Source organism: Callospermophilus lateralis, chromosome 1 (assembly GCF_048772815.1).
Source record: "Callospermophilus lateralis isolate mCalLat2 chromosome 1, mCalLat2.hap1, whole genome shotgun sequence".
In the NCBI taxonomy this organism is placed as follows: Eukaryota; Metazoa; Chordata; class Mammalia; order Rodentia; family Sciuridae; genus Callospermophilus; species Callospermophilus lateralis.
In genome coordinates, this window is record NC_135305.1 from 31,386,825 (window position 1) to 31,458,913 (window position 72,089).

Below are 72,089 nucleotides of genomic sequence, written 5' to 3' on the forward strand. Positions count from 1 at the left end.
TATTCAAAGGCAAAAACGACATGTGATGTGAACTAGAAACTAGCTCTAAGGTGACACTAATACATGACACTTCCCTGTGGAATTTGTGGATCTCTTTAGCTAACAGAATAGGATCTAGTCCTCATACAAACCTGTGTGAGTTTGAAGCTCAAACTTCCCCTAATTGTTTCAAACACTCACTCATTCAAAAACTTTTTAAAAATGCTAATGCCATTGGAAATCTATTCTAAGAGTAATAATTACTATTTTTCATTTGTATTGAATGTTTCATGTGAAAATGGGATACATCTGAACTCATTTAAGTCTCATCTGAAGTTAAGACAGAGTTAAATAACTTCCATATGATCACACCCCTAATAAGAATTGGAGTTTGGATTTGAACCCACATTTCTTTGACTGTTAAGCAGGACAGCCCAAACCAGGCTTAGGTACCAGAGCACTGCTTCAATTGGCCTTGGAAATATTTCACCTCACAAAAAATTCTCTGTAATAGTGAAAAGCAGAAACTGGGAAAGGACCGATTTTTGAAATAGTAAATCAAGTTTATGTCATAAATTTTATTTTATGTAGAGCTATTGGGATAGCAAATGGCAGAGTATTTGTTTTAATATCAAACCCTTTACCAGCTCAACAAATGTCCCTTAGGCAGCCTCCTACAGTATCACCAGCTATCTCTAAGGATAACATTTTGCTGGCCTACAAAATAAAATTTTTAAACATTTCCAAAAATCTTCAAATGAAAAGCATTCTACTGATCTAGGAAGACTGCTGAGTGCTTTCTTCCCTCTGAGGTCTCTGGCTTCTCTTTGGGCTGGTTCTTACCTATCAGCCTTAAGAAGCATTGAAGCTTTGGCCTGGGGGACACACTAGATCTCCACCACACTGCAGCTGCAAATGCCACTCCTTTAGAAGTTTCCAGAAGTGAGTGTTGTTTTCCAGAATGCAGGAATTTCTTTACAGGTACAATTGCTTTGCTGCCTTAGAAGAAGTGTTAATGAGAATTTCACAAGGGAGTGAAGAAGGCCACATCACTGGTCTTTTTAATTCTCAGCTTCTGAGATCCACCTATAATTCCTAGAAACCCTGTGGGAAAATGAAAGAGAGTTAGCCAGACAATAAGACCAGCATTCGGGAAAGTTGTTCTAAGCATAGGGGAAACAATACACAGTGTCTTTGCCCCTGAGGAGTTTACATGCTGAAGGAGGAAGAAAGGACATTTTGAAATACCTAAGTCAGTCAACAAGCCATATACAACCTCTGGAAAAAAATAACCACTGTGTCATTCTCCCTCCCTCCCCTAGAAGCCATATAAGATGGTGAATGGAAGACTGGCAGCAGCCAGACTGGAATTCTGATCCTGTAACTGGTTAGTTGTGTAACTGAACTGGGTCATGGAACCTCAGGTGTCTTATTTTCCTTATAAGCAAAATGGGAATAATAATAATAATAATAATAATAATAATAATAATAATAGCATTTCCCTTGTACCTTTTAAGGATCCTTGCATGGGTGAATATATACAGAGAATTCATATCAAATTAATATTAAATGAGTTAATATCTAAACAGTGCTTAAACAGTGCTTGATCAATGGCATGCACAATAGCTCATGCTGCTTCTAGCTGGTACTATATTCTGGTTGTCAGTAAGACAGATATAAAACTATACTGAGTCAGTTCCCTAGTCTAGGAGTAATAATGATTATTTTTCATTTGTAATTGAACATTCAATGTGAAAATGGGACATGTCCTACCTTATATAATCCTCATGACATCCTTGGGAATTGGATATGATTGTAAGCTTCATTTGAATATGAGGAAAAGAAAGCTTAATGAGATTGAAACAGTTTCTCTAAGACTTAAGCTCCTATCTGTCTGGCTTTTCTGGATTTCATTTTCTGCTATGATCTCTCATTTCCACCCCTCTTTGTGAACCTTCCAGCATTTGGGATAGGAAGTGAACTAAAAGAAAACTGGCAAGTGGGTAGAAGGAGAATTGGAAGAGATCCATACATTTTCTGATTGGAAGAAATTGAAGTGTAGGCATTAGCCAGAGAGCTTTGTTGCATCTGAAATTTCTTTCAATCTTTGAAAAGCCACACACTGGAAATCCACTCGGATTATGTTTTCCATTTCTAAAGTTCCCTTCACTAATGTTTATGATTAGAGATAGGAAAACAAATTAAAAAGGCAGAGGTCCTGAAAATAGAGTTACTGAAGTCTTCATCAGGTTTGAACCAGAAAAATCAAGGCCGATGGAGCTATAGAAATCCGTGAACAGCTAAGAGGGAGAAAAAAACGAACTATGTCCTTAGCTAGACACTCTGGGCTGCATTAGAGCAGCAGGTGGTTCTTTAAAATTGTTGACTGCACACTCCGTGGTCAGTCCAATCTGGTCTTAAAATTTCTGGATTGTGCAAAAAGTTAGAGTGCTGCTCCAAGAGGCACCAAGATAATGTTGAAATTTTATTCAGTCCTTTGGGGCAGACCGAAAAAATAATAAGTTTATTAAAATTGCCTATGTATCATGCTATGAAAACTTCTACAAGGATGCACAGATGGGCTTCAATTTGGACAACTCTGTTGCTGCATATTAAAGGCCTTTGATTTTAATATCCAGTAATGAATAAAACTACTGGTGGGTGTCCTCCTGAGTCATAATGTAATCAAAAGAGAATGACTGAGTCTGGCTCTCATTTCTTTTCACTATTGAATATTTGCTCTCAGCCAGATGTACCTAAGCTGAGAACACAACAATGAGTCATTGTATATGTTGTAAAGGAGACCAAGGGGATTTTGTCAGAAGGGAAGCAAGAACTGATTAGAGTCAAATAAAAAGGTAACTTTGAAATTATTGGAATTATTGGATTTTGTAAAAGAGAGAAACTCTGGGTACCCATAGTCCTCCAAGTAAGCAAAGTTTCTTTCTGCAGTAAAACATAGTTTATTGAACTGCCATCTTTACTCTCTACCTAAAGGCCTATTCCATCCTGATGTAAAGGCTGGCTTTAACATTAGCATTCAGCACCACCTACCTTGCCATGGGCCAGTAGTGCTCACTGCAGATCCACTACGCTGACACCTAAGTTAAAGCTTCTCTTTAAGATCCCACAGACATTCCCAGATGGTGGATGGGATTTCTATGTGTCTTGTTTTCTGTACCTTTCTTCTTTAGCAAACTGCGTTTTCTTATTTGAGTTGGTTTGAAGTCAAATTCTGTTTTCTTATGTTCTTTCCTGTCCTCAAGAGAAACCATTGTGCGTCCCCAGTTCTTTAGTCCTTCCTCTGCTCACACTCCTTTCAATGTGATTGAATCCAGGGGTACTTAACCACTGAAGCTCCTCCCTTTAAGCAACAAAGTCTATTTCTCTATCCTTTGCCTTGACTTGACTCACTACATTTTTGACTTGTTTTTGCCAATAGATTGTGGAATAGTGCAGAATGCCAGCTCCAAGCCTAGTTCCCCAGATTAGGGACTCTTGGAGTTTTTGCCTTAATCCTGAGAATAAGAGCAGACCATGAAGCTGGAATATGAGAGATCACATGGAACACAGCCGAGTAACCTGTTGTCCTGTTCAAGGTTGCAGAGGGGGTCTACACAATTTGAAGTGGCCATGGTTCAGCACCACTGACTAGTAACACACACTGGCACCATGATAAGTCTCAGGAGAAAAGCTGTCCATCACTAGACTGTGGGATGACTTGTAATATGTTGCTATCTAACAGATAAAACAAGCATGGTTTGTTCCAAGCCCTAAGTTCTGACATGCACCCTAAGACAAACCCTGCCTGAGTGTGAGCTGAAATCTTCAGCTCCTGGCCAAGTATTTGACATTCAGTATTTGCCATAATATAATTACTAAATGAAGGACATCATTGAACCCACAGCAGTGAGCACTGGATTGTTATTTAAGACCTAAGTTTATTTTTCTTTTTAATCAGCGTCCTCCTTTTGGACAGTGTCTCTTTTATATTCTTAGATGGATGTCCACTCTGTTTCTGTTTTCCTTTCATTTAGCTAGAAATGAATAACAAAATGGAGAGATTAATAAGCATTCTAAATTCTTTTGGTAAAGGAATTTGGAAAGTGCCAGGAACCACATGAGGTAAAGGACAAATAATTCCCAAACAAATGAGAATGGGAAGTTTGCCTTGATCTGATGAATCTGATGATGAAAATTTGAATCACAAAGCAATTCTTTGTGCATAACAACAAAGTATATGCATGTATGTATACACACACACACACACACACACACACACACACACACAACTAAGGATTGAGAAGCCCAGGCTCTCAAGAAAGCTGAGCATATGCTTCACAACTGCTCTATAACCCCAGCTCCAAATCCTTACATTTTTAGGAGAGACACCACTTTATATTGTATTTGGGCGGGGGGGTGTAAAAGTCATCATTTTTTAATTCATCAATATTATCTTTATGTGACAAACAGTTGCATATGATTGGATTATTTGTGTTTCTCCCTTCCTTCCTTCCTTCCTTCCTTCCTTCCTTCCTTCCTTCCTTCCTTCCTTCCTTCCTTCCTTTCTTTTTATTTCTCTTTTGAACCAGGGATTTGATCCAGGGTTGCTTAACCATTGAGCCACATCCCCAGTCCTTTTTTAATATTTTATTTAGAGACAGGGTCTTGCTGGGTTGCTTAGGGCCATGCTAAGTTACCGAGGCTGTCTTGGAACTCTTGATCCTCCTGCCTCAGCCTCCCAAGCAGCTGGATTACAGATGTGCACCATCATGACCAGCTATTTGCCTTTCTGCATATCTAAAACAGTGAGTGCAATGCTGGCATCAGAAAACTGATGTATCCTCTGGAGATGTTGTAGAAGTTGTTCACTTAACAAGGTCAAGGATTGGCTGCTTATTTCCTTTTTCTCTTGAGACAGGTAGGTTTATAATTAGAATGGTCAGTTCATGAAGAACAGAAATGAGAAAGTGGCTTATATTATTCTCTTAATTATCACATTAGACAGCAGTCGTTTAAGTTTGGGCTTTTGATTGTGTTCCTTGTCCCTTGCAGCGTGGGAACATTTCCTATTGTGACTTGGCTGTTGATACAAACAGACTGTGAAAGCCTTGTTCTTGTCTCATTCTTTCTCTGTCACATTAACTGATTCATTTTAATTATTGCACCTTTACAAAGTCTAACATTTTAACATCAACTCTTCAATTCTTAATCATTAAAAAATGCAAAAGCAAGGGTTAAACGTCACACAATTTGTCTTATCTATTTCAATACTTACAATGATTCTGTTTTATTGTTTTGGGGTGTGCAGGGACCCATGAACTTGCATGATTACCATTATTGACAGAACTACACTTAAATTCATCCCTCTATTTAACACATATTCATTGAGTTCTTTCAATGTTCAAGGCTCTAGAGATAGAGAGGAAAGACACTTTGATTCTTCCCTAAAAGGAACATGAATCTCCTTTCCTGGAATTAACCTATGAAGAAAGGTTATTCACTAATACACAGGGAAAAAGAATTGAATCACGTTCTGGTAGACCAGGAGTGATTATGAGAAGGGAAAAGTATGTTAGGAAGATTTGCCATTGCTTGTCTTCAACAACATGCTAAATTCCATGGTTGTATTTTGTATAATTTTTTCCAGATTTTTTTTTATTATAATTGCAATTAAAATGTCAATAAAGTAAAAGAAAATTGGTATTGGTAATGCTGCAAAGGGAGAAACAGGAAATGGTTATAAAAATGATTGGACACTATTAAGAAGCTAATGACAGTTCATTTTTGAGAAGACAATTAAATTGTTACCTCATTTCAGTATAAATGAGACCCATGGAAAGGATATAAGATATCAAGGTATGATCTTTTTCTCCCCAGAGAATAACAATCTGGCCTGTGTGTAGGTGTTATCAATTAGCTTTCACTTATATTCTAAATTTAGTCTGACCACATGACTTTTTTATATCAACCAAGTTAATATATATTAAATGCTTCATCAATTAAAACATGATAGCTTCTTTTACATGAGAACAATTAATTTTTCTATTCTATACAATGACTGTTAAATCCAAATTCAGGTCTTTACAATATCCATGAAGTTTCATCTGCATATTTTGAATATATCAAGATTATTTTTATTCTATACAATTGAATAAAGGTCTGAAAGACCAGGAGTGAACACAAGAAGGGAAAGTATATTGGGAAGATTTGCTATTGCTTGTCTCCAACAATGTGCTAAATTCCATGGTTGTATTTTGCTTAATTAAGTTAAAATTTTAAAAACTTCCATTTTTTTCTATTCTATACAATTGACATTTAAATCCAAATCCAGGTCTTTACAATATCCATGAAATTTTCATCTGCAGATTTCTATTCTATCAAGATTACTTTTTATTCTGTAATTATTCATTCTTCTTATAAAGCTATTTTTGATCATTTTTAAAAAACATTTAATAAATGTTTAGTGAATGTTTCCTATGTGGTAAACATAATTTTAAGTTCTGTGGATATAGCAATAAGTAAAAGACAATGTTTCCTGCATTCATTGGATTTAAATGAAGGAGGTTTATATTAAAAATGTAGAGAAGTAGAAAGTATGTCAGAAGTGGTAAGTACTGTGAAGACAAAGTAGGACAGAGAGCATAAGAAGTGTAGCAGCCTCCAAGCTCTGGGACCAGCCCTAGACTTGGGGAGGGAGAGCAATGAGGTCAGTAGATACAGCAGAGGGAGAGGGAGAGGTAGGAAATGAATAAAAAGATTTGGAGAAGAGCCATATGCTCTGGGGCCTCCTGTCCACAGAACACTTCGGCTTTTACTCAGACCACAGTGAGAAGCTATCGGAGAGTCTGTGCAAGGTTTGACATAACGTAGGCTACGTTAACAAGAAGGAAAAAAAATCACTCCAGTTGCTCTGTTGAGAATAGATTGAAGTGGTGAAGTAATCAGATCTTGCAGCAATCCAGGCAAAAGTAAATATTGGTTTGGACCAGAGGGTAGCAGTGGATGTGGTAAGAAGTAATCAGATTGTGGACGTAGAATCACATAACTTGCTAACAGTATAAGATAGGAGAGAAAGAGAATTTTAAGTTGATTCTACAGTTATGGGCTGAGCAACCAAAAGGAGGAATAGAACTACCATTCACCGAGATGGGGAGAGCTGCAGGAAGCAAGCTTGAGGTAGGAATTAGGAGTTGGGTAATTGACATGTTGTACCTGAGATGTCACACAAACCTAAAAGTGGAGATGTTAACTAGATCATTGAAACTCCAAGTCAAGGATACTGCAAACTTTCACTAACTTACAATACGGGTGCCATTTAAGTCCAGAAGTAGAATTGCTGGTCATACGTTACATGTATTTTTTTTTTGTCTTATTAATATCACCAAATTACTCTCCAATGTGGTTATGTCAATTTATACTGCTACCAGCAATTTGGGAGATTTCTTTTTTTTTTAGCTAGACTTGTTGGCAATTCTTAAAACTGGTGAGACCAAAATGGCATCCTATTATTGAACTATTCCTTCTCCAAATTATTCATGAAGTTGAATTCACCTTCTCAAAACTTATTAAACTTTTTTTCTTTTTTTAAGATTTAATTTTTTTAATATTTATTTTTTAGGTGTAGATGGACACAACACAATGCCTTTATTTTTATGTGGTTTTGAGGATCGAACCCGGATCCCGCCCATACTAAGCGAGAGCTCTACTGCTGAGCCACAATCCCAGCCCCAAAACTTATTACACTTTTGATTTCCTCTGTGAATGGCCTGATCCTATCTGTAACCATTTTGTGATTTTGTTTATTAATATTTTCAAATGGGAAAATTCACTGTAAATTTTTGGGGGTCTTCTTGAAAAAGAAGATCTGACAGTAGTTGCCAACTTTTTTCACAGGGGAACTCTTGAGGCAAGCTTACATTTTTAGTTTGCCACAGTCCCTACTGTTCCTTACTGCATATACCTAACCTATTTCACTCATTTATCTGCTTGACTCCTAGAGACATTTGAATTGAGGATCCTTATCTTAGAACCATTTAAATCAGGTTAGGAATCCAAGATTTATTAAAATATTGCTTAACAAGTTTAACTCCTTGCTTAAATGCTATGCATAGGGATGCTATTCTTAAAATAACAACAACAAAAAACTTAGTTTGTCCACCAACTGATATATAGATAAAGAAAATGTGGCATATATACATGATGAAATATTATAAAGCCCTAAAAAGCATGAAATCTTGTCATTTGCCACAACTTGGATGAATATGAAGAACATTATGTTAAGTGAAATAAGCCAGGCACAGAAAAACACTGTATGAACTCACTCATAAGTGAACGTTTAAAAAGTTGATCTGATATAAGTTAACAATAAAAGAGTGATTGCCAGAAAGGAGGCATACAGATGAGTTGATTAACAGATACAATATCATGGTTCCAAAGGAGGAAAAAGTACACATACTCAGCAATAATGCATTGTTGAAGCCGGAATTGGTGGTGCACCCTATAATCCCAATGGCTCAGGAGGCTGAGGGAGGAAGATCAAGTGTTCAAAGACAGTCTCAGCACAAGTGAGGCACTAAGCAACTCAGTGAGACCCTGTCTCTAAATCAAATACAAAATAAGGCTTGGGATATGGCTCAGTGGTTGAGTGTCCCTGAGCTCAATCCTCAGTAGCCCCCCAAAAATGCATTGTTGAAAGGGAGGATTCTAAAATAGAAGAGAAAACTTTGAATGTACTTACCATAAAGAAATTATTTTAAAAAATTAAGGTAGTTGGAAAAAATAAAAATAAATAAAAGCTGCATCTGATACTCTCAAAAAAAAAAAAAAAAAAAAAAAAAAAAAAAAAACTTAGTTTTTGCAAAGACTTTTCCTCCTTTAGGTAATTCCAAACATGAACATCCAGATTTTTAAAGGCAGAGAATGATTATTCTCCCTGTTTCAACCGAATACTTCTGAAGGTAAACTTTAAAACTTACCAAAACTCTCTCATTTTCTTTTCCAAAGCAAGCTCCCTGAATGCACTTAAAACATACATTATTGTTCTGCCAACATATACTTAACAACCTGTCATTATAGTCCACTTTCCCAAAACATCCACTACATAAAGGAAATTACAAGTATACTTTGATTATGACAACTTTTCAGGCTGATTTTTTTTTTAAAGAAAAATAACATATTCATTAGCACCTGCCTCACTTGAAAGTTAGAGTGATAAGAGCCTTGGCAGAATAATAGAAAACCTGGAAACAAGAGGGAGAAGGAAAGTCTGAGAGGTTTTGAGTGGAGATCAACAAATGAGATATTCTGGGGCATTTCTTCACTGATGAGGATCTGGGATGCAAGGCTGATCCAAGGGAAGCGAATTATTTCCCCCGGGTACTCTGTCTGCTCTTCTGGTAGCTGCTACCACATAAATATTAATGTCTGTTTTGGAGAGCATAGCCTCAATGACTATGTTCACTTCAGGCATGGATGATGCAGAAAAACAAGGGTATAATACATTATTAATTTCCTGATGTTCTTTATACAAAATAAACTTTAAAATGAATCTACCTAAACTGATTAATTTCTACTTTGATTGATGTTCTATTATTATTAGAGCAAAGTATGAAAACCAGTCTACTTCTTAAATTCAGACTGAGAACTGTTATCACTACCTTTTTTGTTCCTTCAACAAATACTTATTGAGCACCTACTATGTACCAGGAACTAGACATAAAACCTTGTGCTTGGTAGATTATACTATGCCCATCTAGTCCATGCTTATATAACCCCACTCACAAAAGTGTATTTAGATCTAACTTCAGCAATGGCCCTTCCAGATCATCACCATCCTCATCCCTCTTGGAAGGTTTCTATCGGGTGTTCTGTGCTCTTATTTTCTGTCATCACATGGTCAATTCCAATCTGCGACAGATTTAGGAGAGCCAGGAGGAAAGTGGTGAGAGCATTTTTCTCAAAGTAGTGCCATTTCAAGTAGATACATATATAAAGGTAGCGTGCTAATATTATGCTTGTTAAAAATATGATGAAAAGATATAGAGGAGGCAGTGTGCAAGGAGGGATCAGCATGTGGAATAGTCAATGAAAACAAGAGTGGCAGGCCCAGGAGGCAGGAAGTGAATGACTTTTTCTTTGCTAGATGCTCTGTAATTCAGGATGTGCCAGACCTAGGCACTGAGACCTAGGTAACTGCACTTACTGATCAAAAAGTGAACCCTTATGAGATGTGTCTGCAATAATACAGGATTGTGTGGTTGGATTCTAAGCATTCCTATCTACCTCTCAGAACCAGGATTGTAGAGAGACTTCTCATTTCTCCACATATTGTAGGTTTATCTAGAAACTCTAAATCCATCCTCACCATTTTAATAATGAATTGTTTGTATTCCACTTAACATATCTCTACAGAAAGGTGTGAGGATCACTATTCAAAACAAACTTCTCTACTGAATCACAACCTTGTTTAATGTTTAAACAATTCAAGGATTTTCTTTTAGATGGAAGACAAATATTGTTGCACCCAACCTTTCTGTGCTGAATATTATATTACAGCACATAGAAAGAATATTTGATTCTGTTAGTACCCGATTTAGCAAATTAAAGATTGTATAAAATTAGCAAAAGAAATCAAGGGATTCTTCAACTTCCCCAAATCTTTCAACACTCTGGAGTTGAGAAAAATTAATCAACAACAGACCAGCATTACTTCCCACAAGATAGGTAGACTTCTCTTGTATCCTATTGATCCCCGGGTGGTAGAATTCCAAACACACAAGGTTAAGAAAGTATTCTTATCTCTGATAGCTTTTATTTTATCCCACATAACAATTATAAGCCATTTCCCATTGCATTCCAAATATTTGTATTTTATTTTCTCTCAAGTAGACTTCAGAAAGACATATGCTAAGATTGGTATTTTTTTTTCAACTTTTCTACTAAGCCAAAGTCACTCTTCATTTGATGATTCCCAAAATGTCCTTCAAAATCAATAGAAGACAAAAGGAAGGAAACTTCAAAGAAAAAAGTAGAAGCACACAGAGAGAAGTAAACAAAAACAAGTGGTAAAGATTAGTAACACCAACAATTCAGATATTGAATTGGTTTTGCTTTGAGATCTTCTAGATACAAGATGTTCATTGGCCCTGTACCCAACAAGAAAGCCTACCAGTTTTCAATGAAGCAGAACTTGATGGATGATAGCCGAGTTTTCTCTTTCTCATATGACTTTTGATTTGCTATTTGAAGAAAGATCCCCCTATATACAGAATCTGAAATGTGTGATAAATTGTAAACCTTTTCTTTTTAGAAGACTGCCAAGTTTTGAGCAAAGTTGGAGAAATCACCAGAGATCAGAACCCATAAGGCATTATAAATTTTAAAAAATAGTTCTAAAATAGGTATTTATCATGAAGATACCTGGAAATTCTTTGTAGTCAAGAGCCTAGGATTTGAAAATTGATGCATGAAGGGGACAAGAATCCAACCTGTAGGCTAGATTGGAGATCAAACTAAGCAAACAAGAAAACTCTCAATGGAAATTAGTGGGGATACATACTTACCTGAATTTTGGCTCCAGGTAAGGCTACTCAATAAATAAATAAACAGACAGATGGTGGAAGAAAGGGAAAAGAAAGAAAAGGAGGAAGGGAGGAAGGAAGGAAATCATTCTCTGGGCAATGCTTACCCATATAACCATATAAATTTAGAGCTGTAATTCCTAGCAATTGTATTATCAAAAAATGGTGTAAATATTAACTTTAGGTGGTCTCAAATTACCCACAAGAATGAAAATTAAACTGACATCATATAATAATGATAGAAGCTGGAAAAAAATATTTCAAAGCCCTGACAGAAAATAATTATCATTCTAGAATTGCCTACCAAGAAAAATGATCATTTTTATTCAGAGTGAGGGCCAAGTCAAGATGTTTTCAAACATTAGCCACAAAAAAAATTGAGTTTTAGAATAACAAACCTTCACTAGCACCTCAGGGGAGAAAATGATCCCTGAAGCAAAGTCTGAAATACAAGAACGAATAGAGGGGGAACAAAAAAAAGGTACAACTAAGTGACATTGACTGCTTCACATAATAGTAGTGATGGCATTCAAGTGAGAAGTTTAATAGGAAAGACAGTCGAATGAATCAGACATAACTTTCCTATGTTCATATGTGAATACATGGCCAGTGAAACTCCACATCGTGTACAGCCACAAGAATGAGATCCTAATTAGAGCAAGTTATACTCCATGTATGTATAATATGCCAAAATACACTCTACTGAAATGTATATGTAAAAAGAACAATTAAACAAGAAAAATAAATAAATAAACAGGAAGTTTATGAGAAAAGGAATCTGCCTCCAAGGATGGGATTTATTAAAGGAAGAAAAATGAATGCAAATATTTGGAAGACTAATATGTAACATAAAAAAGAAGGATGGGATTTATCTAACCAGGCCACAATACTTACAAAGACATAACAATTTAGACACCACCATCTTGGAATAGCAATAGATAAATAAACAATGGAGTGGGAAAGAGAGTCCAGAAAGAGACACATATGTGCAGAAACTTGATATTTACAGAGCCATTGTGGCAGATTAGTGGGCAAGATAGACTGTATATAAAGTGGTTTTACAGATGGCCAAAAAAAAAACAAAAACAAAAAACAGAGGTGGGGTGATAGGACCATGATACAGAATGCACATAAAATTCGATTCTAAACAGACCCAAATGTGAAAAGAAAATTTCAAATCTCCTTTTAAGACAACAGGAGACGACACTTTATGCCCTTGATGCACAAAAATATTTCATTAAGACCTTAAAAGAAAAAAAAAAACACAAAACCTAAAAGGAAAAGATTGAAAAATGTATCTAACTGTATATCAAAATTTGATTTTCATCAAAGACATCATAGGGAGTTATAAAAATACAAGCCTTCTACTGGAAGAAGTTATTGGAAGAACACGCAGCTGTCAGAGACTGTCATCCAGAATGTCGAAAGGACTCCTACACATCAACAATAAAAAGTCAAACCAAGAGAAAAAGACAAAAGGCAAACTATTGAAGAAACACAAATGGTTCAGAAGCAAATTAAAATATGCCTAACGTATTAATCATCATAGAAGCAAAATGAAATCACGGTGAGAAAGCATTTCACCTCCATAAGATGGAGTTTTCATCAACAACAAAAATATCTGATAACAGCCAGAGTTGGAGAAAATGTGAGGCAAAGGAAAACAACCCGAACCTAGGAGTGAGTAGTGAGGGTAAAACTCAGCACAACCTCTCTAGAAAGAATTTTCCATTGCTTAAGTTTAACAACCCTTCCATCTCACAATAATTTTTCTTAGTAATGTACTCTATAAAGAGTATCAGGTATGTGCACATGAAATCAGAATTTTCACATCAGTATTGTTCATGTTAGTGCCAAACATAAAACAACCACAAGTAACTGTGGCGATATATGCATTGTGATACATTTAAACCATGGAATTTCACATTATATGAGAAGAAATTACCTAGAGCCAGAGGCATCAACTTGAATGAGTCTCAAAAATTGAATGTCGGACAAGAACAGCAAGTGACAGAAGAACACAACCAGTTTGATACCATTTGTATAAGATTAAAACATGGAAAACTTAACATCACTGTTTGGTGGTGCATATACACACTATAAAATAAGTAAAAGTAAGACAAGAAAACACTACATTCATTCTATTCTGTTTCTTAAGAAATCACGTCAGCGCTAACATACAAATTTAGTTGCTGGGTAAAATGTAATTCTCATTTCATGGTGTTTTCATAGTATGTATATGACTCTCAATCTTCCATCTTCATACAATCCCATGTCTAAGACTGCCTCCTCCCACATAATTACAGATAGACAACAGAATTAGAATGACACCTCTCACCCCACCTCTGCCCAGTTACATGATAGATTCTTCTTCCCAGGCTTAGTATAAGCTCAGGAAGCATGCAGGGTCCCTAGGTACCACTCCTGTGCTGAGAGGTTGCACCCTGGTGATATTCCACATACTCAGCCTGTCCTCCAGAGTCTTGGAGTGACCTGTTCAAATACTAATAATTCTGCAGCGCCTCACTCATAGCACTCACCTTACAGCTTTGGATATTGTTTCCACGTCTGGCTTCCGAAAGTGGGCTATGTCTTCTCTTGGAGTGGATTCTTCTACAGACAGTGTCTTTCTTCCCATTTCCATCACCACCTCCGCTTTCCACCACAAGAAGACGCCTCAGCTTCCAAGTATTTCAGTCAATGTAAATAGCTGACTAATAGCACTGGTTTCACACAGTGTTCCCTTGAGCACTGCAGGAACAGCCTACAACCAGGACATCACCTTCCTTGATATCAAGAATTGGGGAAAGTCAAGATTTTGATTTTTTGTATTAGATTAGAAATTTTCCAACATCCTCAACTTTACGTCAGTCCTATCATTGTATTATTTATTAATGCTTAAATAATCGTTTTTTCTTTTTATTCTCATTTGTGTCAATTTACCGTTCTGATAGGGTTGTAATGGCCATCCATGTCAAGTAGAGTTAACTGCCAATTTGTGTCAGAGGGTTGCAGAGAATATAGAAAATGCAGAAGTTACCCGCCCAAAAACAATCCCTAAGCCTCTCACCATGTCTTCAAAAAGTATTAGCTGTTCACAAATTAGAAGTTTCATTTGAATATGGATGATTCACCACATCTGTGCCTCTATAATCCCCTTCACCCTTTAGAGTTTCCTCTGTGGTCTGATACCAGCTTCATTTTGGCATACAACAATGAGTTAGTCTTGTTGCTTTTCCAATTTATATAATGACATTTACCTCCTGAGTTGTTCCCCTTGGACAGTGCTTTCCAGACTTTTGTGCTGAGAGCCCTATTTTTGGTTTGATGTGGAGACTAGTGGCTTTCCAAAAAGTGTTGAATGCCACATAAATTTTTAAAGACAATAAAAAGGAGTTTTGAGAATTTGAGTTTAATTTATTGCTGAAGAAGAAGAGGAGGAGGAAGAGGAGAAGGGGGTAGGGGATGGAAAGGGGGAACAGGGGGAAGAAAGAAAAGCACATGATTAAAGATAAGTGGTAAAGTATAGAGAGAAGCACAAGAGTGGATTGCAGGCATGTCCCAATTAGAATGTCTCTGGCTGTCGAATCTCCCAAAATGAATACTGTTGAACCCAGCATTCTCTGCAGTTCAGAAATACAAGGCCTGGCCCTACACTGACATTGTCTATTAAATGAGGGCCAAGTATTCTTTTAATCACCATGTTATCCATCAATATTGCAGTCCTAATCAGACTCACAATTCAGTAATGAAAGTGAAACTCAGATCTGGTTTTCAAAAAAAAGGATGGCTCTGCCTTCAACTACATTTTTGTGTTCTTCAAAAATTCTGAGTATGGAGGAATATCTGATGTAGCTAGCTCATTAGGGAGATATATCTGTTTACACTAGCTCTCCTCAACAAATATAGGAAGCATATTAAAAATGCAAAATGTGATCTCAGTATTTGCCTCTCATAGAAACTGTTAAATATTATCATCCATAATGCACGAGGTTGGTAACTTTTTTGCATATTTTGATTTTCTCCTTTCTTCCTTTCTCAAACTCAGGAAATTAGTTTGGCAAACCAAAATTTATCAAAGCCTTCAGGAGACAATTTCTTCATGGTCTTTGAGTCAATGCCCTAATCAGCATCAAATAAAAAAGAGAAAGTGAAAAGTGTTTGGTGAACATGATTAGTCTGAGTCTCCCTTCCCCTTAAATAACCTCTGTCAAACCCCAGATAGTTAACCACTTCCCATTCCACTTCACTTTGTTAATTAGTTTGAATTACTTTGTTTAATTATAAAGTAATTCTTTTTCCTTTTTTGAACATTGGGAAAATAAAAGATATTAAAGAAAATTTTTAACATCTGAATATCTCATTTCCCAGAGATAAATAAATTTTGAGTTTTCTCACTCTGTTGTATTTTGTTTTGCTTATTTTTTTTTTCAAAACAACATTTGAGCTCTTTAATATTGTATTGCCACAAAATTACTTTGAAAACAAGGTTGATTTTGTTTTTTGTTTTTGTTTTCTTTTCTTTTTTTTTTTTTTTTTGGTGTGTGTATGTGTGTGTGTGTGTGTGTGTGTGTGTGTGAGAGAGAGAGAGAGAGAGAGAGAGAGAGAGAGAGTGTGTGTATGTGTGTGTGAGAGAGAGAGAGAGAGAGAGAAAGAGAGAGAGAGAGAGAGAGAGAGAGAGAGAAAGAGTATTCCAGCACATTGTTCTTCCTCTTGAATTTTAAAATTTGACTTTGCTGAGGGGAATTTCATTTTCTCTCATCTGAAATTACAAACAGATCTCTTCTGTGCCTGGGTTAAGCATGAAATTAAGGTAATTAAAGATGAGTAATGCTAAAAGTTCCCTGAGCAAAATCAAAGTACAAAAAATTAGACTGTCGTGACTGAAGCTGTATTACTCATACATCCTCTGGGGTTTGTTCTTTTGTTTTTGTTTTTGTTTTAATTCCCCCACCCCCAAGGTTTTTTTCTTTCAATGCAAAATGAGATCAGAATTTGACACGAAGAAACTAGTCAGAAAAGATTTTAAGTAGGAGAATTACTGCAGGGGTCTTTTCTTCATTTCTGTAAATGCTTGCTCCTTTATGTAACCAATGTTCGTTGTGTGCCCATGGTGTGCCATTCTATGGTGCCAAAATGCCAAGGCATCCCATATAGATAGTCAGGCCATTGCTAGTTTATCGATTTCTAATTTCCCCCCCAAAAACACACGTGTGCAGTTGAAGAAGTTGGATTTCTTATTCTTTGCACACAACATGGAAAATCATGTGGTGTCTTGGGATGAGGGTGTGAGACAGTTTTGTATGATTTGGTTTGGGGTTGGTGGGAGAGTCTGAGGAAATGCAGTTCAGACTGGATGCTCCTAGGAAAGGAGGATAACTGTGTTGGGATGTTCTGTCACCGGCACAGTGAATGTGGTTTTGTCTGTGCTTATGCAAAAGTATCAAAGGTCCTTTTTTCTGTTCCATTTCACTATTGTCTCAGTGTAACCTGGTCTGATGTTATAGAAATTGTTTAAGTTGAAGAAGAGAATAAAATGGCCTCACTGAATGTGAGACCAGCCTAAAATACTGAGCTCATCCTGTGAATATCAGATGAATTCCAGATCTTAGGGGCTGCTCATGTGTAATGAGTGTGTGTGTGTGTGTGTGTGTGTGTGTGCGCGCGCGCATATACACACATGCTGTCCTAGTCAGGGACTCTTCCTGTGGGCACAGACCCTAAGAACCTCTCTGTGCCTTCTGCCTGCTTGCCTGGGGCTGCTTCTCAACCCTGCAGCTCCTGTCCTACCTTTCCAGGACTATATTCCTGCACCAAGGTCTGTGGTGAAAGGGGGCAGAGCCAAGCCCTTTCACACTGCCCTAATCAAGTGGAGAGAGAGGTATGCAGGAGCAATACCTTCTTGGAACCTAATGGTTCCAGTAAGCAAGTCTCCTGTTCCTCCTTCACCCCCGCCCCGACCATGCTCCCGGCTGCAGCATAGGGAACCTCCCAGCACCATTTATTCTGCTGATTTGCTCCCAGACACTTCTCTCCAGCTCCATTGCCAAAATCTTATACTGTTTATGGGCCCTGCCAGCCTTAGCTACCTGGACTCTGTGACCCTTGACTCTCACTACCCATTCCCCAGAGTGATCATTCACAAATACAAATCTAAGAGCATCGCTCTCCAAGGCATTTAAGAAAAAAGGACTGCTCTCATTATCAAGGTTAACAGGTCTCCCCTTCCCCTACCTCTCAGCAGTTAGCTTTCTTCTCAATACCACAGCCATGCGGCAAATGGGCTTTATGAACCTATTTCCTCCCATATCTTCCTTCTACGTGGAATCCGTTCTGCTTCAGTCTTCCCTGCAAACTCCAGTCTATATCTAATCTTTCTTAAAATCTGACCCTAACCCTAACTTATATATGAAGCCTCACTCAGCCCAAGGAAAGTCCTGCTGGATGCTCCTGCCATACAGATTAATTCTCCCCCCCCACCACCCCTTTCATCACACTCATCTCTCTTTCATATGATCATTTAAGGTCTGCTTTTTCCAAAAGACTGTGTACTCCATGTGGGTCAGATGGAGCTTATCTGTGTTGTGCATAGCTATACCCCAAGCCTACCATGTAGTGGATGTTCATCAAAATATTGTTGAATGTAAGAAAACATTAGCCAATTAACTAAATTTGGCATCAAATAAAATGACACTATAAGTACTATTAGATTATATATCACTCTTAGTATTAAGTCTTAAAGTTCAAATTAGAATTATATAGACCATCCAGAGAAATTGACTAATATGTCAACTACTATTCTGTGGAAAGATGGCACCCAAATTCTGCACACATAAAAAAACTCATAAATGTCTTTCTGTGAAGCACATCAGTTAAAATAAGTGGGATTCCCATGGTTTCTCATATACTTTTATATTAAATGCTATTTTATGTATTTCTATTTAATTTTTATATTTTCCATGTCCTGCATCTTCAAATAGATCATAGGAGCCCTTAAGACAGGAAATCTATCTCTGATTTACTTATATTTTATACAAATCCATGCAGTTTCACATACCAGGACTGGTATAAATTAGGTCTATTAAATTTTCGTACTTAATAAATTTGGTATATTTAGAAAGATGATCAGTTTCATGAAAGCAATAAGTAATATTGGCTCCTCTTTGGCTTGGTGAATCATTGCTCATTTGTTACTCATTTGGTCACTCAATGTTTCTAGGACCCTTGCTTTTTGTCTGATTCTATGTTAAGTATTTGATGTATAATGTGAATGGGGAAAAAACTGTTTTTCTTGGAGTTCACAAGTAAATAGATAATAATAATTTGGGATAAATGCTAATAGCATAAAAACAGAAGAAGCACTTATGCAGACTCAAGGAATAGATGGTATGCACCAGAGAGTGAAGTCTTCAAGGGACAGAGAATAGATAGTGTGCATTTTCAATGGCATGGAGGCACACAAAGAAAAGGGAGTTAATACTCACAGATGATAGGATGATAATGAAGAATAAATCTGAAAGGGTAGGTTGGATCTGTTTGGAATTGTGAGCCATATCAATGATCTAAGACTTCATCCTGTTAGGTTGTGTGAAGATACCATAGTGTAATACTCTCTTCAAGAACAAGTGTCTTACATCCCCAGCTTCTAGAAGTGTTGCCAACAGAAAGCCCTCAACCCTCAGCCCTCAGCCCTTGATTGCTCCTTTAGGGATTGCCTATGATGCTAGAGAGAGCCATATCCAAGGTCACCTCTTTCCCAAGGTGGACAGTATGCCATGTTGGATTGACCTGGGTCAATAATGCTTGTACCTTGATCCCCACTCTAAACAACTCAGAAGGGTTGTCTCACACTCAGAACTCTCCTGAGGGTCACCCATGATCATGAAACAGCTTCTCAGCTTCACTTCTTCTTGTAGAAAAATATAGGGAAAAAATGTACATTTTTTTTTCTTTCCTTTTCATATGCCTTGATCTATTCCCTAAAACTAAAAACTCCTTTTTTTAGTTAGCGTTTGCATCACTGTGACCAAAAGTTCCAACAAGAACAATTAAAGGAGGGAAAGTTTGTTTTGGCTCATAGTTTTATAGGTTCAATCCATGGTCAGCCAACTCCATAACGTCTGGCCCAAAGTGAGGCAGAACTTCACAGCAGAAAGTCATGGTGGAAGAAAGAGTTCTGTACATGGCAACCGGAAAGCCGAGTTCACTTGTCAGGGAAAAATGATAAACTCCAAATTCACACCCCCAGTGACCTGCCTCCCCCAGTCACATCCTATATGCCTACAATTACTATCAAGGGAATCCATACAGTGGATGAATCCACTGATTAATTAAGGGCTTTCGTAACTCAACTATTTCACCTCTGAAAATTTTTGCACAACTCTACTATATAGTAACATTGGTTTCCAAGTCCACTCACCTGGGAACTCATCCTGTAACAGGTGACAAGGGGTCACAAGCGAGAGAGTAAGATCATCAGATTTATATTTCTTCAAGATAAGTTTTCCTGAACATATGAAAATAATTAGGCTCTAAACAAAAATGCACATCAATTAATTTACTTCATCAGGGATTATTCCTGTAGGGCTAAAGAAGCTGGTATGGCAGCTGCAAAAACATGTAGTGTTTATATTTTTCAATAATGAATCATTTTTCTTCATTATTGACATCATATTCATCTTTTCTAGGATATTTTTAAAACATTTGAATTCATTAAACTTTGTCTCAGAGCCAAGGAACTACAAAGTAAAGTCTTGGATATTCAAAACTTGATAATCAGCAAATTATCCTGAATAAGAATTAAAATATATTCCTGATTTTTAGAATATCATTGTAGAAAATGAATAAGAAATTTAACACAAAATTTACATCAACTTTTAGTATTTCTGACCTCACTGTGGTAAAATTAAGGTTTGAACTCTACACAAAGGGTTAATTTCATTCTTCCATTAGATGATTGAAAAGTTCATTCTTTTAATCCTTTCAAATGCTCAAATCTCATAGAAGTTGAGAGTAGAATGGGGTTATCAGAGGATGAAGAGTGTGATGTGGGGAGAGAGATGGACGGACTGCTCAGTGGGTAGGTACTAGGTTACAGTTAGATAGGCGTAAGAGGTCCTGGTATGCCATTGCACAATAGGATGATTATAGATAAAAAAGATTTCAAAAGTTTTGAAAAGCTAAAGGAAGGAAAAAATGATACATTTGAGGAGATATAAATGTTTACCCTGATTTAAACATCATGCAATGAATATGTGTATCAAAGCCTAACATGGTGCCCCATAAATATGTGTAATTTTATCCATGTTAAAAGTAAATTTTAAATTTTTAAATGCTCAAATCCTAAAAACAGATTTGGACACCCCTGGGGAATCATATTGTTCAGGTTGGGCTTTTTCATGAGAACTGATAATAAGGAAGGTGCTAAGAGTGGCCATAAATAAAACTTATCCAAACCTGGACCCCGTCCAGCTCTTCCTCCTCGCGCATTACTGGGGTTTCACACTGTTCAGCCTCAGCCGCCATGTTGGGACTCCTGTTTCTTTCCTCTTCTGCTCTGACTTACTGAAGCTGAGAACCACTACTTTTCCTTCAAAGGGGTTTTTCTACACCTAGCAGGCACAAAAGTCACTCCAGGCACCACTGATATTTCTAAAGATCTGAAGAGTCTTTGGGAAACATCCTGTCATGTCACTTTACACAGACTCTCTTCATCTCCAAGTTCAAGTACCAGAGCCTGTGGATGCCAAAACTACTGTTCAGCTCAGAAAGAGGAAAGATCATCTCCCAGTTCTGACGGGGTTCCCCATTTTAACTCTCCCAGATATTAGCCTTGTTATTTTAGAGTTTTGAGCTGCCAAGTCGACACCACATTGAACACAGACTTGCCCTTTTCTTAGGTGATGAAGGCTTGGTTAATCTTTTCAAGTCTGGCTCCTTCTTCCCTAGGGATGATTTTTCTTCCTTGAGCCCTTCTTATTCCTTACACACATGGGCTCACAGGGGTCTATTCCCTAGTTCAATCACTATTTCTGAAACCTGTGGAGGTCACAATTTGGATTTGGGATACTACAAACAATGAAGGAATGTGTAATGTCTGCCTTAAAGGGTTCCAGAATTTCTGAAATTGCTAACAAATCTCAAGACATCAAAAATTTGTAAATGACAAAGGGAATAAATTGCTGCTACTTCGAAATGGTCCCCATATAATTTGATCCTGAAGGAACAGAAATTTTAGTTTTATTAATATGCTTTTGGGGGTATACCAGGGATTGAACTCAGGGGCATTTAATCACTTAGCCACATCCCCAGACTTTTTTTATTTTTTTATTTTGAGACAGGATCTCACTAGTTTGCTTAAAGCCTCTCTAAACTGCTGAGGCTAGCTTCAAATCTGTGATCCTCCTGCCTCAGCCTCTCTAGCTACTGGGATTATAGGCATGCTGTGCTGCACCTAGATTATTAACATACTTTTAAAAGAATAACTGATTCAGGACCATTTTAAATTTAGAGAATGTCTCATTGCTTCATGTAACAAGGTGTAAGAGAGGAAGGGTTTATTTAATGGGTTCCTGAGAATTTATTTAGTACTTAGGTTCTTTCTTGACAACAGAAAAGGAAAACATTAAAATGACTACCATCTTAAAAGTAGAGGAAGAATTTGTGATACAAGCCAGGCAAAATCCTTTAAAACTTGTTATTGTCAGAAAAAAAAATTTAAGAAAAAAATGCAATCTTTATCAGTCAATACATCATCATTTAACTTGAAAGACAACAGAATGCACTCATTAATTGCCTGAATAAATATGCATTTTAGTGTACTTTAGTTTTCAGTAGCTTAATTCAGATGACTCAAGTGAACATGAAGAAGTTAATTGAATAGATTATTTCAGGTATAAATTTTACAGAAATCAAAACACATTGCTAAATACAACACATTTTTATTCCTATGATAAATTTTGAGCACTTTAAAATAACAATCACCTTGCAAAATCCACAAACTTCCAACACATTTGAATAATTTCACTAAGACTTTTTCTTTCCTTTGAAAATATAAGTTTAACTTATATATCCAGAACTACTTTTGTGCATGAAACCATTTTATTTCACTTAGAATTGTTTGTTTACACACTTGAAAGTTTATTGCATAGAATTATGCAAAACATACAGGGTTTATTATGGGGAGGAAGCAATAAACAGTCTAAATTCTATTTAAATATAGAAACATTGATATCAGCTATCTGGATTTCTAATTCCCAACAATGGGGTCCACTTGATTTTTAAAAGACACATAAGAAGGCTACAGCCTCATTTTATCACTACATCCACCAACTAGCAATCCATATTGTAGGACATTTGATGCAAATGTTTGTTGTGACAATTGATTAACACCTTGTTTTTCTTCCCAAAATAAGAGTCTGATGTTATCACCTTGTCTTTTCTTGAAGGACTGAAAGGTAAAGTTCTAGCAAAGAGAAGTCAAATAGATGGCAATTTCTAATAGAAGTTAAGGTCTTTACAGAAAAGCAATAGAATGCCTTGATATACTTTATTTGGCTTGGATTTGGAAGTGATCTTAAAAGAGGTTAGAATGCCTAGGATAGGGTAATGTTTGGAACATGTCAAAAGTGTACAACCCTATAATTTTACTGTAAACTTGTACAACATTGAAGGTTGTAAAGTAAGAAACTTGACCTGTACAACCTTATTTGGAAAAACCGGACTAAAACTGCTAGAAGCCTACAAGCTATAAGCTATAAGTTATAAACAAGCCTTCTGGCTTCTTACAGAAAGTAGGGCCTGCCATGCTACTCCCAGATTTCCAGACAAGTCTATATACCATACCACTAGACTATGTGGTCAGAAGACAGTTTAATCTTGCATTCAGCACATACAGAAACAGTTATAAATTCTAGACCAAAGCCACAAAAAAAGGTAAATTCTATAATCAAAAAGTAAATCTCCAGAGATGACTAGCTTAAAATGTGTATGATGGGCTGGGGCTGTAGCTCAGTGGTAGAGTGCCTGACTTCAACGTGGGAGACACTGGATTCGAACCACATAAAAATGAATAAATAAAGATATTGTGTCCATCCACAACTAAAAAAAAATTTTTTTAAATGTATATGAATGTTAAGACATTTTTTGGAGATGTCAGAGGAAGGGTATATAAAACATATATATGTAAGCAACACACATTATTCACAATTTTAGCAATGTGAAGTGTATTATTTTTGCTTTGATTTCCAAAATAGTAATATGTTAAAACTAAAATTATATAATTTGTAAGTCTTCATACTATTTTGATTTTTGCACAATGGCTGAAATTATGCATATTTAAAGGTAAATAAAGCTTTCTTTTTTTCTGTTTCATTTTAATGTTTCACACATGCTAGAAATGCCAACAATTTAAATTAATATTTGTTACCATGATTAAAATATATATTGCAAAAATTATTAAAAGAAACTTTATATCTCATCAGCTAAATTAATTCTACAAGTGCTAAATATTTTAAGTCAACTGAATACTTGGTGACATAGTTGAAATGTATTATAAATATTCTATATTATTAAGTAATTTTTTAAATATTTAAAAACCTTCCTATGAATTAGCCAAAAGTTTCCAGAAGGCAGTAAAACTACTATAATCATTGTTCTTTGATTTACAAAGAAAATATATAAGCATTGGCTAGATGAAGTATAATAAATGCTATTATAAAATATTTATCTAATGAAATGTTCAATGTGTTTGAACATATGTTTCATTTCCTATGTAGACTACAATGATACTATCTGATCTAATAACCATTATCTTCATAATAAGATCTATGTATTTTTCATGTATAACACGTACACCATCTTTCTTATTCTATCACATTAAAGCTGTAGCATTAAGAGAAATTAAAAACTATACTACACTTTAAAATAAAGTAATAAAGTTGGCTGATAGATAAAAAGATAGAAAATGTTTTCAAAGTTTACCCATGTTTCTATTAATAAAATATAACTGGCATTACTTGAAATAGCTATACTTTTTTATTGAGAAAAATAATAAAAAATAATTTCTCCATATTTTCAGAATTCTAATTTATTAATGATTTTATAAATTGATATTATTTATTATTAATTTGATATTAATATTTATTGAATTTTATGTTTAATATTATTAATATTAATTTATTGATAAATTCGCTTAATTTATCTTTGCAGCATTTTAATGGCCATCATTTTTGTGGTCTCTCATGTACATAGTTTATACAATTTTTAATTTTGTAAAGATATTTTGTAAGAAGTTTGTATTAAGTTTATTATAGTGCTTTATTCTTGCTTTTATATTGAATGTTTTAAATATTACTTGATTCTTTAATAATATATGCTGAAATGCTATTTACTCTCATTTCTTAAAAAATTATTTATTTGTTCTTTTTAGACTTTTTTGTTCATTGTGGCCAGATCTATCTCTGTAGTGCTCCTATTTACACGTGATTCTCGGTTGCCATTTTTTTTTTAAATTGAGAAAGAAGTTTGACATTTTATCATAATTTTTCAGAAATTTAAGAATTTTAACCACTTTTAAGCATTTACTTCATAACAATTTACACTGAACCCTAAGCTGTGGCTAGCATGCAGATCCTATACCAGTTCTTATGACAAGAATGTGTTGTGTTATTTGAATGTTTTATATTTTCTGTATCAAATTGATTTTTTATTTTGAATATGACAAAATACTATTTCAATCACTATCTCAAGTTATTATGTTTTTTTATTTAGTAAGAAACTCTGACTCTTTAGTCATTAATTCATTAGTTTAATGGGCCAAGCCATTTTATTATGTATTTCTTAAAGAAATGTGATAAACTTAAAAAATACTGTTTTTTGAAAAATACTATTTTTAAAGTGTTTACTAATAATTACTTGTATCCAATTGTTAATGAACTGCTAATATGCAAAAGATGCAATTCACACATTACATCTTCATCCAATAAAATCATTTTTCTGACAACTGTGGAGTATATGCTTTCAGGTGTGATGAATCCTTAATGCACTCTATCATTCTGCCATATCACAGTTTGTTTCTCTTACCCAAACCCTAGTTCCACCACAAGCTGTCCTTGTCTTCTTTATGCCTCAGTTTCCTTTTATAGAAAAGGGACAGAGAAATTATATAAATTAGCAAGCTGCAATGGAAATTTGCATTAGTTCTGTATTGCTGCCGTAACAGATGACTACATATTACGCATCTTAAAACAACAAGTTCCCTAGCTCAGAATTCAGAGTTGTCTACCAAGAGTCTCATAAGACCAAAATCAAGGTTCAACACAACTGTGTTCCTTCTGCAGGTTCTAGGAATGAATTTGCTTCTGAACATATTAGATTGTTGGCCAAGTTCATTTCTTTGTAGACTGAGGTCTCCATTGCTTTGTTGACTGTCAGCCAGGCATCAGTATTCGATCCTACAAGCTATCTTCATTTCTTCCCATACTTTCCAAGTGCTCTTCTGCAGCAATGAAAGACTGAGTTCCTCCAGTGTTTTGATTTTTTCTTATTTCTGCTGCTATATTGCTCTGATATTGACCAGAGAATGTTCTTTGCTTTTGGGTGCTAATGTGACAAAATTGGGTCCAGACACTTATTTTAAAATAATGCTACTATTTAAGGTCCATAACCTTAATTACACCTGTTAAGTTTTATCTACCATACATGTAACATGCAGTGAATCACACATTTTGGGAACAAAGTGCCAACCACAAAGTTAAATAAATTAATTCATGCAAAGTGCTTAAAATAGTGCTTGGTGAACTTTCTTCTTTTTTATTTTACTGTAATAACTGTGAAGCTTCATATATACCATACACCATGACATTATCTGTGTCTAGCATTTTATACGAATCCATTATTAGCATTTGTTAAGATGATTGACTTTGACTGTATTATTTGCCCACAATATTTAAAAAAAAAATACATTATTCTTCCAAACTGTCTTTTGTGTGGTGTCAAATTAAACTGACATTTTTAAATATATTTAAAAACTTAAGTCAAATTCTGATATATCTTTCAATTTTGAACTGTCACTTTAGAAATTTTGTATTTATAACTAGGAAAATAATTTAATCTGAATATTCAACAGACTTTGAGCTATCAGTATCGCTTTGACATTGGGAAGTTAACAGCAACCAGGAAAGCTTACCAAAATATTTAAAGAAAAATTATCACTGTAGGTACCAGCTTGATCAAAACCTCAAACACAGGCATATTTATAAGACTATACCCATTCTTGGTTCTTGGAAGATCAGCCTGAAACTCTCAAGCAGGACTCAATAATTCCAAGTGATTTTTAAATTGTATCATAAAATATTTCTTAGGGAATAAGCAGATTTCCAGATACATAGAAGCCCAGTTAGAGAAATAGTTAAGCCTGCCTAAAGGATTTCATAGAAATACAACATATTACCATTGATTTTGTTAGTCTTTCAAGTCCTCTGGAAAAAGAAACTTCATATATATATATATATATATATATATATATATATATATATATATAAACTTTATATATGAAATCTCTTCATTCTATAAGATACTTGTTATACAAAGTGACTGAGTGAAATTTAACCAGTTGCTTAATAAGTGTGGTCAAGTAAAAAAAAAAATAGTTGATTTTCAATATCCATAACTATGTTAGGATTTTTGTTAGGGGTTACATATGAAGTATGATTACTTCTTTAATTTCACACAGCAAAAATCAAAATGATATAAACAGGTAAAATTTCTAAGGTACTATTTTTCTTCCTGTCTCATCAAAAGATTACAATCTGTATATCTAGAGTGTTATATATTTTCTACATGCTTTCAAACATTTAATTTTTATTTATTGCTGAAAAAGAGTCTGTCATTATTTTGATATGGCAGATGAAGGAACCAAAAAGCTATTTAGCATTCTAAAAGCTAGTTGCAGAGCAAGTAAACAAAACAAAGCAAAAAATGCACTAAAAAAATACCTTGTGATCAATATGATCTTCCTGGACTTTGAGGTTGACAGCTATCAAATCCTTTAAGTAGAAGGTAGTTGATAAATAAATACATACCTTGTTAAATACAATAACACATTGATTTGTTCTGAAAATAACCTCTGGAGCTGAGAAGAACTAAGACTCCCCTGGTTCTGACTCTGAAATCTATACTAAATTGAAAAGTTCAAATAGAAAAACAAAACTTTTGTAAAGAAGGGTGAGGGTGAGGGTGAAAGACAGCAAATATGAAACACAAAAACAGAGAAAAGAACAGGAAATAAATACAATAAAACTGTTGGGAACATAGCCTTGTGTATACCTCAGTATTTAAATTACTTGTCTCTTAATTATCTGGGCTGCAACTTATCACCAGGTCACATGTTTTAAGCAAAACTCAGGCTAACCTAGAACAAAATAGTGATCGATAGGAATTAGTTCCATGATGTACTATTGATTGCATATAAAACAAGAAGGATTCAGAGTTTATCACACTGCTGAAAAGTGTTTGTTTTCTCCCACAGATGAAACCATTCATTAAGCACATAGCATATGGCCAGAAGGTAACGAAGAAGTTGCTGCTTAGTAGAATACAAATAAATGAACTGAAGGTAAAGCCACTTTACAGCCCTCTACCCCTCCTTTCTTTGTAACAGAACTTTGAGGCATGAATCTATTTAATGACATAGAAAACCCTGCAGGAAAAATAAAAAAAGTTTAGAGAAGAGTGGAGAAGAAATCCCAAGTACAAATTGCACATACCAAGTTTAAGGTATCTATTAAGCATCATGCATAGATAACAAATAAGCAGATACTCAAAGATATTTCACACAAGAAAAAGGGTTAACCATGTAACAGCTATCTAAAACTACTGGAGAGAATGAGATCGCCTGGGAAGTCAGCACAGGAAGCAGAAGACATCCATGACTGGGCCCTGTGCTTCTCTATCATTAGGGATCAAGAAGAGAAGAAAATCCAAAAGAGGAAACTGATAAGAAGATGTGATTAAAGGAAGAAGAGGAAAAAAAAAAAAAAAAAAAAAAAACAGATGCCCTGCCACATCAATACAAAAGTGATTCAAAGAGGAGGAAGTGATCAATAGTGCCAAATGACAGTGAGATGCCAAGTAAAGTGAGGACCACAGGATTTGGTAACAAGAAGGTCATTAGTGACATGAAAATAGCAGTTTTAGTGGAGTGATGGGGTGGGACATTGCTCTTTAAAGGTTTCTCTTCTCTCCCTCCCTCCCTCCACCCTCTCCCCTCTCTCATTGTTTTTTGTTTGTTTTGTTTGTTACCATGAAGAGAAACAGTGAAATATGGTGATAGAGTTGCAGTTGAAGAAGAACCTACAGCCAAGGACCAGAACTGCATTTATTTACTTATTTGTGTGTGTTACACTGGGAGGGAAAAGTTTGGTTATGCAGAAGGGAAGGTAGCCTTGGTGAGGGCAGAGTTCTAGAGCAGGTATGAATGAAACCCATGGAGAGACTGATCCTAAATAAAGGGCAAAGTTCATTGCTCATTATAGGAGAGCAGGTATTGATAATAGCAAGGACAAGGGATCTCTGTCATTCAGGTAGGTGGCTGAGGCTGGGTTGGGGAGAAGATCATGTGATATATGACTGCAAAGACTTTCTATGGGGAACAGGGAAGCTAAGGGACTTCAGCTTGGCACAATCCACACTCCACCAGCAATTATTCTTGAACCTTCCAAAGGAGTATTTTGCACATATCATGAGTGACAACAAAGTGCCTCTCATTTCTGATTGTTGCTGCTCTGTACTCATCCCATACTGACTACAGACATTCCCAAAATTTAGAGTGAGGGGACAATTCTAGTTTGTTTGAAGAGGAGAAGGGGAAAGACTCCTCCCTGGCTATGTTCAGTTGTTGGCCTGAAAGATGCCGGAACTTTAGAACCACTCTCACTATAAAACCACAGTTTCTTAATTCTACAGGGTTGTTACAGGAGGGAATTGGTCCTGTGGCCTTGATCACCTTCTCCCTTAACTGCAGACTTTATTGCAGAATTCAGCTATTACTCTACACTTATTTACTTATATTTTTTCTTACTAAAATAATTTTTTTCTGTAAATTTATCTTTGCAAATACATAATGGGAGATAACTACTAGCTTCGTCTAAATATAAATTGCAGCCTTGCTTTGGAAAATCAATGTGCTTATTATATGAAGCAATACAAATAGGAGAAAACATCAAAGACTTGGGATATAATAGCAGAGCCCAGTAGATATAACATGAAGGTAGATATAATAGTCAACATCAGAATGTGTTCTCCTTACACAATCTATTCTTTAGCTTGCATAGCCTTGATTTTAAAAGTATCCTTTTATACACAGGAATATTCACCTGTGTGACCAAAGGCCCAATTTTGGCGGGAAGTATATGGAATGGTGAGAAGAACAGGACATGCCAGCCAGATAGATCCCTCTGCATAACAATGGCAGACACTATAGCTCCATCATTCTTGCCAGTAGGAGGCTGGATCCTAGTGACAGTCAAGATGGCAAGGAAGGCAGGAGTTACCAAGACTCAGGGTTAGTTCAGGTCTCATGAGGATTTCTTGCCTCAGTCTAGAGTGGATTCCAGGGGGAAAGATTGGTAATACATGACCATGACTAGAGATGTCAAGAAAGAATAAACACTGACAAATGATCTGGAGTTAGAAATAATTCATGACCATCAAAATTTTTAATTGGTATTGGATGATTTTTCAATATAATCCTCCAAAATGAAATTAGTAATAAAATAAATTTGAAGTCTCTGCTTAAAAGGTCAGAATTAACTAATTTTTCCCCTTTCTTCAGGCAATAATTTTAGGTCTTTAGAGTTTATAGTTTTATATATGAAGAGAAATATATACCAGAATTTAGGTACATATTTCAATGAATCTCAGTTTATGAGACATTTTGCCTAAGGGGAAAAATAATATATCTCCTGGAAGCATTTTTTTTTTTTATTTTTCTTTCAAATGCAAAGGTCCAGCCAGCTTGAGAAAGAGAAGATTCAGGAGTCCATACTGCTTATATCATTCACATCATGACATTTAACTGTCAGCTATTATTTCTAAACTATTAACTTTTATGAAAGCTATTTAGATTGTGATGTTGATGGTTAATAATATTGGCTTCAAAAATATCATCGGATAAAGGACACAATCCTCATGGCAATTTCCTAAACTCTGTATTCTTTCCCGTTTTTAAAAAATTATTTTTCAGGAAAACCTGGGATAACTGTTCATCATAGTACTTTTTTATTTTTTTCACTTGGAAGCATTTTTTTCTTTTTATGACATGAAATGCTTTTGAGAATCATTCCCTGAGAGCATTGTCAGAGGATTTTCAAACTTCAAGTTAGACTGGCCCCTGCAGATAACCTGAGCCACATACCTGGTGACTTCCACAGCAGCCAGCACACAGTAGGCCCTCAAGAACCAGCTGCTGAATGGGCAGGGTAGCTGGCGCAGGTGCTTCATCTCAATCGAGAATTGATTATTACCAAGGCACATGTTAGGGAGGAACAGCCAAAAGCAAAATCAAAACAAAATGTGTCTCTAATTGCATTGATGTTTTTGGCTCCAGAGCTGTTTTCACAGTTTCTGCTCATAATGCTACTGTGAGCAGATTCCAAAATTCCTAAGCCACTCCAGTTATTAATTCCTTGAGAAAATCCAATTTTGCTTTTTTAGAAAAGCAAAAATTTCTCCAAATCTTGTTAGTGGAGTTATTTTTTCACTTAACTAATCCAACTATATAAACTTGGGAATTTTTTAAGATATTAAGTAGGGATACTTTTAAGGATACTTATGGATTTTTTGAACCGTAAAAAAAGAGTTGTTGCACTCTAACATTTTAAATTCATTTTCCAAATACTGGCTCATTAAGACATTTCATTTCTCTGACCTAATTTTACCCAGAGGGTGGAGATATATGTATTTGTTTATGTAAAGGATCAATAGAAAAGTGATGCTCAGAAAGAGAATCATTAAATTCTTCTCCCTGAGGTAGAATACTGCTCAATAAGGCATGAAGTGGTTTTATTTCTTATAAATAACTCCAAACAAATGATTTTTAGTTTTGAATATACTTGTCTCCCCAGGTTTAAGTGAAAATGCTCGCATTTCTGTTGGCTATTATATCTCAAAGCACAAAATCATGCCTGGATTTTGAAGCATTTTACAGAGAAGCCCTAGGACATTCAGTCAGGAGAACTGATTCTTCTGCCTATAAGAGTAAACCAAACCCAGACTTCCAGGAGAGGTCAAGTCCCAGTAGCAGTGCAGAAACAACAATACTATCCCTAGGACTTTCAGTGCAGCAAGGTAACTTCAAGGCATTGCCAAGTAGTGTTCAGAAGATAGTTAGAAATAACCTAGCTTCGTCAAGAAAATAAGGTCTGCCAGAGGCCCTGAATGATTTCTGTTTAAATAGAGCTTCTTTTTTCTCCTTTCATCAATCTTTAATAGTAACTCAGAATTTGAAGAAGTTCACCTAGCACTCATATAGCAGCTAAATTTCTAATTTGAAGAAGCTAATTTGAAGAAGTTCACCTAGCACTCATATTTCTAAAATATGTTTAGACTTACTTCAATATTATCTTTAAAACATATATGGAAGAGATATTTTGTATGAGGGATTACTGGCACACAGAATAGTGATGCTTCTAAAATCATCTGGAAATTGAATGTCAAGGTCACATTTAGATTCCCTTATTCTGAACACCAACTTCTGTGTATAGCTTAATGCTGCCCTTTTACAAGGAAAGAATTTAGAAATTTTGTCTTTGCCCTCATGACAGAGACATTTGGAAAACATGGGCTCACTAATTATCTACATCCTAAAGCACAATTTTAGTTAATCTTCACCATCTATTTTCATGGAGAAGTTTAGTCAAGTTATTATGAAAATGATTTCAGAGAACAATTCTGTTGGCAATGATGGACTCTAATGAGCAAATATTAAACTGCTACATCAGTTCTCCAAAAATTAATGCCCTTTATATTTCTTCCTTAAATGTAATAATTTCAGAAGAATTAGATATTATTAGTCCTTGACATCAAAAGCCAAGGGGAGCTAATTACATATAGTTGAGTGAATAGCTTAACTTTGTTTTGGGGCAGGAATTTGCCAGGCTGGTTCATGAAAAGCTCCAAAGCAGACGTAGTCGAAAACACCTGGACTGTTTGGTACAGAGAAGGAAGTGTGTGATGTGGTGGAGAACGGCAAGCCACTCAAAGAACCCAGTTCTACTTCCTTTTGAGTTACTAGCTAGTGCTGCAGGTGGCCACAGTGATTTAATTCTAGCCAATAGAACCTAGAAACGAAAATGATAGGTGCCGGTTTCAGGTCTAGTTCATAAAAACTCCCCCAAGCCTTTCCCCCTTTGCTAGCTCAATGCAACAAACACAGTGGCCCTGAGAGCCTCATGCTGAGTATGAGGGAAAAACAAAAAGGTACATACAGAGAGCCCTGAATCAGCACATGGACAAGAGTTCTCCCCCAACTAGGGATACCAATTCTGGAAGTCCTGTAAGAGATGAACTTCTGTCAATGCTTGAGCTATTATACATGTTAAAGTTTGTGACAGCAACATTGTGACATCACTTTAACATGTGTAACCCCCAGAAAATACACAGGAAAAAAAAATTACTTTGCATTCAAATGGTTCAACTAGTTCTTTTTCATTTTGGGTACGGGGGATTAAGCCCTGCTCACTTTACCACTGAGTTATACCCCAGTACTTTAAAAAAAAAAAAATTGAGACAAAATTGCTGAGAGTGGTCTCAGACTAGGAATCCAACTGCCTCAGCCTCCCAGGTCTCTGGGATTATAGTTATGTGCCACCACACCCAGCTTCAGCTAGTTTTAGGATTTGAAGGAATGTGTACAGTTTGAGTGATATGAAGTTGCTGCATAACAGAATTATTGTCTTCTGTGAAATCATAATCAAAAGGGTGCTAGTGTGATCCTATCAAGAGGTGTGAAGCTTAAAGTCTGGTGTAGTTCTCTGCTTTGGTGCCCTTACACCAGGAACATCCCTCTCCCTGAGTAGGGCAGGGGTCATCTCTATTCCCCACCGTGTACCCTTGTGAAGAATTACAGGATTGAAAGAAGGCACTTCTATGTATCCATTGCTGATGATCTTCTCACATCCCTTTGGTATTTGATAAAGCATGTGGGTAAGTTTAGTTGGTATGACTGGTGTCTGCAATCAACAAACTGAGTCCCTGTCTTTCTGTACAACCACTATGAACTTATTGCATGATATACAAAATGAGAGAAAGTAAAACTTGATGGATGGCATGAAAAAACAACTTTATTTTTATTTGTCCTGTACATTTAAAAGTATGTTGTGAAGCTGCTTTCATCCTGTGCTCTGAGGTGAAACTTAGGGAATATGCCATCAGTTTTTGAGTACCTTCATGTAAAATATAGCCTCAATTCAATAATTACTAAGGCTATTCCACTGTTGTATTTATAATTTAAAAATATTTTAAAGATTGTCCTTTGGTCCCCCTAGTGCAAAATATTTCTCTTTCCCTTCCTTCTTAAAACTAGTTGCAAGTATTTAGAATTACAGGAATATTATTCCTAATTGATCATCAAAATTATTATATGGAAATATAATTCAGGATATATGGTATATTTGTCCAAAGGTATAAAATTAGTGTATGTCTTAAAAGAGAAAATTTCTACTCTTAGAGAAAAATTAAATTCAAATTTCTTCTCTCTTAATAGCTATAATCATTTTTTAGTTACTGCATATTAGAAAATATTAAACATCATCTACACAACAATTCTAAATTCTGGGCATTAAATCCTAATTCCATCAACAACACTGGTGCTTGATTTAGGGGGAAAAATAATACATTTTCTTACTGAATTATAATGCAGTAAGAGAATGCATTACCTCAGGCAACCATATGAAATGCTATTAAAAATGTAATTTATTCTACTACATAAAAAATAACTAAAAATGCTCCAAATCACAGAAGTGCTATAAGCAATGAACTGAAACATTTTTCAAATCCATTGAATTCCTAAGTATCTTCATTTTACTTCTACACAAACTAGCATGCAAATAAGCCAATGCCATTTTTTTAAAATCTAAATTTCAGTATAAGAAAAAAAACATTTTGAAAAATGTTGATAATTGATGAAGTTGGCTGAAGAATGAAAGGAAACTCCTTTTATATTCTCTCAATCCTTATGTATGTCTTAAAATTTACATAATAAAAATTTTTGTCCTTATAATTGTAACTATTACTTGATTTAAAAGATATTTATTCTTGAGCCAATTTATTTAACTACTAGTAAGAAACCAGAGTGACTCTTTCTCTGGAAATCAACTTCTGAAAGGAAATCAGTTAAAGGGATAAAAAATATGGGATAGAAATAAAGTTGTCAAAGGGGCAGAGTGGGTATTATCCAAATACAAGGTTCAGATATAGCCTATGAACCAGAAAAATCTAAAATCAATACATTGAGTATACTGGCAAACTTCATCAAGGTGAAATACCCAAAGTTTCAAATTGTTTCACTGAACCAACCTGAATTTATTTTTTTATTTGTTCTGTCACTTTATTATTGGTGCATTACAATTCTATATAATGGAGGATTTATTGTTACATGTTTGCACATGCACACAATGTAACAATATAATATGGCCAAAATCATTCCCTTATAGTCTCTGCTTCCCTCTCTTTCTCTCTCCCTTGCTCCCTTTACTCTACTCCCTAAAATTTTTTTAAATATTTATTTTTTAGTTTTAGGTGAACACAATCTTTATTTTATTTTTATATGGTGCTGAGAATCGAACCCAGTGCCTCACGCATGCTAGGTGAGCACACTACCACTTGAGCCACATCCCCAATCCCTACTCCCTTAAATTTTCATGAGGCCACCTTCCTTTCTTTTCATTGTTCCTCTCTAGCTTCCACATATGAGAGAAAATATACAAAATCTTGACTTTCTAAGTTTGGCTTATTTCATTTAACATAATGTTCTCAAGTTCTATCTATTTTCCTGCAAATGACATAATTTCATTCTTCTTTACAGAAAAATAAAACTCCATTGTGTTCAAAAAATGCCACAATTTCTTTATCCATTCATCCATTGATGGACATTAAAGCTTAGTTCCATTATTTGTCTATTGTGACTTGAGCTGCTATAAACATGGTTATGCATCTATCACTACAGTATACAACTTTAATTCTTTAGGATAAATATGGAGGAGTGGTAAAACTGGTTCACATTGTGGTTCCATTACTAGTCTTTAGCTGAACCTCATAGCAATTTTCATAGTGGTTGAACAATTCTACCAACAGTACTAAAGTCTTCCCTTTTTCTTCACATCTTCTCCAGCACTTGTTATTGTTTATATTCTTAATGGCAGTCTTTTGACTGGCATGGGATTAAATTTCAGTGGAGTTTTGATTTACATTTCCTTAATTGTAGACAATGTTGAACTTTTTTTATTTATTGACCATTTTTTTTTCTTTTTGTATTTCTTCTTTTGGGAAGTATCTGTTGAGTTCATCTGTCCATTGTTAATTGGGTATTTGTTTTTCTGGTGTTAAGATTTTTGAGTTCTTTATATATTCTGGATATGAATTCTCTGTCAAAAGAGTAGCTAACAAAGATTTTTTTCCTATTGTGTAGGTTGTCTTTTCACATCCTTAATTTTTTTCTTTGCTGTGCATAAGCTTTTCTATTCAATGTCTCCCATTTATTAACTCTTGGTATTATTTCCTGAGCTTTAAAAATCTTACTAAAAAAGTCATTTCCTACACTTGTGTGCTAAAGTGTTGACCCCATGTGTTCTTCTAGGAGTTGTATGATTTCTGGTCTAATTCCTAGGTCTGATCATTTTGAGATGACTTTTATGCAGGGTGAGAGATAAGGATCTAGTTTGATTCTTCTATCTATGGACAACTAGTTTTTCCAGCACCTTTTGTTAAAAGGCTATCTTTTCTCCAATGTACATTTTTGGAACCTTTGTCAAGGATCAAATGACTGTATTTGTGGGGGTTTGTCTCTTTCTTCTATTTGTTTCATTGGTCTATAAGTGCCATGCTATTTTTGTTACTAGACCTCTATAGTTTAATTTGAAATCAGGTATTATTGTGCCTCCAACACTGGTTTTTTGGCTTAGAATTGCTTTGACTATTCTAGGTCATCTATTCTTCTATTCTAAATGAATTGTGTGTGTGTGTGTGTGTGTGTGTGTGTGTGTGTGTGTGTGTGAAGAATGGTATTTTGATGGAGATTGTGTTGAATCTGTGTATTGCTTTGAGTAATATGGTCATTTTAATAGTATTAGTTCTGGCTATCCATAAATATAGGAGGTCCTTTCATCTTCTTGCATCTTCAATTTCTTCAATTTCCTATAGTTTCACTGTAGAATCCTTTCACATCCTTGGTTAGATTTATTCCTAGCTTTTTGGGGGGTAAGGGGAGTGTTTACCATATCCCCAGCACCCTCTTTTTTTTTTTTTAACACAGGATCTCACTACATTATTCAGGGCTTCAGTAAGTTGCTGAAACTGGCTTTGAACTTATGATCCTCCTACCTTAGCATCCCCAGCTGCTAGGATAACAGGCATGTACCACCACACCTGGCACTATTTTTTTGAGGTTATCATGAATAGGATTGTTTTTATGATTTACTTCTCAGCAGGTTCATTATTGGTGTATAGGAAAGCTATTGATTATTTTATGTTGATTTTTGTAACCTGCTACTTTGCTGAATTTGTTTGTTAGCACTAGCAGTCTTCTTGTGGAGCTTTTTGGATCTTTTATGCATATGATCATATCATATGCAAACAGTGATAACTTGACTTCTTCCTTTCCTATTTTTATCCCTTTCATTTCCTTCTCTTGCCTAATTGCTTTGGCTAGATTTTCTAGTGCTATATTGAATAGGAGCAGTGAGAGTGAACATCCTTGACTTGGTCCAGATTTTAACAAAAATGCTTTCGGTATTTCCCCATTCATTATGATTGCCAACCTGAATTTAAATGGACATTTGTTTTTTAACCACATGCAAAGTATAACTAGTTTGTACATGTATATAACTACCTATATAACCCTATAAACACAATTCTGATGTTTGTGATAATAGGTCCTTTTTCCTTTGTGGTGTTACCATATACAATGTATTCCTTAAATGTTGCTTAGTTTTGCCAAATTCAAAACTTTTTTTAAATTGAATAATATTATATGCATACTTTGTTGACTTTTTTCTTTGTTTAAAAGGATATTTAAGAGTTTCATCTATGCTCATGGGTTTAAAGGAAGTTCATTATTTTTGTTGGCTTTCTTTTATATACACACACATATAAACAATTTATTATTGTTAAATCTACTGTTGATTAATTTTTGGTTTATGTACATTATATTTTCTAGTTATTACAAATAAGACCAAGTTATTAATTTTATGAGTATGAGTTTTAATCTGGAACAAATTTGTGATTAAAATTGTTGTGTCATAGAGTACCTGTTCAACTCTTTTAGATAATGTTAAACTGGTCACTAATGTTTCTGTACAAATTCATATCAGCAAAGTAGGGAGTTTCCATGGTTTTACATACATAACAACAGTAGCCTTTGATTTTTATCATTCATGTAAGCATATTTTAAGTTTTAAAGGGGGAAATGTCTGGTAAGGATTAGGAAAAGAGAAGATGATGTTGTGATCACCTGAACCCAAGTTTATTACTAGCCTCAAGTGTTTCACATGCTTTTTTTCATATTCTTGCAAACAATAACTTTAAAAAACAAGGGATATCCCTCAGGAGTTGCAAGGCAATTACTTCTAACTAAATCAGAAATAACTACTTGAAAAGACTAAAATTAAGAGAAACAGAACTTTTAAACAAAAAAAAATCAACACTAACATTAAAGTTTCACTACTTATACTGGACATTTTCCATTTCACATTTAGACCCGCTCCACTCTTCCCCATCCTGTGGAAGAAAGACATCAATAGACTCAATGCCTTCTCTGGTTGGATTCAGCAAGAGGTTCAGTCACCCTCAAATTATACCTTTTCACAGGATCCTCTATTTGGGGGTTCTGTGGCCTCTTATTCCCAGCATCACTGTAGGACTAGGGATGGTAATGTTACAATCCCCAGACTATTCCATTATCTTTCATGCTTCCCTTCCACCCTAGCCAATTTTTTAAAAGTTCCTTTAGTAGACTTTTCTTGGGTCATCCTAGTTTACATGTGGTATCTGTTTCCTGTTGAGGCACTAACTGATACACAATCCAATGGCTTCCAAACTTCGGTATACATCAAAGTTGGTAGAAGGACTTGTTAAAGTATACAGATGGATGGATCTCATTTCTGTAGTTCAGATTTAATTGGTTTGGGATAGGATCTGAGGGTTCACACCTCTAAAAATTGCCTAGGAATGCTCTAGGATCACATTTTGATAATCATCCTACTATAAAAATGTTTCAAGCTTCATAGGACTTAGCCACCACTGGTCCAAGAGAAGTACCTTTAGCTATGTCAGTCCCAAGTTTCTTTAAGGAAAGACTGTTACTTGAGTGGTGGATTAAGCCAGAAGCCTTAGAAACTTTAAATCAGAGAAGAAAGTTGTAAAACAGCTTAGATGTTCACAGAAATATTCTACCTCTGGTTTCAGTGAGTAGAAGTAGGGGGAAAAAGTATCTTCTTTGATTTAGCACTTTTCCTCCTTGAAATAAATGAAATATATCTTAGTTGAAAAGTTTTATATACAAATTCTTCCTTGGAAGCATAAACAGTAGCATGTTAATTACCTAGGTTGGAAAACAGTCTTAATTTTTTCATCTGAATGGCAAGTAGAATAAGGAATGTGTAAAGAGGAAAAGACCCAGGTGAAAAATAGCTCTGTGTATTGATCTACTTAATCAATTTTAAAATGGTTGGAGAAAGTCAATATTTATTAAGTGCCTCCTATTTGTCAGTCTTTCCTAAATATTAACTCCTCTTATTCTTTCCCCAAATCAAAGTGTTAGGTCAATGAGGAAACAGACCATGAGGAGTAGAATAGCTAGTCTAATGATGCACAGCTCAGATCAGTGTTGGAACCCAGCTCTATATCCAGTGGCTACAATTGTCCAATGTCACACTGATCCCAAAATAGAACATAAGAATCAAGATGGATACTGTACTGCCCTCAGGATGGAAGGTCCTCAGCTGTTGGGGACTTTGCTGGCTGATGGTTCTCAGCCCTCAGTTCCTGCCCTTTGATGCTAGGCTGCATCTAATTGAGGGGTATATTGAGGCCACAGCCTAACTATTCCCTCTAGCTACCTGTTCCCTTCTCTTCCCATCAATGATGGCTGATCCTGAGAACATTCTGTAATTAATTTTCTGCATGGTGATCTCTATCTCACTTACTGTTTCTCAGAGAACCAAACCTGTGGCAAAGTAACCTTTTCTTAAAAATTTGATGAGAAAATAAGGAATGGCTCATTAAAATCATAAATTTTCTTATACTGTATGATGGCTTATAATTTGGATGCTCAGAGCTCCATTAAAAAAATGTAGGCAGTAATTTAACTGAAAAGGTTGATAGCTCCTATATTGTCTTGAATGTCAATGGATTTTTAACACAGAAAATAAAGACAAAATTGGAGACCAAGTGGCATCCTTAAGAATATCTGGATATTCCTATCTATCCTTTTTACTTATGTTATTTTATTCCCCCTCCTCTCTTCTTCCTTCTCTTTCCTCTCCTTCCCTTCTCTTCTCTTTCTCTACTCCCAATTCCTTCTCTTTCTCTTCCCAATATTTTCCTATCTCTGGCTTTTTAAAATTTTCTCTTTCTCTGTATGCCTATGCCTTGTGTTTCAAAGAAGATAGTTTTCTTTTTCCCTATGTTTTTTTTTTCTTTTCCAGCTTTTAAAGTAGCCTCAAAGTCATTTTGATTGAGGTTATCTTCTTGCCCAGTTTATTAAATTCTAAAAACTATCATGCTCCTTACATCATGGTGGCAGCAATTTTATTAGCTTCTTGTCCCCTGAGATTCCTAATCTCTTTTTCCAGCCACCTCAGTGAACCTTACAAGCCTCAGGAAGAAGTTTTGTAAACTCCAAAGTTACTTATTTGAGGAAAATTTATTTTAATCTAGGTGAGATATTTGTTCATGTATCTAACATGAGTAGGAACAACAATTGTGTGGTTAATCAAGAATCCAGGTATAGGTAGAAGTCATACAAGTAATAATACGTCTTTAACATTTTAACTTTTCACAAAATATATGTTCGTTTGCCTATATATATATATATATATATATATATATATATATATATATGTCCATTTTCTGTATATTCATCTTTTGATGAGGAGTTAAGGCCTTTAAATTAAATGTAAGTCAGATGATCACAGTTCCACATCACCTTTCTTTAACAAAACCTGGAATTCATTACCTTCAGCTTCCAGTTTCACTTTTCACTTTCCTAATGTGGAGCAAAAAACACAAGTGTCTACTTGTGAAGCAAAGTAACTGAATGAGGAAATTTCCCTACACACACCCCATTTTTTACAGTGTTCTTTTCCACATCTAATATGGCAACTCACTTTCATACAACTCACTTCTATTGAGGATCTCCAACGTGTGCAATCAGGGTTCCATAGAAACAGGAAGTCTTCATACTTATATTTCATTGGTTATTTTATATCAATTAAATATCAGAATTTCAATATCACAGTTGACATTAATAAGTTTGGTAGGACATACAAGTGGCTGTTAGTAATCATACAACTCAATGGGAAGTAGCAAGAGAATGCAGCCTGCCCTGAGAGTAGTCTGGTAGCCATGAGTACCTAGTGCCAAGGACATGGATAAGTATGACTTACAAAGGGAACAGAGAGTGACAGTATAGAGAGATGGATAAGCCAAAGTTATATAAGAAAACATCGAATGACTTTCAAAGAGAATTGACTGAATTCTTCTCAAGTTATCTGTGCTTTCTAACAATTCAGTCACTTTCTTAAAAGTTACTTAATTTTTAAATCCAAAAGAAAATAGAATCATAATATATTAAATATATAGTAAAAATCACTTCTGAATCTTTTCGAGAAATGACTCTGTTTCCCAGTGATCCAAAAGGCTTTGACATGCCTCTCTTCCCTTCTTAGAATTTAGAAATAAATTAGAAATAAATTCACAAACTAATTGTAGCCTCATTTCGGACAATCCTGTCACTGGATACGATTATATATACCATGGTCAAGAACCAACATTTTAGAAAGTAATTTTTCCCCTAAAAAGTCAGGATGAATAATAATGTGTATAAATAATCACTAATCAGGTTCTTTGGGAATTAAAGCATTTTAAATAATTTTGGCAGGGGGCAGGGCAGGGTGTACCTGGGATTGAATCTAGAGACCGTTTACCAGTGAATCACATTCTCAGCCATTTTTATTTTGAGACAGGGCCTCCTTAAGTTGCTAAGGCTGGCCTTGGACTTGTGATCCTCCTCTCTCAGCCTCCCATGTCACTGGATTACAGTCATGTGCCACTGTGTCTGACTGAAATAAATTTTTGAGGGATAAATAAAATGTTTTTCTGAAAGCAGAACTATGCAATAACTAGGAGAGAGGAATGATGTCTTCAATTTATTCTGACTTTTTGTAATAAAACAATAATGGAATCTCCAGGCAAAAGTATCTTAAATATGATGTATTATTTTTAAACATAAAAAAATGCTCTGAGAAGAGAAAAGTTATGCTGTAATGATCAACTAGAACTAAACCATGGGTATCTTAATACTGAATCCCATTATTTATCTACAGCTAGAATCACTATTTATACCACTATAGAATATTTCCAATATGTTTTATTTTAAAAAGTCCTCAGAAGATCTTGGTTTTTATTTTTTTAATCTGCAGCTGAATTAAATTTTATTCAAGATCTATAAATGATTACCATGCCAAAAACAGAAATAATTTGAGTTTCTCAAGACAACAGCATATAAAAAGATTTCCAATATTTAACATAACAAATGTTAGTGTTCATGTCACATTTCTCTGTATGTCTGCTTCACATTGTATAGGCTGGTGGGAGGTTCACTGTCTTGGAGCTGCATGAGCTCCATGAATATCTGGTATCAGATATTGTAAATAAAAATGCCTTACTCGTGGATAAAATATCGAAGACTGTAGGCTTTCAAAGCCTCAACCAGGAAAATGAAATATTGATTTTATGCATGTTGATTAGCCAGAGCTGGTCAAATGACCTAGTCTTGTTAATAGGAAGGCAGAAACATAGAGGAACAAATAAAATACTTGGTGAACATTAATGCCTTCATTGTAACATGTTTTTAACTTCCTATGCCTTTCCAGTATTTACAGAGTATAAGACAGGATTGCAAAAATTCTGTTTTAACTCAGTCTTCTATGTATTTTCTATGGTTTCTTAAGTTCATTCATATGGTCTTTTGACTCTGGTTATATTGCCTACATTTTCCTGTGCTTGACATACAACTCACCAAAAGCAAGTTAATCCATTTCATTATGACTTAAAGATATTCTTAGTTTAAAAAATGTTAAATATCACAATTTAAAATTTTTATATTGATTATGTGTTGAAATGATAATATTTGGGCAGATTGGGTTACATAAAATGGATTATTTTAATTAATTTCATCCCTTTTACTTTTTCCAATGTGTTCAAGAACTGTGAAGGTCTGAGGTTTACATACTGCTTTCAAGCTAACTTTTATGCTACTAACCATTATATACTACTTTTCAAGTTAGTTTTCACAGATACTGGTGAAAGACATGAGACTCCTGGGTCAAAAATAAAAAACTTTATTACTCATGGCACAACAAGCAGCATAAGTTCCCTGTTTGGGAATAATCAGTGCCTTTTACTCCTCCATGTCTCTTGGGAGCAATATAGAGCAACCCAAGTGGGCAGGTACCGCGCATTCAGGGGGTTCATTTAACTATCATTTGAGAGATCCCAAACAGAGGGATTAAAATCTTTTAATGGCCTACAAGTAAATTACCTGACTTCAACTCTGGAGAGAGGTAACACTTTATTATACCAGGTAGCAAAAATCTGCCCTTTGTTATCTCTGCCTTCCAAAGTTCTTGTTATATAAACATCCTTGAAAAGATAGACCAACACAAAAGGGCAAATTACCACTACTCACAAGAAATGTGAGCAGCCATGGATAATTACTTCTCAGAAGAGGTTGCTAGAAAAATAAAAATTACATATGTGGCTTATATTATATCGCTTCTGCACTGTTCTAGATCCCTCTTATGATTTCACAGGCCTCTTGTATTGAAAAAGTACCAACGTAGTTAGGTAAGTGGTATCTCCTCACCATATCCTAAAGTCAGACCTCTTGCCATCCTCTACCTGGATTAAAGCAATGATTGTCTTAAATTTTTCTATCATATATGTAGGTTTGTAAATGAACCACACGATCGTCAGTGAAAATCACTACTTTAAAGAACTTATCTCCTTATGTTATTCCCTAGCTCAGAAGAGAGAGGTAAGGAACACCTTAATATCCAGCCCACTTTCTCCTTTTCCTCAGTGTCCAGGTCTTCTCCAAATGTGGATAATGTTAGGCCAGAGCTTTCAGAACCCATAAAGAGAGAAAAGAATAGCAATCCCTCTAAATTTATGATTGTCAAACAGGACAGACCGGCAAACCAGAGTGAAGATAATTTCCTTCCCAAGAAAAGCTCCAGATAATACACATGCTTTATCTGAAATTATGCACTGTTAAAAGAGACACACAAAACCTGGTGAATGTGAGGAAAAGAAGTATGTAGGCATGGACTTGCCCTGGAGATTTTCTGTGTTTGCTGGGTACTCCAGTGGCTGCATCATCTACTCCAGGAAAGAGTAAATTTAGTGAGCACAAAGGGAGTCAAAAGAACTCTGTGACTTTGAATAGTATTTCTTCCCCTAAAGACTAAAGAATGGCTTGGCATTGGGAAGAAAGTCTCAAGCAGTGAAGGGGCACTCATCAGCCTCTAGCACAGAAAAAAGATGATGTTAATGGGCCTGTCTAGGGACTTTCCAGTTCGGTCACAATTGTGCCCAGACTTAAAAATGTCCCCATACAAGACTGCACCAAACTTATCTGTAAAATTCTACAAGGCACATTTAAATAAACTACTGAAATCCACTTTTACTTAATACTTTAAAAGTTTGTGTAGACTTTGAAGTTGTCTGAGGATTCCAGCAAGGTCTTTGAGCACTTAGCCAGGAAAGGACATAGCATTGTAAGAAACACTGATTTCCTCCTCTTCATGCTCGTTCTAAATTATATACAACTGCAAGCAAAATATTAATTTGTAAATTATTAACAGATACAAATTATAAAAATTAATGAGATTCACCGTTATATTTCCATGTTTGCCTAGAAGAGGGGAAAAGATTTGGCAAGAAATAAACAACACAAAAACAATATAGTTTTTCAACAAATACCTGTTGTATTTATACAATAACCAAACTTGCCAAATACTTAGTCATATGATGAGAAAATTTACCAAGCCACAGATCAGGAGGTGCAGTGGGACCGTGTGTTTATATGAATATGGAGGTAATATGCTAATTGTTTGAAATTGAGGACATGCCTGAACAAAGAAGATGAACAGAAGATAGAACTACCCAATCAAATATAGGGGTAACCACTTTCAGATGTTTTCTTGAAATTTTTTCTTCTTAGGTATACAAATTTCACATTAATTTACGTGACTTTTCAGAATCAGCCTTCAAGAAACCTGCAGCTTGGTACATAATTTCAGGGTTTTTCATACTTGCTTGGTGTCAGACTCCCACCACAGCAAGAATTCTTGAAGGACAAACTTTGTTTTGGATCTGTTAGTTACTAGCTCCTATTTTGAGCAAGTCTCTGACCCACTCTGCCTCAGTTTCTTCCATTTGTGAAGTGGATAATAATCATTCCTACCTACAAAATTACAATGAGAATTAAAAAAAATCTACAAAAAAAAAAAACCTGTTTGAAAAAGAATTAAGAGTTGGGGTATATAAATTATTGCTATCACACCGGACCTCTGTGTTAAGATGCTAAGATGAGAATAAAGTCTCTCTCTCAATAGAAGTGAGACCATTAGGATAGGAAGGGGATTATGGGGAGAGAGGAGAGAAGGGAAGGGGAAGGAGAAGTTTGGGGAAGCAAAATTGATCAAATTATGTTTTATGCATGTACAAATATACCACAATGAAATTTCCTCTTCTGTTATTAAAATGTACCAATTAAAAAAAAAAAAAAACACCTCAAAGCCATGTCAGCCATGGTGTGGCACATCCGGACATATCCTTGAATAAATACATCAATCATGCCCAATTCCTTTTTTTTTTTTTTCCTCCTTCCCAAATAAAATGATCTCACTTTTCTGGATTCTTTCACAACTTACTTAAAAATCTTCATATTCCAAGCCCTTTCCATAACATTGAAACATTCTTCTCCTAACATTACTTTAGTCTTCTTCCAGTTGATATAACCAAACCTTCCGAGATAAGTATAATGAGAAAAAGAGCTCCCATTAATTTTAAAAGGAAGGGAGTATAACTAATTTCTCACATTGAGAAAAGTTATCCTGTTTTCAAAATTGCTTAATTCTATTTAAAAACTCAAAGCTGGAACAATTTTAAGTTAGCATAATGGGGCACCTAGATTTGAGAACATACTTGTTTTTGAACAAGGTAAAAGGGTTAATAATAGAGAAGGCAAGTTTTCTTTCTCAAACCTTAAGCAGTAAGCTCTCCATTGATGATTTATGATAAAACTTAACTAGGGTAGTGACCCTGGGAAGAAAGAGAGGATATGACAGGCTCAAAGCCTATAGAAAATGGAATCACAATACTGAAGAAACAACACTTCTTAGGGGAAAGAAAAGCCAGGTGTTTCCTAGGTAAACAACTCAACAGTGATATCATCAATCACAGTAAAGAATGTTCACTGCTAAGCATCTAAGCTGGCAATCCATAGCCCACCCTTAGCGTGCCATTTTCTCTCTGGACTCTCCATTCATTTGCAATCACTGGGTTTTTAACGTTAAATATGGCCTTCCTCTCTCCCTTCTTCCTAGACATCTCCTTCACAGTCATATAATTTGTTTTTTTTGTTTTGTTTTGTTTTGTTTTTTGTTTCTTCTGGGGAACTCTTTAAACCATAGGAAGCTACAGGCTCCCTTCTCTAGCTTCCTGACAGGCTATTTCTCACACTTCCATTGTATACCTACACTTTATATGACAATTGTTTACCAGTCCACCTTCTAATCCTCACGGACAAGGCTGTGTTGTTCTCGTCTTAATGTCCTCAGGGCAACAAACAATATGCTGGTGTAAGTTATAGATCCTGCAGATGCTTACTGAAAATGTGAATAGGAAGATAATGAGTTAGGTTTGGTTTGTTGAGTACGAGTACGAATGTAGAGATATTAATTATGAAGGTGAAAATATGGATCAGAAACACAAGGGGAAAGAATATTGAGGCAGGAATACAGATATGGGTATGTTATTGATTTAGATCAGAGAAGAAATAGGAGTGAGAGAAAAATAAAGGTGAATGAAGTAGTTTTATAAAAACTAAAAGGAAAATATATTCCAGATGGAGTTGTTAAAATAGCAAATGAACAAAAGTTCTTAAAAGTGAGTCACCAAAAGGGAATCATGCCAACACATTATCCCAGTGAAATACTTTAGAGTGGACTTCTAATCTAAAGAACAATAAGGTAATACATTTACATTGTTTCAAGATACCATGTTGGTGACTCTGGAAAACAATCTGCCATTCTGCCTCCCTCCTCCACTCTTTTTTTTGGGGGTGGGGATGGTACTGGGGATTGAATGCTCAGTTACACTCAACCACTGAGCTACATCCCCAGCACTAATTTGTATTTTATTTAGAGATCTGATCTCACTGAGTTGTTTAGCATCTCACTGTTGCTGAGGCTGACTCATGATCCTCCAGTCTCAGCCTCCCCAGTTGCTGGGATTACAGGCATGTACCATCATATCTGGCTCTCCTCCACTTTGAAGAACCTTTGTGAGCATTCCCAAATCATCCAGAATATTCTCTCTGTTTTAAATCCAACTGATTAGTCACCTTAATTCCGTCTTTGATCTTTATTTCCCTTTATCATTTAAGCTAATATGCTTATGGGTTCTGGAAATTAAGATATGAACATTTTTATTTATATGTCACACTATTGGGGAGTACATATACATGAAGAATAAGGCACATTATTCCTGAAAGGCCTAAATCAATATCAGACTGTCCATAAGCTTGAAGCCAGAGCACCTCCTGTTTCCATCTGCCCTCTCCCTTCTACTCATCCCTCTTCTCCCCTTCTTTCCTCTCCTCTCTCATATGAAACTGTAAATCATATTTCGGCCTAGAGCATTCTCATGGCAGGCAGAAACCCAGAAAGAGGAAAAGTCATTCAGTTGATATGTAGAGTTGCAAATCACCTACTTGAAACCAGCACAGGTAATTTGGGACTTCATCTTTTTCCTCAGTAAATTAGAGTTGCAGTTTAGCTCTCAGGTTTTGTGGTGGTCCCCTGAGATGGCTGGTGCCATGCATATCCATGCTGACCTCTCACATTCTGGACCACCCATCAGTGCAGGTTTGTTTCTCCATAGTTTTTCAAGATTTGAGTTGTGAAAGAGATAGCAGGTTTTAATCACTGGTCTATAGGCAATAAACTATAAAATTTCCCTTGTGACATTGACCCAGGAATTATTGATTTAGTCATCTATTGATATTCAAGAGGATAACCACCAAAAATGTTTTTCCATACACTTAGGGAAAGTTTCCCAGTAAAGACTATCTGCATAATCTTTAGGAAAAGCTGCCTATAATGAAAGCAGGTATTTAATCATAATTCTTACCTGCAAGCATCTAAAATTAAATTATGCTGAGTTAGTAATAATGTTAAAATCCATCATATTCTTCAATTATTATTATAATATCTCACCTTTGCAAGTGTGCTACAAGGTTCAAAGCACTTAAACTTACCTTAGTTTATTTTAAATGCAGCCATGGTTCTTGCCATAACCTCATTTCCAGTTGACCAATAAATTGATTTATTTATGCCACTTAATACTCAGGATTAAATAATCACTCCAACTGTCTTAAATTTACCTAAACAAATATCCCTTTTTATATAATTAGTCCAGTTACTATGAATTAATGTGGTACTTCACATGAAAAATGCATGTTATCCTATGAAACACACTTTTCATAGTGTAGTCCAACCAATTTTATCCCCTTCCAGTTTACAACATGTTTATCAGATAATATACTCCTAATCAGATAAAAGTTCTACACCGTATTTATGCTCCCAGATTTAGGATTTTTGAAGATAGAGTAAGAATATTCTATGATATTGCTAAATCCACTTGCCGGAATGGAAGTCTTCTAGCAGGATTTCATTTCACCAGAAGGCATAGACTGCTGAACCTCAGCAAAATTATACAGATGTGGCTGCCTCTCCCATGTGCCAGTGTAGCTCTTGGAATAAACTTCTCCCTAAGTCAGGGATCATCTGTGCTGAGCCTGGGTCCTTATGACCAACCTGAAACATGAACTCAACTTTTGTTCCCTATCCCCAGGGTGGCCAGTGTGATGTTCCTGCTTTCTTACCTCATATGCTGAATGCTCTGTGTATACTTATAGGACAAGCACTGGTCCCTTTGGCACATTCATTTTTCTGGGGAATAATCAGCATCCTGAGATGGGAATGAGGAAGGCAGTGGAGTGAGAATGGAGAGATGGGGTAATCTGCTTCCTGTGGAATCAGAGCTCTTCTTTGATTTGTACCAGTGGAAGGGTGTTTGAAGTTCATTCTGTCAGAAAGAATTCCCTTGATGCTTAGAATCAGAACTGGAAGTGGATTCTTTCCATGTCATGGAAAATGGGTCAGTGTCATTAGACACCCCCCCATGGGTGGAGCATATTCCCCTCTAAAAGGCTTCACTTCCTATAGGATTAGAGGCTAGAAAACAGAGCATTGTAATTTAAATAATCGCTTAAATTAACTCTCCACAAGTGGGCATCATGTATATTAGCCAACTACACATATTTTTAAATGTTTCTTCACTTTCAAAATGCTAAATGGCTTGTTATCTAAAATGCATTTAGATTACTCATGGTGCTGATAATTTACTTCCTATCCTTCTGCAGTTGCTGAATTCTTACAAATAATATGTACCCAAGTTACAGACACATACACATATGCATATACACACACGGGCAGGCATGTGCACAGACATGCAGTTTTCTGTGAAAGCATTTGCCTCCACCATAAGTTTGTTATATGGAGAAAAATATTACATAAAGATGGGACGTATGGGTAATTATTTTGAGATTTCTTTTGTCAGTCCCTAGCATAATTTTTTAAGCAATCTAAAAAATCACACCTAAAATACATTTATTTTTAATAGAACTATTTGCCTCTAGGCATTTCAGATTGAATCATTAACTTTTTTTTCCAATTTCTCCTCTTTAAACCTACTTGATAATGGAATGTCATATTATTGTGTTGTTTTTTTAAAATGGTAATAACAACACAGGAAGGTGAGAATTCTATTGTGGAGAGTTTCATGAAACACCTGAAGTTAATAAGCTAATACATCTTTTCCCAGGATCTACTCTGAGGATTTGTGACAAACAGAGAAAGTAGGTCTAAGAGACACAAAATGAGTCACCAACATCTTCCAGCAACCCTGACAGGGTCACGGATGGGCCTCTAGTTCTGCTGTGCTTCGCCCCTCAGTGTGCTACCCTCTGCCCCTTTGTTTCTGATGAAGTATAAGCAGCTTCCTGTCTAACCCACATGGGGTTAGAGTTCCACAATCCCTATGGTAACAATGAAAAAGCAAGCAGGCAAGTGGACTGCGCTCAGAGTTGACCAGGATGTTAGAAATTCTTTTCTGCTGATTAATCATCTTTCTGAGATTGAAACTTCCTGTCTTTAATTTTTTAAAAATCCTACTTGCGTCACACTGTGAGATTCCAGACAGTGACATCCTTCACAATGAGACCAAAAGAAAAAAAAAATTGAGACACATTCATGTAAAAATTAAGTGAGGCATTCATGTAAGTGTTTTCTATTAATCAGTGTAAATTTGGAGTGGTTATTTTTTTTCTCAAATTTGCTAGCATTTAAATCGGCAATTCAGAAAAAGCATTTGTTCTCACCAAAACACAGTTTGCACACAGAATCTTTTTACAGCACATTTTAAAGAACTGTTTGAACTTATGTTGAATAAAATATTGTTTGAAATTGATAGAATTTCTGCTGGAGTCTGATTTTTATTTTGTTACATGGAGAATTTCCTTTATTCACATACCATGTAATTCAGCCATTTCAAGTATATAATTTGACAGTTTTGGTGCATTCACAGAATTCTGCAAGCATCACTGCATTAAAATTTGTGAATTTATATTACCACAAAACATAACTGAATTATTTGGTTATTACTACATAATTGGTCACAACCCCCAATCCCCAAGACCTAGTCAACCATTAATCTACTTTCTGTCTCTATAAATTTGGTTATTCTGGACATTACGTATATAGAGAATAATATTTGAAAACTAAAAAATAAATATTAAAATTCTCTCTCTCTCTCTCTCTCTCTCTCTCTCTCTCTCTCTCTTTAAAAAAAAAGAAAAATTAAAAAAAAAAAAAAAAAGGGCTGGGGCTCAAGCGGTAGCGCGCTCACCTGGCATGCGTGCGGCCCGGGTTCGATACTCAGCACCACATACAAACGAAGATGTTGTGTCCGCCGAAAACTAAAAAATAAATATTAAAATTCTCTCTCTCTCTCTCTCTCTCTCTCTCTCTCTCTCTCTCTCTCTCTCTTTAAAAAAAAAAGAAAAATTTAAAAAAAAAGAATAATATAAAGGTCTTTTGTAACTGCCTTCTTTCATTAGCAGAACTGTTCTTTATCCATGTGGAAGCATGTATCCTTTCATTCCTTTATATGAGAACATAATATTTCATTGTATGGATATTCCATATTTTGTTTATCTCTTCATCAGTTGAAAGATATCTGGGCAGTTTCCACATTGCAGCTGTTATGAATAGTGGCTGCTGTGAACGTTAGTGTACACGTGTGGCCCAGTATATAGAGTACATTTTATATGGGAATGTGTTTTTATATATCTTGGATATATTTGAGAGTCTGTTTCTAGGTCAAATAATAACTCTAGTTTCACTTCTTGGGGAATATTTTCATGAGAATATTTTTTAAAGTAACCATATATTACATAGAGATGCAATTAAAGAGAATTTGACCCTGTCATTAGTGTCTGCCTCGATCTTCTGCATTGATACTTAGTCCAATAGATCTTCAGGCTCTTTTTTCACTTCAGTTATCTAAATTCCAACAGAAAACAGAAAAGAAGAAGTGGGATGGGGTAAACCAAAGAAGTCAATACCAATACCAAGTGGCCTGTCCCCTAAAGTTCAGATCTATCGCTAGAAAATTTCCATGAGCTCCCCCTCCAAGACAGTTTACTTTTTGCTTGATCTAGGTACAAGAAACTTATTTCAGATTTTCCTGGAGTTTCTGAAGACCAAATTTTTTTTTCAGTAGTGGGAATTTTAACCTAGGGGCTCCCTACCACTGACCCGCATCCCCAACACTTTAGTTTATTTTTATTTTGAAACAGGATCTCACTAAACTGCTGAGAGTGGCCTTGTATTTGCTGTCTTCCTGCCTCAGCCTCCTGAGTTGCTGGAATTACAGAGTCTACCACTGTGCCCAGCAAGAGCAGACTGTTGATGGAAGCAGGAAAAGATGACTGAAGACCTCATGAGAAAAGAAACTAAGACACGAAAAAATAAAAAAAGACTTAAGGCCTCCAAGCATTGACAACTCTTTAAATTCAGGATTAAAATCCCCATAGACCTCTAAGTTTTCTAAGAACTTACTATATTGTATCATAATAAATTACCAATACTTAAATATATATCAGTTGGTAATCAAATATATATATTGAATTATATATAATTAATTATGTAATTAAGAAAAGTGTGGCCCAGGCAAAGTGGTCTAGGCCTATAATCCTAGTAACTTGGGGATACCAAAGCTGAAGGATCTCAAGTTCAAAGCCAAACTCAGCAATGTAAGCAGGCCCTAAGCAGCTTAGCAAGCACCTGTTTCAAAATTAATTAATTAATTAATAGTAAAGGTTTGGGGATGTGGTTCAATGGTTCAATCCCTAGTACCAAAAAAGGAAGAAAGAAAGAAAGATGGACAGAAAGAAAGAAAATAATCTTGCCCTAGTCCCACACAGACAACAGAATTGGGGTCCCTCTTCATGGAGTGGGCTGGCTGCAGAATAAAAGCTAACAAAGAGAAAATGGTGAAAAAAAACCCCACAGTTCACGGAAAGTAATTTTGAAAATAAGGGGCAAGATGGCTCTTTGCTCTTAGGTATCAAGCTTCCACACTAGGAAAAGAGAGTTATGGAGCTACACTTGCTTTATTTATGTGGGAGGACATCAAAAGTTTTCCATGGAATGTTCTTTGCCAAATAAGGTAGGAAGTGGGCTGTCTAGTTCCCAGTGGGTCCCACCCAACTCCGTGGAGCTAGGAGAGTTGTCTCATTAATAGAGTGAAGACAGAGATCTCATGCCTTGGGAGGTCTGATACACACAGGGAAAGCCCGGATAGTTCCTAAGGAAAAAACCTAAGTCTCCATGGCTCTGGATTGAGTAAAGACCCCTCATGTAGCTCATGGGTGGCTTCCCAGAAGAAAGGATAATAAGGAAGGAAGAAAATAAAGAAAGTTAGTTTTCAAAAAAGGTTTGAAGTGTTACATCCAAAATGCAAAATTTTTAAGTTCACCTATTAAATCATACATCACCAAGGCAAACTAAGATGTTAATAGTTATCTCCTAATTAATGTGATGCCATGGGAAAATCTAATAGGCATTTACTGAGAACTGCTGTAAGTTTGTAGGTTTGTGAGCCTGAGTGGAGTGGTAACTTTGGGTCTCCTTTTCATCAACCATGAAGTGCTGGATACAAAATGAATATGATAAAAAGCTTCTTTTGAATTTTTTAATTCTCTTCTACCTCTTACTCACAAGAAAGACTGTGCAATGTTAAGACACATCCAAATTCCTCCCACCCCCAAAAAAGTAATAGAAGGCTATTATACTTTGAGAATTCTTTTGAACTCATACTCTTCATTTAGGAGAAGTCATTGAAGAAGCATTAAACATCTACCCAGTGTCAAGCTTTGCAATAGGCTCTTCAGACAGAAAAGTGAATGAAGCTTACTTCTTTCCTTCAAGAAAATTAAAACCATTTAAAATATCTGTCATTGCTAGTGACAGAATTCTATACAGAGGTAATAATGCTAACAGTAGATCTCATTTATTGGCTATTTACCTGGCCAGGAATTGCACTAAGTGCTTCACACATTTTACAATTTCATTCTCATAACTCTGTAAGGCAGACACCTGTTATTATTCTCAGGCAAGAGAAGTTGAGTAACTTGCCAAAGGTCAAAGACTGGGTCTGTTTCTGATTTCAGAGGAAACAAATTAGGAAGCGAACAATCATTAGTCGTTCCCTCTCCTAAGCCCTTCTGGCAGGAGTACACTGGAAGTCGATGATAAGGACGCATTCTGCTACTGTACAAAAGTTCCACTGCAGCTAACAGAAAATAGTTCAACTGTTCTAAACAAAAAAGAGTTTAGTAGAGGAAATTCAACACAGGAAATTAGAAAATAATTTAATGCAAGAGGTAAGACATTTACAAAGTTGTTGCAAGAACTATAAGAGCAGACTTCAGACTGGGTCTCTAGGAATGACTCCCAGAGCCAACAGAGCCAGAGCCTGCCAGGGACTCGCATCCTGAGAATGGGGTCAACTCCTGCTCAAGAACCACCCACGCCTTAGCTGTGTTCTAGACAGGAAGTACATCACTGCCAGTGTCAGCTCCAGAGCTGTTCAAATTCTGCCAAATCTGCACCCACAAAATTAGTTTCACACACTGGGTCTTGGCTTACTCCTTAGCTAACTTGATTCTGAATGCAAGTCATTTGAGAACATCCATGGGCAAGACCTAAATTAAAGCTATAATCCTGGCTTCAAACATATCTGGGATTTTTTTTCCCTCTGTTTATTAGAAGGAGATTGAAATAGATGAAAAGCCAATGCAGCATATCCACTAAAACAAAGAAATCCTGGGCAAACTCCACAGTGTTTCATTCTAGTGTTTTAAAAGTCACGTGGTTTCCTCTATCCTTCTTGAAGAATCTTTCCATACTTCAAAATGCATTTCTTTTTAAATATTTGCTACTTACAACTCCAGTTTTGGTCTGTTTTTATTTCTTATTACACATAAAGGAACTAGCAATAAACATTTTAAATAAAATTATCTATTTGACAACTCAGTCTCTAAACTTTAAAGTTACCGTATTTTTTTTAAATAAGCACTTGCTAGTGTTTCTTTTCTTAGTCTCACAAGCTGTTATTTTGTCCACTGAGTTCTATATATATTTGACTAGCAAGCTTCCCGAATTTTTATAATGTTTCAGGTTTGAGAAGAAACAACTGGAAGCCAATACATGGCCTCTCAGGCTTCTTGTCTGTGAAAATGGTATTGCCACAGCACTGTCATCCACTTTTCTAAGCCCTCTTCAGAACCCTTTTGCATGCCTTGTGCTATTGGGCTTGCAAATGCCTTCACCAATGCCCTGCCCTCCAGATCTGCACATGATCAGGCTCCTTCATATTTTTGTTCTGTTCCAACTTGTAAACCAAAACACTACACCTCTGATAAGTAAAAAAAAAAATATATATATATATATATATATATATATATGTGTGTGTGTGTGTGTGTGTGTGTGTGTGTGTGTGTATGTGTGTGTACACACACACACATACATACGTACAAAAGGCAGATGAGCACAGCACCTAGAACACCCAAAGAAGCCCCTCTTTATAGAGTTACTGAAGTGATATCTCAATTGTGCATTCAAACACAGACAAATTTTTAATAAGGCATCCTTAAATACTATAAAAAACAAAACACAATCTGAGGAAAATGTTTATGATAGAAGGCTTATACACATAGTCCCTACCATTGGGAAAGAATGTCACAACATTCAAGGCAGAGAATTTAAGATAGTCACGGACAATATGCTGTTCAGTGATGTTCTCTTTACTTCTTTCTGTTTTTCTAGGTTATTTTTTTTTAAGAAAATACTATGTAAGACCCCTCACACTGAATTCTACTCTAATATAGGAAGATAATGAGGCAGCAAATACAGGATTTTTCCAGGGCCTATTTCTTGTTTTCTAGCTAAATAAGGCAATTTTAGGTACTCATGTTTAGAGTCAGAGTTGTTATGTTTCTGATCTTTCCTAAATGCCAGCTACAATAAATAAACAAACAAAAGCCTTATGGGTCATTTTATTGGTCTTAAAAAACACTTACCACTATCATAAGTCCCAGGCTCTTCATACTGCTAAGAAAATGTGGTGCCTTAAGAGAAGAACCAAGATCACATGATTTTGGTTCTGATGGAACCAAACATCATTCTGTATTTATGTACCCAATCTGTCCCCATTGTAAATGAAATTAAGCTTCATAATTATAATTCTGTGCACATATTGTGAATGTGTGTGTTTGTATTTTTAAATTAGTCAGTCTCACCAAGTAATTAAAAAGCTTTGGAAACTTGGTGACAGTAAGGAGACTGACTGGTAGACACAATGGGTCTCAAATGGTTTGGCTTATGTGACCACAAGAAAGTTCCTTATGCCTACAGAATCCCAATGCTTTTCTTTTTCGTTTTTTATTGATTTTATTATTTTTTTTAAATACACGACAACAGTGGAATGCATTACCATACTTATTGCACGTATAGAGCACAACTTTTCATATCTCTGTATATAAAGCATGTCACGTCAATTTATGCCATTATACATGCACTTTTTTTTGCATTACAATTCTTCATACACATATATACCACAATTTTTCATATCTCTGTTTGTATATAAGGTACGTTGACCCCCAATTCAAGTCTTCATACATGTACTTTGTATAATGATGACCATCACATTCAACCATCCTTGTTAATCCCCATCCCCCTTCCTTTCCCTCCCACCCCTCCAGTGTTTTTCTTATGTAACAAAGGAGTTGGAGGAAGATTTAGATACTAAGATTTAGATTTAGATACTATGGGTCCATAACTAAGAATTACAGAACATTTTATAACTTGGATATAGTATGTGAAGTGTCTCTTAGAAGGATCCACCTGAGATGCAGGTGAATCTACAAAAAAGCCCTTCAGCTGCCTTTGTGCTGTGTCTTTCTTAAAGCCCTTTCAATCCAATAGGCTATAAATTTTATCCAAAAGACTTGGCTTGAAACCCACAAAAGAAAATGTCATTTGGGGAATATTAAGAAAAATAAATCCTACTACATTTCATTTCTTTGATTCTTTATTTCTGAAATATTTAAATAGCCATTAAAAAATTACATGGGTTCCTCCCTACATTGCACTCACTTGGGGTTTTTGAGAAACACAATATCACACTGGTTACTACATTTCCAGGTCATTTTTTTTTCCTGCATATGATTTCAGTTGTTCTAGCAGCTGGTTTTCAGAGTCTTCCATAAACTCCATTCCTTTAAAACCTTAGCAAATGTGTTTTGTCATCTTAATATTGTCCAAGTTAAATTGTCCATCTGATAAATTTAAATAAAATGTTCCTTACATGCATTTAATTGTATCAGCTATTTTGTATTTGTAATTCTCCTAGAATGTAATCCTTTTTTTTTTTTAGGATAATTCACTTATTTTTTTTCCCCAAAATAATCATGGTTTTAGCAGCAAACAACATATATTGTATACTAAACAGCACCATTTATTTGTAAGGAACATTTGCATAATGGTCACCATATGGATATTGAAACAAGATGGATAATATAAACCTGTTATGTTGCTTAAAATGTATTATGAACAAAACTAAAGGAAATATTGAATCAATTTCTCACAGTTGTTGATTCTAAAGTATAGAAAAATATTTTATTTTATAATAACAAGATGCCCTTATCAGACTTGGAATTTAAATTGTTTTGATTGTCCTTTTTCAGATAGTCACACTTATTTATTACAACTTCATTAATTCAATATTTAATCCAAATAAGCTGGGGATGTGGTTCTGCAGTAAAGTGCTTGCCTAGAGTATGGAAGGATCTGGATTTAACCTCCAGTACAACAAAATGAATAAAAAATAAATAAAAATTTAAAATTTTCCAAAGAAATATTTAATTCATAAATGAGTGTTAAAATGTTCACAGTTGTGGATGTGAACATAATTCAATTGTTTCCTATAGGATATTGATTGTTTCACAATTATGTGGGCTATTTCTCACGAAGGCTCTGTTTCCCTATCTTTCTGGCCTCCTTGAACTCCTAAGATATTTTGGGTACTTATTGCCTCAACAGTTAGCAAAGACTATGTGCCACACATTTTAAGGCACTGGATAATCAGTAAACAAAAAGGGAGAAAATCAGCCAGGTGCAGTGGCACAAACCTGCAATCTCAGCAGTTCAGGAGACTGAAGCAGGAGGATGGCAAGTTCAAAGCCAGCCTCAGCAACTTAGCAAGGCCCTAAGTAACTTAGCAAGACCCTGTCTTGAAATTTAAAAAATAATAATAATAAAATGTATGCATATGGCTTGGGATGTGGCTCAGTGTTTAAGTGCCCCTGGGTTCAATCCCTGGTACCCCAAACAAACAAACAAACAAAAAGGTGGAAATCCTTTCTTTCATGGACCTATGATTCTAATTGGGTAGTACAGATAATTCTCAGGATAAATAGATAAAATATATTGCATGCTTGAAAATGATGAGTGCTTAGGGAAAAAATAAGATAAGGACTATGAACTATCAGCAGAGATGGTTGCTCTGGACTGAATATTTGTGTTACCTCAAAATTCATATGTTGAAACCCTAACCTCTATGATTATGTGTGGAGATGCCCCCAGTGGGACGTAACTATGTTTAAGTGTGTCATAATGATATTAGTGGCTTTATAAGAAAAAAAAAAAAAAACAGCATGAGAGGTTTGGGTCTTCCATAAGGATCCAAGGAAAAGCCACATGAGCAGACAGCAAGAATGCAGACATCTACAAGTCAGGAAATGGGTCCTCACCAAACACCACCTCCTCTGGCACCTTGATCTTGGGCTTCTACTTCCCAGAACTGTGAGAAGTACATTCCTGCCTTTTATGCCACTCTGTCTGTGGTGCTTTATTACAGGAGCCCAAGCGGACTAAGATAAAGCCAAATATGAAATTCAGACAGGGTAGCCAGGGAAGTAAAGATGTGAAGGAAATGAGGAAAGGAGCCATGCAGATACTAGAGGAAGGGCATTCCAAGCAGAGGGAATAGCAAATGCCAAACTCTGAGGGAAAATGAGGACAGAATGGAAAAAAATAACAGCACATGGTGGAAGAGAACAGAGGGGAATCGTGAGTGGCTTTGCAATCCACAGCAGGTATTGTGACTTTTATTTTGAGCGAGAGAGGAAGCCAGTGGAAGGCACTAAGAAGAAAAAGGAGATAAATAATCTGGTTTGTTTTCTAACTGTATATACATTTTGATGCTATGTTAAGAATACATTGCCTTGAACCAAGGCCAGAAGCCGGAAGCCCAGTTTAGTCTGATTCCCATAAACCAAGTGTACTACGAAGTCTTAAATCAGGTCAATTATATTTGGGATGGATGTGCAAAGTATGCCCGGGATCTTTAGATGTACTCAAAAGCAAGAAAGTTTTCAAAAAAATTCCTGATGTTATGTCAAAAAGACAAAAGAATCCATTTGAAGAGGCTTCCACTAGTCCAAGAATAATTTGTGCATAGAAGAAGAATAATGCCACTGTGGATTGAAACACATGAAGAATGTGAAATCCACAAGTTCATAAAGATATAAACACCTCACAACTCCAACAGTTGTCATCAGAGGCTTCTCAGAAACCAACTCAATATTCTAAAAAAAAAAAAAAAAAAAAGAAGAAAAAGAAAGAAAGAAAGAAAAGAAATAAGGGAAGAAAAGGAAAAGCCAGCCTTTTCTGTACAAAATCTACTTCAATGTAACCAGTTAGTCAATAAGGAAAAGTTCTTTAAAGAATCCCAGCTAATAAATGCAAGAAGAAAGATAGAATTAGAAAATCAATGTTTTACAGCATTTAATAATATCTTGGATCTATGCAACTAGGCACATGGATTCTAAAACAATTAGTCAGAAATAGATGAAGAACTTTATAATGGATACACCAGTCTGACATCATCTAGACCCATCTGGATCTTAATATCACCAAAATGCAATAATCTGGTATTTTGCAACAGGAAGCACATAGCATCCCTTATGTAATATTCTTATAAAAAATTTTTAAATCAAGCCTAAATGTTTACCATTTTATGGTAAACATAAAGAAATTAAGAAGAAGTTAACTGGCACACTGGTACCCAATCAGCTGAAATTCAGTTTGTAGTCATTTATGCCATACACTAAATTTCTTCAATATTAAAAAAGAAAGGAGAGGAGCTGTATAGGTATTCAAAAGAAAGAAATTCAAATACATATTGAATTAAATGTAAAAAAAATGAACTTAAGATTTTGATTTAAACAAACCAACTCAAAACAGATATTTTTAAGAAATTGTAAATGGGTCAGATATAAGACTATTACTAGCTATTTACAGTTGTGTTTTATTATAAAATCTTCATTTGTTAAAGATACATATTGAAGCTATTATTCAATGTCTTACATTGTTTGGGATTTACTTTAACATACCCCTTTTCCCAATAAAATAAGGTGACATAGATGAAAGAAAATTAGCAAAAGGTTAGCAATTGTTGAAACTGTTTATTCTATATCATTCTTTCTCTACTCTTGTATGTTTAAAATTTTTCATAATAACATGTACTTTTTTAAAAAGAAGAAACACAGCAGTAGTGAATATCATTGTCTATAAATCCTTGTGTTCCTGTATATTTATACACTTCAGATAATTGCTTAGAAATGTAATTGCATATTTCAAGTTTTGACATATGTTTCTAGTTTGTGTTCTGGAAAAAAAAAGTGTCAGTTTATATTCACTCCAACAGTACATGAGAAAACCAATTTCCATTCTCTTATCAATCTGAGTTTGATAGGTTCTTGTTAAATTTACCAGTCAGAAAGGTGGTAATATCTCATTGTATGTTTTTGCTTGCGTTTGTTAGATTACTAATAAGGCTGAAATATAAAGGCACATTACTCTCATCTATATCACATGTACATAATTCAGTGAACACTTTTTTCTTTGGTTATTAGCCCATTTATAATCTTCACCTATACTTTTTCAATAGTAATCTATTTCCTTTTCAATATTGAGTGTTTTACATACTACACCTACAAACTCCTTTTTTATTAAATTAATTAAAATTGCAAATGTTTAATTTCAAGGCTTGCTTATGATATGATTTTCTATATTTAATATTTGAATGCTTATTTATATTTCTGGCTTTTATTTCAGTCTAAGAAAGGCATTTAATCCTCTTAAATCTTTTTCTGGTTATTTAATAATTTTATTTTAGCATTTCATCTTTGTTAAATCTGGAATTTACTTTTGGAATGACTGCAGTAACGTTCCAGTTTTGTCCCCCGTCCCCCCCATGGCTAGTTACTTATCCCAACACTATGAATTAAAGAATTCATCTTTTTATTTTTGCTACAAATGTTAATTTTACTTCATGCTCATTTTCCATGTGTACCTGTTTATATTTCTGATCTATTTATTTATGCACTAAAGTCACTCTGTTTTCATTATTACACTTTATACCTTAAAATGTAGAAGGGAAAGTCACTTTTCAGAACTTTCTCTTATTTCTGATTTTTCTTACATATCCTATCTATATAAACATTGTAACAAATTTTTCATGATTTGAAACAATAAAGTGTCTTGGGGATTACTATGACTACATTGATTTAGAGAAACTGACAATTTTATAGCAATGAGTCTTTAAATCCAATAATAAAGATGCAATATGCCTCACTTTTTCATCAACTCTTCTTTTTTATACTCCCAAGTAGAATCTTAAGATCTCTTCATACTTGCTTGGCATTTCTTGCTAAGTTTATCCCTAAGTAACTTAAGCTCCATGTTGCTATTATGAATGGCATGCTTTTCTCACAATTCTGGGGTCTGGAAATGTAAAATCAAGCTGTTGGAAGAGTTGATTTATTCTGAGGTCTTACTCTTTGGCCTTCTCTATGTGTCTTCACACAGTCTTTCCTCTGTGCATGTCTGTGTCCTAATCTCTTCTTCTATGGCCCACACCATGACCTAATCTAATTTAATTACCTTTTTAAATATTCTATTTCTAAATATAGTCACATTTTAGGGTAGTTGGATTTAGAATTACAGCATATGAATTTTGGGATAATATAAGTCATCAGATAATTTTTAGTTAGAGAATTGTGGGTTCTATTTTATTTTTATGTTTTGCTTTTTTTTTAATTTGATGTATTTTTTTTTTCTTTTAACTCAGGGCTGCTTTACCATTGAGCTACATCCCCAGTCATTTTTGTTTGTTTTGTTTTGTTTGTTGTTGTTTTTTTGAGACAGGTTCTCACTAAGAGGCTAGTGGTCTAGTTAAGTTGCTGAGGCTGTCCTCAAACTTGTGATTCGCCTGTTTGAGCCTCCATTCTTGGGATTATAAGTATGCAATACCATCCTCCAGCCAAAGAACTGTATATTTTATTATCTAGGAGTTTTACCACTAATAAACAAATTCTTGCCTTTTCTTAACCACTTTTGTTTGTTTGGTTTGGTTTGGGCTTTTTAGTTTTCTGAGTATTTTTCTATCTAGCTTATATAGGTCTAGAATTTTTCAATAGTAAGCAATACTTTGACATTTCATTTTTCTTAAACATCAAATTCAATGTTTTTGAAACAACATTTTATCCTTATAAACTTTTTCAGAGATTACATTTGCATGGCATATTTTTATCATTGACTTTTAGATTTTAAGGTGACTTTCTTTCCCGGGGGCCTTTTGTAGGCCACAAAAGTCTTGGTTTTTTTTGTTTTGTTTTGTTTTGTTTTGTTTTTTATTCAAGCCCTGAGAATCTTTCTTTCGGTTAATGAGTTTATCCCACTTTTATTATTGTTCTGACAAATAGGTTTAGTTTTATTTTTGTCAGTCCTAAGTTTTCAGTTTTTATAGAGTTTGCAATTTTCTTCGTGTTCTCATCTCTTACCACGTGGCTGGTATGCTGCTGTCACTGAGCAATTTTGGAAGGTATTTAAGCAGTTTTCAGATCCACTTGTAGTTACTTTTTCTGGAGCCAAAAACAATCACTAAGACTTTTACACTGGAAATCCCTCTTCACAGGTTTTATTTTTCACAGTAAGCTTCTTGCTCTTGTTTAACTGCCATACTTCCTACACTCAGGGGGATCAAGAGGACAACCTGTGCTTATCTTATTATACTATGATTTTTTGTACCATGATTTGAAATTTTTCTTTTAAGTATGACAACAGAGTATTGCTGCCTAGCATTTTGATATTTTTCCCTTATTTTACTTACATCTCTTGAAATACAGACAACAGTTTTGTGAGGCTTTTTTCTTTTTCTTTTTTTCTTTTTTTTTTTTTTTTTTTTTACTTTCAAGAGTCTTATTTTTCCCAGGTGATTATAACTTGCCCTGAAATGAATACTAACCATTATGGTCTATCCCTATCTACCTATAAAGGTTATATTAAAAAGAAATGTATTCTGTGAGGTTGCTATCCTTACATATATTTTATTAAGTATTTGCACTATGATTAATATGGCTCTTAAGATTACTTATTTTAATAATTTGGTTCCAGCAGGTCAAGTTCACTTAGTGGACAGGAATGATCTGAATAAAAGCTTTTATAGATTTTGATTTCTATGAAAATATGTACTTTTCTAAGCACACCACTAGTTTTCTCAGGTCAAATCTAACTTTCAAAAAATATGCATTGTCAGACATTAAGGTTATAATCACTTTAGACAACTTTAGCAATTGTTCTTTTGTGTACGTGTGTGTGTTGGGGGGCAGGGGTGCTTAATCACTGAACCACATCCCCAAACCCCTTTAAAAATTTTTATTCTGGGCTGGGATGTGGCTCAAGCGGTAGTACTCGCCTGGCATGCACGGGGCTCTGGGTTCGATACTCAGCACCATATAAAAATAAAGATGTTGTATCCACTGAAAACTAAAAAATAAATATTAAAAAAATTCTCTCTCTCTCTCTCTCTCTCTCTCTCTCTCTCTCTCTCTCTCTTTCTCTTTCTCTCTTAAAAAAAATTATTCTGAGACACAGAGTCTCACTAAGTTACGGCCTCTCCAAGTTGCTGAGGGTGACTTTGAACTTGCAATCCTCCTGCCTCAGCCTCTGGAGTCACTGGAACTACAGGTATATACCACAGTGACCAGCCAGCAATTTTTCTTGAAAACCCCAAAAGCTAAAGGAAAATGGATTGTAGCAAAATTTAAGGTTTAAAAGTCAGTTGTCAATCAGAGATAAGTTAAATAAATAGGCAAAGAAGTCTTTGAGAGAGTGTTCATTTGACAAAGCAGAAGCATTCCATCTTTTGTCTTATTTATACCACAACTTAGAAACTACATTATAGTACAAACTGTTCCTTAGGCTATGCATCCAGACAGATAAATATTAGAAAGGGCACTGAAATAAAGAAGTGGGAGTATGAGCTCTCTTTGTGCTTCACTAAGCCTTTATTTCCCACAGGCACACCAACAATGTGAACTCAATGGTATCATTCCATAATTCACCTCTCAATACGTGGGTCAGGTGGGGACAGTCTTGACTTTAGTCACATTGAATGATGGGTGGGAGCAATATATAGAAAAGTTGGAAGCTGATAAGTAGACTCAACTCTTCTGTTTCTTGGATAGATGAACTCAAACACAAATCAGGCTAATCTGAGACTTTACTTAGGAACTATGTTATTTCTACATTAAAGCTGCCATTGAATAATGTCCTGCCTAAAATAAGTCTTGCAGCCAGTTCTTTGGGGTGCATTTCATCTAAAGGTATTGTCTCCACAATTTTTTGTGCTAGATTGTTATCATGAAATTTTAAATTAGTTCTTTTGACCACTAGAAATTTTCAGAATTGTCTAAAAGAATTTTTTAAAGCAAGATTACATTGAGGGACAGTATTCTATGTAGGTAAATCCCATGGAAAGAAGAACAAAGTATTCAGTTATCAAAATACAAAAGAAAAGCAGGATTTTAAAAAGAAATATCAAATGTAGTTTTTAAATGTGGGTATATGGAACCCTCCTTAGAAAGAGGAAGCTTATACTCTAGGGAAAATAAAAGGAAAAGGACAGGAAAATGTCAAACAAGGAATTTCTATAAATGCTTTTTATAATATAAATGGAAACACATTCTTGTGTAATATTTAAAAGGTCTTAATTCAAGGATGCAAAAATATATTTTTACTGAGAAATTGCCCCCAGGGATCGCAATTGTTCAATAAGAACATCTGTATATCTGTTCTTGATTTTTTGAGTTCAGAAGTAAGTATCTAGTCAATATATTGCATAACTGTGGCAGGGAAAGAATTAAGCCTTAATTATAGCCCCCCCCCCCCCGAATATTAGTTGCAACATTAAACTGTCATCCAAAATTCCCTTGAAGGAGTCATTGGAAATTCCCCATATACTTTTTGCAAGGAAGAATCTTCAACATATGGGAATAGTCAGGAAATAATCAAAGTGATGTAGTTGTCACTATTGCTCATTTCAAAGCTAAGCTATCAAATCCACATTTCCAGAACCCTGCCAATGTATCTTTATAGAGACAATTTTGGATTCACTGTGTAGGACATAGATAGAGTTATTGGGAAAGGACTGTGGTAGGTATGATTCCAAGAGCTGCATGTCTCAGAGGTTGTCAACACTACAAAAGTCACAAACTTGGCATTGAGTTTAGCTCTGCTGCGTTGGTGGGACAGAAACCAAAAAAATTTACTGGACCTCCCTGAACCTCAGTTTCCTATTTCATAAAATGAGTTAGCATTATTTTCCTCAAAAGATTGCTATGAAGGCCCCAAATTCAGTCAATTTTACTTTATCTCATAAAATTCCAGCAAACTACTGAAATATGGAATTTCTATAGTGAGATTTTTTTAGTCTGGGAAATAGACAATCCAACAGTTTAAAGAATGCGAGCATCTTGTTCTCCTTCCAATCTCTAGCTAAATATCTGTTCCAAGTCCCTGTCATCCCCCAGCTTCTTCCAAAGCAAAGCCCAATCTTGAAGTTTGTTTTGTTGGCAATGGTCCATTCCTGAATATTTCTCCTCGCTTTTTTTTTCTCTACAACATTGTAAGAATGGTGGCCTCAGCATACAGGCTCCATATGCTACTTACCCCAAGTTTCCATATTTCTACATGGAAGACAAACTGCCCTCTAAACACCTCTGTTTTAGTCAGCTTTTTTATTGCTGTGACTAAATGACCCAACCAGCACAACTGGAGGGGAGGCATCCTTCTCCCCAAAGGGCTTGTGTAGCTCCACCTTTGTGGTCTTGTTTGTTGCAGGCCAAGTGGTCTTTCTGCCTTTCAGCCCAACTGTAGAGGAGGAAGAGTTTATTTGAGGGCTCGTGGTTTCAAAGGTCTTATACCATAGAAGGCCGGCTCCATTCCTTGGGGCTCAAGATGAGGCTTCACATCATGGTGGGAGAGAGTGGCGGAGGGAAGCAGCTCACATGTTGATCTGTAAGGGGAGAGAGAGAGAGAGAGAGAGAGAGAGAGAGAGACTCACTCCACACTTCAGATACAAAATATATACCCAAAACTATAGCCCAATTCTCTCCTCCTCCTGCCACACTTTACAACTTCAATCACCACCTAGTTAATCCCATCAGGGATTAATTCACTGATGAGCTGAAGTCTATAACCCAATCATTTCTCTTTCAAACCTTTTTGCATTGTCTCACATGTGAGCTTTTGGGGGACACCACATCTAAACCATAACCACCTCTAAGCACAGAGGCCCATACACAAACACAGAATAGCAGCACTATTCATTTACTCCCATCTAGTCAGAGTCCACATGCTACATGACAGGCACTCAACTTCACCCAAGAAATACACACAAGACAATTTTTTGTTGTTGTTGTTGAGGAGTTCCTGTGGACTGGAATCACTAAGTAGAAAATACAAATGCCAGCAATTATAATTTTATGTAACTGTGCAATCAAAGAAAAAGGAATAGAATTTTTGTGTTAATTTATACCAAAGGCAGGCCTTGAATAATGTACTAGCCATAAAGAAAACCTCACACCCAGAGCCATGGTGATGAGTATTGGTGGAATCAACTGAGTACTCCAACCCCTTTCAGTACTTACCTCTATGTCCCTGACCCAGTCCCTCTCTTTGATCCCAATATCCAGTGGGCCCTCAAGAATTATTAGTCCATAGTTAGTTAATTCCCCTTTATCTTTCTCTTCTCTGATGGCTCCATCTACCTTCTGCTGAATCTCCACCAGACTCTCATCTTAGAAGGCTCTCAAGTTATCTCAAGGAATAACTTTCTATCATCTTCTCATATCCCATACTTTCTCAATCCAAGCAGTAGGAATGGTGTTATTGTTCTCCACTGCTACTTTCAAATTATTGTTTCCTTTGTCTCTTAAAAAAAAAGGTGGGGGGGAGAGGTGGGGAAAGGGGAGGAAAGAAAAGAAAGATAAAAGCAGGGAAGAAAAAGAAAATGAAATGAAAAAAAGAAAAAACACTCTTTTGAGTATTTAAACATTGAGCACATAATCAATTACATCAAGCCCTCCACCTCTTAAATGCTGCCCTTTCTGAAATCAGGATCACTGTCTGAAGGTCACTAAGGAAATAGCTTTCTGGCTTATAATCTTCCCCACCATTCCCAAAACACCATCCCTGAGTGCTGTCCAAGACCTTCTGGATGACCTTGGCCCCTTGGTTTCTGAATATCTGCATCTCCAATGAGTACAATCTTGCCTTAGATTGTTCTGTGTCCAAAACGATGACTCAAATAGATTTAAATAATTCTTTGACCACCATCTCTTGCCCTCTCCGCTTGGCATTTGTAACTACTGCTTGTGACTTCCTCCTCGTCTCCAGTTTAATGATTTGTTTACTTCCTCCGAATTTATCTCCCTCTTTCTTCTTTATGTGTCTTCTGAGATTATTTAGATTACTCTTTCCATTGTTTCAATAATACTCTTATCAGTACTATACATTTCATTGCCTTTCTACTTTGTTCCTTACTCTTCTCTCAGGAAACCCCAGAGATGAATGTGTATGACTGTCTGCTCTCTGGGTACCTCCTGCATGGCAGCTGAGTGCCGCCAGAGATCACACAATAGGCCAGATTGGCTCCATTGTGAACCTGTAATCACCAGCCTCAGATGGCCCCTCTGCACTGCCTGAGAATCTCATCAACTTTCTTTGGCTCAGTCACTCCTGTACTTACCTCAATGACTTTGTCAAAAGTTTTCCACTCTCTCAAACCACTCTCTTCATCTCTCAACCTCTGCAAATCACTCTTTCATAAAAGTGTAGGAATTTTTTCAAAGAAAGTAGAAACCATCGGGTAGGATTTACTTCTTGTCCTTGACATCAATCAATCACACAACTATATTTTCAATTAGCCTAATTTTTTTTCTCTCTAAGAAATATAAAACACCTTTTTTTTAAAAAAAAATTATTTTCCTAGCTAAACCTAAATTTTCTATCACCTGTGTTGTGGGCTCAATGCTTTTCTTAATGACTAAGAAACTTGTGCTTCTGATGAGCTTTCCTCTCTCCTGTATATCCAACATCTCTCTGCATCATTGGACTTCTCTACTGAGTTTTACACAGTAAAATTTCTACCATTAAAATAAAACTTAAAAAAAATGTCCACCAGTTCCTTATTATTCTCCAACTATAATCCCATTCTCTCTTCGTCTCTTTACAGACAGATTTTTCTAATTGTCTGGACTTCATGTTTCCCTTCTTCACTGCTCAGCTTAACCCAGTCTATCATGTGGTCATATGGTTTCTCTGAAACGACTCTCAATAAAGGACCAGGTGTCTGTAATAACATTTTACTCAACTAACATTTTCCAGTTCTTATTTGATTTTCTGACATTATCTGACACCATTAACTACCCCTTCCCACAGGAAAGACTGTGATGTCTTGATAGATGAAAAGAGGTGAAAGTCTAGGAATCAAGCTCATAAGCTTCATTACCTAATGATGCAGGAGACAAGAGCACCTCTTGAATATAGCTGGTTAAACCTAGGACTTGTTGTCCTTTACCCACTTGAACTCTCATCCTGGTAACTCCATCTGCATCTACAGTCTTAGCATCCAATATCCACATGACTGGCAAGTGTGTATCTCCAACCCACAGGTTTACTCCAAGCTCAGAGTACCATATTCAACTATCTATATATCTCTTCCAGAAGAGTTCAAAGATACTTCAAAAAAAAAAGTCCAAAACCAAAATACAAAGTATTCTTTACAACGAGATCATTTTTCATATTTTTTAAACTCAGGCAGGGGACAAACATCCATGAAATTACTTAAACCAGAAGCTGACATGTTTTTATTGACACCTCACTTTCTCTCTACATTCCAAATTCTCATCAAATTCTGTTATTCTTCTATCCTAAATATCCCTCAACATTGTCCAATTTTCTCCATCTATACCACCACACTTTAGTCTAAATTACCATGAACTCTTTCCTAAATCAATGCCATGGTATTCTGATTGGTCTCCATTACCCCGAAACTTTTTAATCTGTTTTAATGCTAAAACTACAGTAATCTTTTCAAATTAAAAAAATGACAATTACTCCCTTGCTGGATCCTTCAGTGTCTCCCTATTTCTCTTAAAAAATACTAAAAATAGGTAAGTTTAGGGCTAGGAATGTAGCCCAGTGGTAGAATGTTGCCTCCCATATATGAAGCCCTGGGTTCCATTCCCACCACAAATAAATCAGTATAGGTAACATGACCTAGGAGGTCACATGTGTTGGGACCTCATAACCAAGATGATAGACAGTATGAAGGAGTAGGGTCTTTGGTAAATTATTAAATTATGAGTGTTCCACCTACATGAATGGGATTAGCGCCCTTAGCAAATAGGTTCCAACAAGCTCTTTGGCCCCCTTTTTACCCTATTCCAACATGGAAAGAATGTACCATCCTTGAAACAAGACCTCACCAGACACCAAATCTGCTGGTAACTCAATCTTGGACTTCTCAGCCTCCAGAACTGCAAGAAATAAATTTTTATTGTTTATAAATGAACCAGTCTAAGCTATTTGTTATAGCAGCCCAAATGAACTGGGATACCTACATTTTTCTCCATTTTCAACCAAAATACCAAGTTCTCAGGAAATTTTCCCCAACCCCAGAGGAGTTAAATCCCTCTCCACAGTTTCATTTATGCATTTGTTTATATAATTATGTGATTAGCATCTCTTCCCAGACTAGGTGGCAAGCAGTACAAGGGCAAGAACAAATATATTTTGTGTTCATTGTTCTATCATTGGACCTGGAATAGCACCTAAGCAAATACCAAGCAGTCAGTAAATATTGGTTGAACAGTGAATTGCCTGAAAACAATTAAAACTATCCTAACTCTAGTGAAGCATCATTGTAATCAGAAAATTATTTTATGAACTCTATGGCCCCCCAGAATCAGTTTTCAGTTCTATGATTCTATGCCCTATGATTCTGCCCCTCATCAGAAGTACCAATTTCACCTCTTCACTTGTGCATCTGAAAAATATCATCAGTGGAAAAGATAAGTAAGAAATTTTTAAAAAAGTAAAACACGACATGCCTCTGACTCTCATGTTAAAAATAGTTAATTTGACTATGTATTTAATGCCATCTATTCAAACTATTTTCTGATGTATATCAAGGGACACTAGAAACTATGGACGTACAGTGGGATACAGATACGTTGTTGCTCTATCCTGGGAGTAAAGTTAATTTATGCACAGCATAGTTTCATCTATTATTTTAGACAACAATAAGCTTGGAAGAACTCAGTACTATTTGTTCTTATGATATGGCATGGGACTCTAAGCTTTAATTGGTTAACATTTTTGCAAACTCATATTGTGTGAATTTGAACTTTGCCAATTATCACTCCTACTTCACTTGATTATTGATGCATATGGTCTGCTTTAGTCTACTTAACACATGACATTGGATGACATTTAAAAAGAGTAAATGTGCATTTTCTCTAAGCACACACAATAAATTACAGCCCCAGTAACTTTCTAGGCACAAATGTTGACTCTGGCAATTTAACTATGTCCCTGTCTGAATTTGATTATATAGCCCTTGTGCACTTTGGTAAAGAAGTAAGTCCCAAGCAGCCAAAAAGAGGCAAAATGCTAAAACTGTAATGGTCTTGGAACCAGTGATTTCTAGGGGAAAAAAATAGAGGGAAGATCTTAAACTCAAAAAAAAAAAAAAAAAAAGTCAAAGCCTAGCAACAATGGGCATGAAAGGGTGAACTACCACAACCCCAGGCTGCTGCAAATGAAGAAGATGTATGAGAGGGATGAGCAGAGCAACCCAGGCTCATAACTTTTGTGCTGCAGTGAATCCTCTTTCATTTCCCGTTTTAGCTACCAGCTAATCTCAAGCGAAAGAAATGCCCCCAACCAATGTAAATTGGTGCAATCTTTCTGGGGAGAAGGGTAGCAGTGTCGATCTTCTTTAAAATATTCTTTCCATTTCTGGGAATTTATTCTAAGTAAATATTATAAGAGGAATACAGAAGTATCAGTTCAGAGATTCTAGTTAAAGCATTGTTTACAACAGCAAAGAAAACAATTAGGTCAAATAGAGAATGGTCAAAATCATTATGCAAATTCCTACAATGAATTAAATATAAAATACCAAAGCCACTTATTTTAAAACCACTGAGCTGGAGATACAGCTTACTGCTAGAGTGTTTGCCTAGCTTACAGGAGGCCTGGGTTCAATCCCCAGCACTATGAAAAAAGAAAAATATTTGAAAACCCATTGATTTGAATAGAAAACAACCACTTAGGGAAATGCAATGTGATGTTAAAGTCTTAAAATTATAATATTAGCTGAGTCAAATCTGTATTATGTACACATAAAAAACAAGGAAACTCTAAAATATGAATTGCTCATCAGAAATCTAAAATACTAAGTGTTTCTTTGTGGGCAGTGAAATCATAGGTGATATCTATTTTCTTTAATACTTTGGTATATTTTCAAAACATAATAAACTTTATTCTTTTCTTCAGTGAACTGTATTAATGTCACATTGTGTTGTTTTTAAATAACCAGAAAAGAGTAACTAAAAAAAAAAAAAAATCATTCCATCACCCCCACCACCCCAGTATCCAAATCAGCCAAAAAATGATAGGAGGTCACCAGAGAAGAGTCAAGGCTGTA